General features: G+C 38.9%; 3 long non-coding RNA genes across 3 annotated transcripts; 1 reads left to right on the top strand and 2 right to left on the bottom strand.

The window, feature by feature from the left end:
- The first annotated feature begins 21,969 nt into the window (after positions 1-21,969).
- Positions 21,970-60,082, top strand: LOC128807607 (uncharacterized). Its single transcript, XR_008437210.1, has 4 exons — positions 21,970-22,166; positions 50,535-50,605; positions 56,809-56,937; positions 59,749-60,082. It is a non-coding gene; the product is annotated as an uncharacterized LOC128807607 (long non-coding RNA).
- Positions 25,772-26,889, bottom strand: LOC128807608 (uncharacterized). Its single transcript, XR_008437211.1, has 3 exons — positions 26,709-26,889; positions 26,046-26,236; positions 25,772-25,929 (listed from the first exon to the last, which is right to left on the bottom strand). It is a non-coding gene; the product is annotated as an uncharacterized LOC128807608 (long non-coding RNA).
- Positions 51,218-52,570, bottom strand: LOC128807609 (uncharacterized). Its single transcript, XR_008437212.1, has 3 exons — positions 52,270-52,570; positions 52,099-52,157; positions 51,218-51,396 (listed from the first exon to the last, which is right to left on the bottom strand). It is a non-coding gene; the product is annotated as an uncharacterized LOC128807609 (long non-coding RNA).
- Positions 60,083-63,167: the final 3,085 nt, after the last annotated feature.

Raw genomic sequence — 63,167 nt, forward strand, 5'->3', positions numbered from 1 at the left:
CCAGGTTTGTAAGGTTAGTGTGATCTCAGGCTCTGAGATGCTCTGTCTGACAATTGAGTTATAAAACAAACCCATCTTCCATGCTTTTAAATTGAGGCTCATGGTAAATACACTTTTAAATATGATACTTGTATCTGATCAAATCCTACAGTTGGGTGTTTATAGCAGCACTGAAGACAGTCTCATGACTGTAATAAAACTAAGTTTCATTTCAACAACCAGATGTGGGAGATAAACATGCACATAAGGCCTCACACTTAAAAACCTTCCACATGGCAAGTCAGAGCAGCCCATTGTTCACTACAGGTTTGGGGGTTTTTTCCCTCTGGATTCCTAGCAGAAAGGAAAGTTAGCTTTATGGAGTATTTTTCTTGTACATTTGTTTGATTTCATAATGGCAGGGTGCCTCAATCACTCCCCATATATTAGAAATCTACAACTTTGATTCCTTCTACTCCTGGGTCTATAGGAAATAGGAAGGGCGTTCTCTCTAAGATCCTCTTTATTAGTATTCTGCCTCAGTCTGGAGGTTGTGCTTACACAGTACCAGCCTGGGGCATTTGAAGTCTAAAAGTCTGAATTGCTGCAAATAGAGATTCTATGTTCTTTAGGATAAAGGCTGATTTTATTTCCTTTTTTGTTAAATTCTCTCTGAAAATACCCACAGTGCTGCAGTTTGAGCAGTGGAACAGGGAAGAACAGCTAGAGAGCACTTATTTGAAAGTTGGCATTTCACTAAGTGGATCTACACTTTACTTTTGGCCTTTTTTGCCAGACTGAAATAAACAGCTCAGCTAAAACAAATGTGGCGGTTTTGTCTGACGGGTTTTTCATGATTGAAGTGTATATAGTGGTATTTCAGCAGATTATATAAATTACAGTATAAGGATATTACTGAGGCAAACTTTATGCATTAAAATAACATCTTTTATTAAATCCCAATCCGTATAGTTGAAAAAAACCCAACCAGAAACATTTTCAGACATACAAGTGCTTTTCCAGATCTGAGGACCTCTAAGAGCCCATTTACCCTAAGCTGAAGAAGACAGGTAATTATCTGCTGTAAGTCATCCTGCAAGGTTGTATAACCTCTCTACAGGTAAGGACATACCCTGATTTTGGAAAAAAATCCTGTTCTCTCCTGCTGAGGCAGCCACGTGGAGGCAGCAGTGGAAATTGCATCCCTCGGATGAACGCACCAGGCCATAAAAGCAGGTGCTCTGGGCATTATGCCTTTAGCTACATTGTGCCTTCTGGTCCTGGCAGCTCCTCTGAAGCAAAGGCAGCGGCAACAGAATTAGTCAGTGTGTTAGATGATGATGATGTCAGTGGAACTAATCTATTTTAGTCTATTTAATTATTGTGTTTAGCAGTCATACAGCAAAGTCTCCCAGTATCAAAAACAGATAAAGGCAGACTGACAATTAATCAAAGTCTACCTGCTTTAGAGTATCACTGTATTTATTTTTAGCTTCAGCAATTAAAGAAACTTGATACATTGACCATATAAAATACCCATAAGCAGAAGCAAGAAGTCAAAGCCTAGCATAAATCTGGGTTCACAAAAACCTTTGTTCCAAGTAGTGAACAGACACACCGTAAAAAAACCCCAAATCAACTATTTCTTGAGGATTTCTGCAGTACCTAATCCCAGAAAAAAAGAGCTAAACATAGACTTTTAATTTTGCTCTCCCTACCTCTTAGCTGTTGAAGCCCTATTATTTACATTATTGTAAGACTGGGTTATTAAAAATTCAAGCAGAGTTAAAATGACTAGAAGTGATTTATAGTGTCAGTCCAGAAGATTGTTGGTTGTTTTTTGTTTATCCACCTGTTTTCTGACTCCTTGAATAATTTCTCTTTCTTTAATTAAAAAAAAAAAAAAAAAAAAAAAGGCCAGCCTGCTGCTACTGAAACAAATAGGTACTGTAGGGCACTTGAGTCCCAGGCTTTGTTTTGCTGCCTGCATTAGGTGGGTTTAGGGGCCAGATGCACTGAACTTTGCAACAGACAGTGCTGGGACCATCTGTGCAGAGTTGGGGGGTGTCAAAGAAAGGCTGTTTGTGTAAGTCGTGGGAAACATAGTGGCCTGCCTGCCAGTGTGCTCCATGAATTGAACTAATTGAAGATTATACTCTAGAGCTTGCCGTAGCTCAGTGAGAGGATAATCCTTCATCAGCTGCAGTCGCAGCCAGTAATTGGTGCTTATTACAGGGAGGAGTTCCCCCGCAGTGCTGCAGAAACTGAGAGGCTTTAGTGTTTAATTACTGTCTTTCAATAGAGATGGGAGGAAGGGGAAAAAAAGGTCTGAGTAAGAAAGTCCGGGAATAAGGGGAGGGGCAGCAAGTGTAATGCAATTTCTGGTAGTCTAGGCTAGACATTTAACAAGTGAGAGCGCCTTTTGTGTGAGAACACAACATTCTGGCATGGATAATGAGCCTCTGTTGTTTGTAATTAACCCCCGCATCACCACAAAGTCTTTGTCTGGAATATTGTCTTAAACGGATTGTTTTCCACACCTCTGGCAGAGCTGAAAAGACTTTAAAGGTCTGACTTGCCACATTCATGACAACCTCACTTTTGAAAAGGTGTTTTCGTGGGGTGGATTTGGTTTGGTGGGTCTTATTTATTTATTTATGTATAGTTTATTGCAGCCCTGACTGTAGGTGACACTCCTATTTGTCTCTGGCTTCATATTCATACTGGAAGATGATAAAGAAGAACATATGACCATACACATATACAGTTATGAAAAGGCTGTTGAATGATTCTGAACTTCTAGAAGTGAAAATGTTGATTTAGCTGAAAAGACATGCTGCTAGGGTTTTATTTTTGGGGTTTGGATTTTCATTATATAAAATTCTACCTTAGGTTAAAACTGATGTAATATGATAGACCTGGAATCCTCATATGTGCAATTCCTTCCTTTCCAGGCACAGTTTTCTCTTACTCCAATTCCTTCTGTATTGGTGGTAAATAGATGAGTCTTACTGGGGACCTAAGATGAGCCACTCTGGTCCATAATCATCCACATTATGGTTTATGTAAGAGTTCCTAAATGTTAATGGTATTGAAAAATAAGGACGCAATTTAAGCAAGGTAACCTAAACCCATTTCCCCAGTTTAAAGGTTGGGGGCCTCATGGGCAGCTCACAGGCTTCTGTGTGGTGATGCCAATCTTCTAGATGCTGTGAAGAGCCTACACTGGCTCAGAGATGGAGGACAGCCTCAGCACCATCATGGCCCAGAAATGTAAATCCTCATTAGAGAAAGTCTGGGGCAGAAAGCAAAGAGGCCCATCCCCTGGACACTGCAGTGTACTGCTCTGTGCTATCATTTATTTGTTATGGCATCCTTGGAACAGGGCAACACTGCTCACTCATTTCAGCCCCAGCATGGGATTGTAATGTTAACTCTATTTTCCTTTTGCTTCTGAAAATTGCACAAATGGAAGTTTGTTTCTTTCACCTAAGTTGTCTAGGAAAAAATACAACAGGCTAGCATTGTTTGGTGTTACAGAAGACAAAAAGCATGCCTGCCGCTAGAAAAGTCTTGCAAACCACACTTTATATGTTTGTCTGTCCCCTCTCTGCATATATGCAGAATGTAAAGAAGAAGGTATGTCACAAGAGAGTAAATTAGGCATTAAATGCAACTATTAAGTAAAAGCAATATCCCTGGTAAAATATGTACATCTTTCCAGAGATTACATCTGACACTATGTATCTGAATCTGTTTAAGTTTTAAGCTTGCATGCTTTTTATAATTGTAGTTTTTCTTCTACACACAGCCAAGTACTCAACTGTGCACTAAGTCCTATGGACTTCATTAGAATGTAAGTATGCATTGGAATTCATTAGATCTCTACACTATCCATTATTTTCTTTGTGGCATCAGATAACTAGCAAATAACTGGGAAAAGTCACCATGCCATAAAAAAAATCCCCACCTTTATTTTATAAATAGTCAATAGGAGGTATAAAAACTGTCACAATAAGGAAATGGATCAAGAATTCAATGTACAAATTTTTGTATCAGAAGCAGAAACACAAACAGTGACCTTTCTGAAAAGAAAGAAGCTCTTTATTTGTCTCTTGTTGCTGAATACGGGAAACAATAATGACCTAAATGAGACCTGCTGAGTGCAAACAGAAAACAAATGCATAGTGGGTTTCTAGCATCAGCCACTCTCAGATGCTTAATTGCAAATTGTTAAATACACAGAGTTACCAATTTATTTTAACAAAATAGCATTCACACACTCTTAACAGTTTCAGCCTTGGCACCTGTTGAGTAGCTCCTACCATCAAATAACTAATTTGGCTTTGACAGTGAGTAAACATCAGAGCTCAACCATTTTTTGTTAACTACAAATATCCGAACTCATCAGCATTTGGTACACAAGTGTGGTATTGGATATATCTGGGAGATGCTATTCCTTTAGCAGAGTAAGGTAGAAGGAAAGGAAAAGATTCCAGTACATTACAATCTGTTTCTCTTCAATCTTTTCCCCAAAGCTCCAGGAAAAACACTGTAACAGCTGCAGCTGTTCACTGTCCAGAAGTCTCTGTAGTGGCAATAATCATGTAAAGGTTGGAGGAAATGTGACTTCAAATTGATGCCACAAGGAGCCAAAAAAACCAAGCCAAACCAAACCAGAAAAATTTCCTTAGCAACCTGAATCAGTTTAGCCTGGGAAAAGTGAGTAGACAGATAAAGTGTAACATGGCAAAACTGGCTAGAAGGGATTAGCAAAAAGGAATCTGAGCTCTGCTCAAACCAAAGAGGCTGGAGTGAGTCTGAGCAGGAACCTGCCTGGGTGTGCTGGGCAGCTGACGGCACAGACAATCTCTCATCAGAGACAATCTTGACAGTTCATCCTCATCTTTTTACCTTTTTCCTCACACCAGCCAAGAGAATCTCCAAATGTATACAGATATGTCTCTGTGTGTATGTGACATTTATGTTTATAATACATAACTTCTATAGCTTGAGTTTTGGAAACAGTTTAATCTAATTACAAGGATAATAAAGGCCGGAAAAATAAGTCTGTTCTCATACCTAAACAGACTCAAAATGGTCCCTCAAAAGTATCTACAAATAGATAAAATAAAATAAGTACTTTTACAAGCTATTTAGAGAGTGTAAGCCTTTGGTAAAACAACCTTTTTTCAAAGGTATTTATCCTGTTTAACAGAGATTTGCTTTGCAATTTTTAAATACCTAAATGTTTTTGTTCAAAATACAGGAAACTTGTAATGGGCAGGTATTGTATAACTTGCAATGCCTTCTTAGACTTCAAGTTTTAAGAATTATAAGTTGCTGGATGAAAAGAATATTCCAGTTATGAATTTTAAGCATAATAAAGAGTAGTAATGATTCTTGCCTTGCCTCCAGCAGGCCTCAGACCAGTCTTGTTGGAGCAATTTGTTAAATCCATGGCGATTGCACTAATAAGCTGAGCTACACTCAGGTAAGAGCAAACATTAAATGAAGGGCATAATTACAGTTTGTTCCAGTAAAACTGACTGGAACAGGGCAGAGCTAGACAGATTAGCTCATATAAGCTGCACGTTTGTCCCAGCCCTTCCACTGAAGTGATAGAAGAATGCTGCCTCTTTAAACAATGTATTTTTAATTATGATTTCTAGTTTAGATGGTTGTAGAGAAAAAAGTTGAACCAAACTTTGACTTTTTTTCTGAACACAGAGATCGTAATCAAAAAAGCATGTAAGGTGTTTATTTTTGCAAATACAACTATTTTAAAGTCATCCTATTTTGAAGACTGACTGGCACTTTGGAGTACTTACAGTTGGTAATGCCAGAAAGCTGTGAGGCCATGTGGAGCCACTTCAGCAGGTCAGAAACAGGCATGCTATGATAATGTGTCATCCAGGAAGTTCAGTGTCTGGTAATTGGCTTCCTTGGCTTTCTCATTGTGAACCCTCGATGTAGCCCCAGAAGCAGATTCCTTTCTCTGGACACACTCTCGTTCCCTTGTCCATGTACTCACAACTGTCTAGCTGAGAACTGCATTAAATAGGGTTAATGTTACATGATTTTCTTAATTTTTTTTTTTATTTTTTTTTATTTAAGGCCTTAAAACTGTCTACTGCATCTTCTTTCAGTGGCACCAAACCTGATGGGTGTTTTCATTCATTGTCTGTTTTCTCCCCTGCGTTATGTCACACCATACCTGGCTGTGAACTGCTGCTGCTTAAGGGGCTTCCATAGCACACAAAAATAAAGAGAAAATCCCTCAAACCTAGTTTAGAGGTTCATAAGAAGAGTAACTGCTCTTTGGTAATGCCCTTTGATTCACTTCAAAACTACAAAAATGCAGTTTAACCTTTTACTGGCAATAGAGCCACAGTTCCAAGAGATTGTCTGACAAATGTAGGGCATTGTGTGTAAAATCCTTCTATGCCAAGGAGCCATGAGTAGTGTCCAGAATTTACTATTTATTAATGACCATCTCTTACTGGTCATAAACTAATTTTCTACAAGAAGTCAGAAAACAGCACTGCCTTTAATGAAATGCTGATGTGTATGAGGGGAATCTGTTGCTACCAGTAAAGCAGCAGTGTATAGAATCAGTCTACCCAAATGTACTAGGTGGTTTTAAAAGCTTCCTTCACCCTGAAATAATTACTAAAATTGTAAGGAAGTCACTGATTTCTAATAAATATGTTTATTTTCTCATATATATATATATATATATATATATATATATAAGTATACATACATACATATATATATTATATATATATATAAGTATACATACATACATATATATATATATATACAATTGAGACATAATATTTTAAATTAGTCTGGCTAATTTAATTCTATAAATTTTCTTGGAACATTGCCCTAATCTTCACATTCCCTCTGGCTTAGTGGCCCTACAATCAGAGATTTCTGTTTATAGTGACTGCCCTGTTAAAACAATGTTCTACTGAGTTTTTGGCCTAATGGTATTTAACCAGGAAGGGTCAGTAAATTACTTTCACTAGTATAACATATAAGAAAAAAAAAAAAAAAGAGAAAAAAGCTTTGGTAACCAGTGTTTAGAACTGAACTCTTAGTACAAATTCATCCACAGGGCAGAGAGATATTAATTTCAAGCAGGCTAGTCCCTGGCCATGAAGGTTTGGTTGAGCATGGTTTGGTTGCAGACTTCAGCACAGCTATACAAAGGAAAGTTATACTGAACTTCAGAGGCTCACAGTTTTGATCTCATTGATTGTTTTGACTGGATAAAAGAATCAAGCATTTAGGATTAGAGCACTTAACTCTTTTAAGATTGGTTAAGAATTTATGGCTTATTAACCAATTAATGTTTCTTTAAGCTCTTGGTGCCTTAGCATGGCTGAGCTACTCTAAATTCCTAAGGAGACTTAAGCACCTACACTGTCTTAGCATTGTTAAGATTTCTTCCCTCACTAAAAAGACTTAACCATGTTAAGGTTCCTTAAGCAGTTAACAAAGTTTATATGCACGGTAGCCGTTGCCAATTTCATTCTTAATTTCTAAACAAGCAAAATCAGTGTAAAGAATTGTGCAGTATGAATTGGAGAGATGAAGCTCTTACCTGAGACACTCAAGAAATGAAGTTAGCCTCCAAGTTAGCTCAGGCATGATGACTGATTGAGCATTTTCTTTGTGAAACAGAAACCTTCATCAAGTGGTTCTGGCTATGCCACCAGAGAGAATTCTTCTGCATTGATAAATCACTAGTGCATTGAATTACTGAAGTGCATGACCATAGAGCCCCTAATTTTTAAACTTAAGGTTTGTTTTTATTGTGTTCATATATGTATCCTAAATTACTAAAGTATTTATTAGCTTGAGAACATATTAATCCTATAGAGTTAAGCAAAAACTAACTTTTACACAGGTCAATAAAGCCCTTGTATGAAAGAGACAGGACAATGCTCAATGGCACTGAGTCTTTTCTCTTCTACTTCAGCGTATTTGTTAAGTCAATAAAAATGTTTATTTCAAATTGTTCACATGCAAGAAAAGGACTATGCAATGCTTAAATTGTGTAGATCTTTCATGCACTTAGGTGAGGAGAAAAAAGAATAAAATTAGATTGCTCATTTTGAGCTAGTTGAGCAGGAAAGAAAACCACTTAAACATATTGTTACCTAGTTTTACGTACTCTTCTTTTAAGCATCAAGATTGACATGACTGAGAATTGTGTTTGTTCAGATGAAAAATTCTAATTCTACTCCTAGTGATTATAACAGAAGTGCAGTAACCTGTGTGATTCACTGACAGTTCTTCCAGATGAAAAGATAGGTGTATCTATCCACAATGCAAAGTAAAATTGGGATGACTTTCAAAGATGCTCTGATATGAAATGCTATTATTGCTGCCACAAACTATAAAAAACTCCACTCTTTCCTTTGTATGCAGGGTAGCTTTTGAAGGAAGGGAGGACAAGTTATTTTTGAGGTAGCATTTAATGGAACATGTAGTAAAATGTTTTTTCTCCTTTCTTCAGTTTATTATTCTGGTGTGAGTTTTGTGGTTGGGGTTTTTTTGGGGGGTTTTTTGTGATATATGCTGTTACTTTGAGACGATAGTTTTTGAAGGTGCTTTCATTCACTCACACAGTCTAACAGTTTCATATAAACACAAATGCCCATTCTCATACCCAACTAAGACAATCAATGACAGTCATAGGTAACAACAGGTATCCCTCCTTTACAACAGCCACCCTTCCATGGTCCTCCTTAAACTGGTTAGTCTGCCAAACAACTTGCTTGTCTTTCATGGGAATTACCTGAGGCTAAAAACATTCACAAATGTCAGAGGCTGAATTTAAGGTTCCTGAGCTTCAAGAGCTCATCACTTTATTACAGCACGTTATATACCTAAGCTACAATTCTCTGTTACTGCAGCTCCAGCTGTGACAGCTCAGCAATCCCTCAGATGATGACCTTGAATGTCCAGTCAGAAAAGACGCACATATGCTTATGTGTCTAGCTGTGGAAAAGATCATTATTTTCTTCCCCCCACCATACAGAACCTCTACAGCAGGAGCAGATATAGTCCTTTATCCTCTAATTTCCATCACTTCTTTACAGTAAGTAAACTCTGTGACTTTGCCCTGAACTCAAGGCCTAAAAAATACCTCTCTCCATTCACAGTTTTCTTTTACCACAACATCCGAGACATCTTCAGTTTCTGAATATTGTCAGTGATGGCAGCCAGATATCCATGACACAGACAACAAAAGCTTTCCATCTGCACAGAGGCCTTTGAAGGAGAAAGTAATGCTCTGGGCTCTGTTGGACTGATTCTGACTGTATGTTGCCCCTGTGAAGACATCAGAAGCTGCTAAGCACAAAAGGGATTAAAAAGCCTGTCCTGGTTTAGGGCAAATGTGGGAGAAAACCTCCAAAGAGGTTCCTCTAGAAAGCAGATTCAAGCAGCCCCTCCCCCAACTGGTTTAGGAAAATATTTCCTTGGAGAAAAAAAGTGGAAAAAACTGTTTATTTAACAGGAAAAGCATTCAGCAGCACAAAAAAAATGAACAATATTAAAAAATAAACTCTTGCCAATCTGAAGAGATGACAAACTCAGAAAGTCCCCTTGGTGGGCTGTAGCTCAGCTCACCCAGGCTGTTCTCAGTCCCTGCAGTGCTGGAGATGCCACGGCCCAGGACCGGCCCCGTGGGCCACAGCTGTGAGCTGCCCGTGCTCTTCTGGTGTTCAGTCCAGGGCAGGTTTGAGCAGGTCCAAGAAAAAGAAAAACCTCAGCCCAGGGAACTTCTCTGCCTCAGCTACCTAAAAACTAACTAAAAGCAAAGGAGAGCCCTGTCCTGCTGTCTGTCTGTGCTGCAGACAACACAGTCCAGGAGCAGAATGTAGGAGCGAGTGCAGCTTCTGAAAACAAACTGCACGTGTCTTCTCTCCCCACTTCACTCTCAGAACCAGTCTTAAAGGTGTGAAACTTATTTCTGGGTTAAACAGACAAATGGGAATATAATTCAGCATCATAAAGTCACCCCAGGACAAAGCCATAATGGCTTTGCCAGGACTTTGTGGAATATGGGAGCAAAGCCAGCTAAAACACCAAAACAGGAAGCAACTGCAACTTACACAATTCAAAGTTCCGGGCAAGCTGGAATTTTGTCCATTCTTCATGACTGACCCTGACACAAAGTTTGTTGCCCATCATGAATCTGGCAATTCTGCCCATTTTTTCTCTCATGGCTTATGAATATCCCTGTACATTTGAAAGGCTGATGGCAGGACAGCCTTACCTCTTGAAGTCATTTGGGTATCTAAGTTGGAGATGCCACATGTGTGCTATATGGGGTTTGTTGAGCATTGCAGTCTTCCCTTGTCCCTACAGACTCAAACACAACCAGTCTAATCCAGGTTTCTCTTCCCATTGACTCCCTTTCTCTGTAGGCATTGCAGCTGCTGCTGCAGGGTTAGGTCTTGTTGTTCTGACTCCTGAATTAACCAACTTCCTTCAGTGTGTTGGTGGCAGCAGGTCACTAAAGTACTGGAGAGACAGATAGCATATCTTCCGTTTACAAACTCACCCTAGGAATGCTCAAGCCAGAAATGGAAATCTCAGTGTGGATGTAATTGCCAGTGATTATTGGCTGCTGGAACTGCACTCCAGATTTGGAGCAAGAAGAATCTAACCCCACATCAAATTGCAAAGGGCCATTACCTTCCCCTGCAGTTTGTCTGGTCCTTAGGTCACCTTGACTCTGTTAGCAATTCTATTTCACCTCTTTCTCCAGCTTCTTCTGCTTCCTTCTTGCACAGAACTGGCATAATGGGTTTCACCTCATGCTTTGTCTTTTCAGTTTAACAGAGCAAGACAAGAGAGTGTCTGGGGGCCAAGGGCTTGCAGGAGCACATTCCAGGATTGTCTGTGGAGCTTTTGGGCCAGGGCATCTATTGTACATATCAGAATTGCGTGGGACTGATCTCAGCCCATCAGCCAGTTCTTTCCCATCCCATGTTGCAGTAAATTCACATAGGCAGCATTTTTTCAAAGGCTTTTAAGTAGTCCATACTCAGTTGATTTTCACAGGGAAAGTAAAAAAAAAGTGTAATTCTAAACAAAATTATCCCTTCCTGCCAATTTCAGGGCTCTGCAGTGAAAAGAGCTCTTGATTGTTTTTCCCTTCTCTCCCTCCCCTCCCCCGCTCAGTAAAACAGAATGTTTTCCCCCAACACTCATTCTTGGAAATCATTCTATTTATTTTAGATTAAATTTTCCAACACATCTCAGATTGAGACACAGACATGGCATGGAAAATTTCAGCCCAAGCACTTAGTGTTTGGCAAAGTTATAAGCAAATGGGACTTAAAATAAGAAGAGTTTGGCAATTTAGGATGCACTAACAGCCTTCCTTCTAATGAGCATTCTTGTTCAAAGGTTATTAACAGACTCAAGAACAAGTTTAAAATTTAGAGTAGACCAAAAATAATGCTGGTGTCCTGTCTGAACTTTCTAGTCCTTATGGTAAAGTACTTTGAAAAATCATTGGAAAGCAAAGTTGTGTGACTAAAGCCAGTATAAATCTAACTATAATTTTCTGGTAGGCTTAAGAGTTGAAATACTGTCTTCAGCTTCAGTGGTGATATTAACAAAATGCAGTGTAGGGCTAGAAAAGCTACAGAAAAGGAAATTGAGAATGATCTCCAGAGATAAAGGAATGTGCAGGATGGAGCCAAGTAATTTGCATTAAAATTGTTAGATTGGTATTTAATTGAATTATATTGGATCATATATTTTTTAGATAATATCAGTTTGAGCTACTATTGTAGGTTATTATAGATTAGTGTATTATTGAAAAATATATATTCTTGAAACAAGTTTTGACAATGTGTTTACCTGGTAAAGTCACCTGTTTGAAGCACTCATGTTTTCTAATGTAGTGAAATATGACAGCACTAAGTAAAACCTATTAAATTGGTGGTTTCCATCATTCTCATTATAGATCTCTCCCACAGGTGTCTGGATTATGTTTGCAGCAGATTCAGCCTTGTGCAGCAGGCCAAGGATAGTACAATTTGGTGAGTACTGACTGTTAATTGATGCTATATCATTATACTAGTCAACCCTTTCTTCCCATGCCCCCATCCTTGTTGTTCAGCCATTAAAATAATACTTCCAGGTTAAAAATGCTACATTTTTAAAGCTTATTGCATGTGAGTAACACTGTTGTGGCACGTTAAAATGCCACTATGCTAAGAAGAGTGATAAATAATCAAATAAATATTTCTGTGTTTAGACTGTTCCTGTTTGTGGAGAGAACTCAAAATCTGAAAGTACATTATTTGCCATAACATGATACAAAATGTGATCTAGCAAATAAAAAACACTGCTGACAACTCCTGTGATGACAGGTTTTAGCCATGGTGCAGAAGCAAAACTGTCATTTTAATACCTATACGTGTATGGTTTTCATGTAAAATTTAAGCAATGTTCAATTTTTAAAATCTAGTTGAAATTTTTGATGTTCAATTCTCTAAGTAGTGATTTCATAATTCTCCTGTTCATTGGTGATTTCCTCAAGAACTGAAACTTGTACTTGTTGTTGGACCTGTGAGATATAATATTAATAACTGAGACATTTCAATACATGTGTGTGATGAACAACTACTGACCAGTGGTCACTATATTACTGTTCTCTTGCATTAAAAATAAACCTGCAGACTGTATGTATGATTTTAGTCATACTCATGCTTGGTTTTAATCTGGCTCCCCTTGATTCCATAGCAGCACAGATGAAAATCATGCAGATCTTTCTAATTGATGCAGCCATCAGAAAATGGTTTTGGCATATTTTTAATCTCAGCACTCCCAAATAGTGGGTCGCAATATTCTGGTCCCTCCCATAACATTTGGAACGTTGAAGTGTATCCCATTATCCTTGCTTTAGTGCTAACTCTTGTGAGTCAAGCCAGATATGTAAAAGTTGATGACTGAAGCAGCCCCAGAACATTGATGCCTCAGATTTTTGTGGAAGTCTAGTTTATGGTAAGTTCTTTTTAATGTTACTATTTACATGTTTGCAATGGTAGGTGGTTTAAAAAAAAAAAATCAGTTCTGATGTTGTCTCCAAGAATCTTGATATATCGTGGGCTCTACTGGGATATTTTACTGTGTGGTTCATTCACACCTCCAGCTTGGACCAAGGATTAAAAAATGGGGTTTATTATAAACCTCTCAAGATTTCAGATAGAGATTTGCTGTTATCTGCATTACTAGATTTCAAAGTGATGCAAGCCTGTGAGGATGAATGAAAGCAGTGCTGGAGTAGTCTAGGTAGTCAGGCTGGAGCTGTGACCCCCGGTCACATAGACCTTCACAGTCTGCTGGAGTCCCTTGGTATTCCATGGATTTTCTTCAGAGGGACAGAATCCACCTGCTTGGCTCAGCTTGCCAATGGCCCTAAGAGAACAGGAAAGTGTACACGTAGCTGGAGGAACTCTGAGCAAAGTTAAGAAATTGTATAAACAGGCTGCATTCTGTTCTGCTTAATCATTTTGAGGATTAGAAATTGATCATTTCAAAAAATCATAGGTGAGGATTCTGTTACTCCTTCAGAAACTGACAGCAAATCAGGAAAAAAGAGGCAGAAGTCCAAAGAATTGTCTGAGTCATTTTGCAGTGTTGGGTGATATCAGGTCAAGTTCAGTATAAATGCAGAATTTGCCCTGATTGCTGCTTCAGAAATTTGCAGCATTCTGCTTGCTTAGTTTCCTTGGAAATGCTGGCAGATATGTAGGGAATCAGGGGCTCTGTGGAGTAGAGATAGAAAACCCAAGACTGAGAATGACCTCTTAACATGGTGTTTAAGGACAGAGAGGGAGCTCTGTATCCTAGTTGGTGGTCAGAGAGCAGCTGCTTTTACTTCAAATGAATATATGATAAAACAATTTCTCTTCAGGATGGAGTTAAAAAAGGTAAAACCTGTTTCTCTCTTAGCTTAGTCCAGAGCATCTTCTTTTTTCTTTGAAAGAGACCACTGCTGCCCAGACTCAAAACCAGTTTGTGACTTTCCTGCTGCCAACTGTCAGGTGAATAAATCCTGGGTATATGCACCTCTCCAGTTAGTGTTTCTAATAGCAGCCAGGTAAACAAGTTCCTCTTCTCTTGTCTCATTCCAAGTAGTCCTGAATTGTGGATAAACTTAGTTGCTCACCTACAGTCGGAGACTCTTGTATAGCAAGGTGTCAGAAAAAGTCCAAATGAGCAGCAAATAGACCAGAACTGCAATACATGATTCCCTGGTTGCCAGCTCCTAAATGCAATGGGAGGTGCTAATGTCTGCTTCCACACGTTTGCTTTTATTCAACAAAAATGATGTGTCTGTGATGAGGAGCTAATCCTGTATGACATGGAGTGTCAGATCTTATTGCTATTATCTATTTTAGCTTTCTATCTGTTGTTTGGATCTGATATTTTTGTTTTATTTTGAAGGGAAAAAAATTTGGAAAATTATTATAAGGTACATTCACCTATGTAATTGCCCTTGCCTAAATTACTGTTTTGCAATAGCAAGCTTTCTTTAAGTATGGCAATGCAGTTTTGGCATGACACAGTGCATAATTCTTATGTTTCTCCTTGTAAAATTCCACTATGGTCATAATTTCCAGCTGATCCTCCAAAAATTTTGCTCTTGGCTCCTATTTTATAAGTCAAATGAAGGCTGTGCCAATAGCTTGTGCTTATCTAGCTTGGTTACAACAGTTACAGTCTGGTTTTCCAGCCTTAGGAAACAACTGAAACAATATTGATTTGCTTCAAGTCTGCCAGTTTAACTGGCACCATAATCAAGATGCCAGTAGCATTCTAAGTTTGGGGTTTTTTTCCCAGTATATCTGCCATGTACACAACTTCATTAAAAATAAGGAAAAACTATGCTGGTTTAAGGGGTTTTTTTTAAAAAAAACATGATTTCAGATTGGAAGATTTGTTTCTGTCCGTGTCATGAACTTTTTCAATTAATTTTTTAAACAATGTTGTCACATAAGTTTTTGGTGGGAACCTAACACTCTCGCATCAGTTAGGAAGCTACACTTTACTCAAAAAATTCTTTGCTAACTTGAATTGGTATTTTCTTTCTTACTACAGGTTGAAAACATGTCCTGTTCATTGATCTAACTTTGAGATATAAAAATACAAACCACTAATGTGCATGATTCAACTAAAGCTATACTGAACTTATTCTTACATTTGAAAAAAAAAAATCACAAATAAATCCTTTATGTGGGATATTAACACAGAAAAGGTCAAGCCTAAAGAAACCTTAAAAAGTAGTGATGAAATGAGAAATAGAACTGAAATTTCACTTTAACCACATAGTTTTCTATTTGTTGTAATGCATGGATAAACATCTAGAACTGGTATAAAAAATAGCAAGAATGTGTGCTCACAGCTTAATATTTTACTATGAAATTCCAACTACACACTTTGTGTATAAGCAAGTAATTACTCAGCTAAGCCAAGTTTGAATGCTCTAGCCAATTCTTGCTAAAATAGATTGCACCTCACTATTGGAAGGGTGTTAGCTGAATTTTGTTGTTTACCATATTAATTTCTTCAAACAAATGACTAATAACTCATTTTTGCAGTCATGAAAAGCCTTCCAGAGGCTTATATACATGATACTTTCAACAGGCAAAAAGAGGTGGAGAAAAACTTTGAATATATGAAAGAAGACACTTTTAAGAGTGATGATGAACATAACTTTAAAATAGCAGGCCTTTCCTCAACACATGGCAGAGGAAACATGGTTAGTATCTATGTTAAGAAGAAGCAGTGTGGAAATCACACTTATTTGACAAGATAAGAGAGTCCTAAAATGTAACAACTGAGTATCTTAGGTCTTCATATTGATGTGCAAGTGGTGACTAATTCTTATCTTTTATTTATATACCTAATGTGCACAAGCATCTAATCAGCTGAAAGTAAACATCTTTAGTACCTTTAACACAAAGCATTTCCAATGCATTTATGATGTCTATAAAATTGCTATTAAATTTATGCTTTAAAAATCTTTGTTTTTTCAGTATTTCCCAGTCAGAAGTGAAAGCTTTGCTTATACAGTTCTGCCCATATGCAGTCACCTAAATCCACTTCAACACTTTTGCCTTGTGAATTGGGAATGAAATTTCCCCCGTATAATGAAGGGTATTACTCCTAGCATTTGATCACTCCCATAAAGACACTGATAAATTGAATCAATTACTTAATAAATTAAGTAGGAAATAACATAATTTAACTGCAAACAGAGAGTAAAGTTTGATTACTGAAGACACAAACTACATTTCATCCAGACCATCATGGTTTGGAATACTGCAGGGAGTTATAAGGGTATATGTGCAAGCTGCAACCGGGCCCCAGTTTATGAACTGTAACCTCCACAGTCTTTTAAAGTTTGGTTTTCCTTTATTTTAACTAACTGGTTTCAGGTAAGTTCTTTTAGAACTTTAGTGTATGTGAAAGATCACTAAAAAAACCCCAATTTGCTGTTTTAATACTTTTTTCCTCTTAGATTACCAAATTGGTATTTTGAAAAATACTTTTTTTTTTTTTTAATTACTTTTAAGAATTGCTGTATGGTTTCATTCCAAATCCAAAGATCCTGACTCAAGTTTTTACAGTTTTAGGGGAAACTATTGATAGATGTGTTAGGTTGAAGATGCAACGTGCATCACTTCACCTCCTTGGGACTGGATGCAAAAGATGATTGAAATGCACAAAATACTATTGCTCAACATGTTTACAGAGCTCTGAGTAATTCTATTAATCCTTGAATATAATGCACTGAGAACTGAGGTATCAAGTAGTTTCTTGTCTTTTCTCTATAATCCTGTTTTTTTTTTTTTTTTTTCCCCTAACTTGGACCGGGGCTGCCTGACCAAACCACTCCACTCCACCTGGGTAAGGAGTGGGTGTTATTGTCGGGATGCCACCCCTTATCCCGAAGCGGCTGTTCCCAGGAGGGGACGCGCTGAGCCGTGCACGAACACCTGGATCCTGGAAATACCTGGAGTCCGGGACACAGTGCCCCAAGTCAGGACTGCTCTAGGAACAAAGGCGCTGCGTAAATACACTGCATTTTTAGATGAGTGTCATTGCTTTAATAGGAAATACATTAAAGAGGTTTCCGCGGCCTCTTCAGCGTGCAAAATACAAAGCAAAACAGAAAACGCAAACAAAACAAAATACTCAAACTATCCTTCTAAGAAGAAAAGAAAAGAGAAAAGAGAAAAAAGAGAAAAGAGAAGAAAAGAGAAAAGAGAAAAAAGAGAAGAGAGAAAAGAGAAAAGAAAAGAAAAAAGCCACCTTCAAGCACGAGTGCTGTGTTGCGGTTACTCCGCTCGTCCCCTCTCGCTCCCCCGAGGCCGCGCCGAGGGAGCCGCGCTGCCCTGCGGGCTCGGCCGGCGCAGAGCGCCGCTCGGGCCGGCTCTGCCCTGCGCTGTTCCCCTCCCTCGGGCGGCACCCCGGCCGCCGCAGGTGTCCGCCGCCGCTCGCTGCCGCCCTGCCGGGGCCGGGCTCAGCCCTGCCCGAGCACAAGCGCCCTCCCTCCGCAGGTGCGCGGGGCCGGGCAGGGGCGGCCGGCGGGGCCGGTTCGCCGCGGGCCGGGAGGCGCGGAGCCCGCGGCGCTCCTCAGGACGGCCGGCGCTGCCGAGGTGGGAAGGCGGTGAGAGGGGTCCCGGGGGGTCGGGGCCGGGCGTGAGGGAGCGCTGTGCTCTGGGGTGCCGCGGGCGGACCGGCGGGTCCCCGGGAGAGGAACGTGACGGCGGCCGCCAAGGCGTGGAAGGGCCGCCCTGTCCAGCTGGAGCCGCTTGAGGCGGGGGATGTCGGCGGAGCAGGGCTGGAGGGATCTCGGAGAGCCTTCTCCGAACCCCAGACACAAAAATGCCCCCTCAGTCAGGACCCCGGAAAAGCCAAGCGGCAGGTGGGTTTTGCCCAGCCCGTGGCTCGGGAAGCGGGCGGGATGTGCCAAGGGGCCGGGCAGGGGGCTCTGTCCCTGTGTGCCCGCTCTCCCGGGAAGGCCATCAGGTGCCTGGGAAGGTGACTGGGCAAGGCTTCACTGGTGGTGCTGAGAGGCTGTGAAGGAGCTAGCTGTCTGTGATGCTGTGTGCGTGATCGAGCCAGGTGATGGGATAGAGGTGTGTCATCCTTTAGAGTGAAATCAGGGGGTGATAAGGTTGATAGGCAGCATTCATTGTTTCCTTCTGGATGTACCAGTTACCTGCTGTGTCAAGCTAAGGTTATGTCGGTTGATCAGAAGCAGGACCTTCTATCTGAGCTACTGGGCAGGGGCGGGGAGGAGAGGGAACAAGGAGATGAATTAATTGTCATTGATATTTCACTTTTTTCATAATCTCTCTCTCTTCAGGCAGCCCTTTCAATTAATAAATCTGAATACATTTGTAACTCTCTCAAGAAGCTGCCAGCAGTGTAGGAGTGATTACTATTTGAGTCATTCATTCTTCCTTTTTACTTTTTTTTTTTTTTTTTTTTTTTTTTTTTTTTTTTTTTTTAATTTCCTTACTGGGATTTCACCTTGCATTTTGAAGGCTGATTTTTGAAAGCTGTTCTTCCTTCTCATAGAAGAGGTTCAACAATAAAAAATACTCATTGGTGCTCAGTAGTGATATCTCTCCCTAGCTCTTGCTGACACCTGTTGCTGAATTGGCCTTTATGGTTTCTATCACTCTCTGTTTGACCAGTCTTTATTTACTCATGTGTAATGGAGAAATGGATGTGAAATTAGGGCAACTTAGTAGTTTGTAAAACTTCATAAACTTCTGGATATTTGATTCCTTTGTAAGAGTGCTGGTTAACCTCTGTTTATATTTACAGTAGTAGTAGTGATGTATATGCTGTGTACACTCAGCTTTAAAATGGTAGTTGTTGTAGTGCTAAATATTTAAAGGCTTTAAATGTGACTCAGAAGTAAGCCGAGGCTTTGCACATGTTTTCTGAATCTCATGGTCAAACATTGCTAGCTCAGTTAATTTTACCTTGTACACTGTCTCTGACTTGGTCACATATAAGCACGTTACTGTCAATAATAAATTAAGTAGGAAATAACATAATTTAACTGAAAAAAAACTGTCTATAAAGCCTTTAATTTGAGTTCACTGGCCTTGCTACAGTGGCCTCAGAAATGCCCACATCAGCTCTCCTTTCATAAAACACTGGCACAGGACAGTCTGAATGCTGACCCTCTACTGGTGGGGAGGTAGTTAAATGAAACCTTGTCTCCATGTATGACAAATGACTCTTAAAAAAGTCAAGTACATGTCAGTGAAGGTGGACACTGGTGCTTGAGACTGTGACCTGCAGTAGCTGAGAGGCTTTAGCCATGCAGTGCTTCCCTCTCCCAGGACAGCTTGCAGAACAGGGCTGCCTGTTTTGAAATCTATATTTCAAAATATATATATTTTCCAAAAGCAATAGGTAACATTGTAAAATTAAATTACCTGAAAATAACGAATGTTTTTGTAAAATAAACTCGCCTGGTCATTATTCTTTTGACTAGATTTTCAGAATTTTTGTCATCGTGGCTGATGCTTACTTTTAAATGCTCCAGTTTCCAGTGTATAAGTAATGTAAAGTTCACAGAAGAAGTGGAAATCATCAAACTGATGCTGAGTTTCCTTGTTCATAGAAAAAACCAAAATCCAAATACACTGGGTATGCTGTATGCCTTTGCCCACTACATGGTTAAGAGATCCCCTGAATTTTTTATTTTTTTTTTTTTTCCCAAGAATGCAGGATAAGGATGAGATTGGGAGAAAATTGCTTGCAGAAGAGCTGTGGAATAAAATATAGGCTAATCAGAGAGTATAGTTAACTTCATATTCTGCATCAGAAATAGATATTTAAATATTTACAAAGTTAATGTGAGTCTTAAGGAAGATAAGTAACTTCATGCTAACTGTTCTGGTGGGCAGAGAGGAAGAAGAATCTACCTCTGTATAGAGTGAAACCTTGATAAATTCACAGCATGAAAAAAAGACCTACAGTGTAACTCCTGCTGCATACACTTTTACTCCGTTAAGGTGGGGATAGTATCATTTACCAGTGGGAAGGAGTCCCCATTACATAACCAGACATCTGAAAATGTACCAATCTGCATGGGAAACTTGGCACAGCCAGCCAGAACCTTTTTTCCATTTCAGTAAACTAAGCCAGATTTTAGTATGGATGGAGAGCACATTTTCAGATGCTTAATGATTTTTCTAATCCTGTGACCTGTGTGCCTTAGGGAAATCTTCCAGGAGTGCCCCATGAGCCTACTGTGTGGCTATATTATACCACGTTTGGGATTTGGATGTTTAGTTGGAAACAGCAATGGCTGGAGGAGAGAGACAAGATGTTTTCACTAGATCAGGGTAGAACAAAGCAAAGCAGTTTGAAACCTAAGTCTTCTGTAACTAGTGTTTGAATATCTGTGTGACTTCTGGCCCTGACTTACTTTATGCCTCTGTTATGTGTAGGTAGGGAAAGTTTTTTTATAAACCTTGAAAAATAGCATGGCCCTGGTGTCAGGCCTATTGAATTGTATGAATTAACACAGATCTTTGCTGATGAAGTAATGGATAGGGTAGATGAGTGTTTCTCAGACTTCTTGCAAATGTGAGCACTTACCCTTCTCTTTTTATGCACTTCCTAAGTAAAAAGTTACTTCTGTAGTCCTTTAATTGCTGGCAGTAGCTAAGTTCCTCGGGGTGCTGGGTGGAAAAGGGCACGGGAATCAGCGGCAGGGATCAGCTGTAGGTGTGAGCACTCGGTGCACTGGCCAGGAGCAGCAGAGTGCTCCCGGCAGCTGAAGGGAGTGGTAGCTCCCTAGCCGGCGTAAATCCATGCAGCAGCTAATTGCAGCTGGTGCTGACTCCCCTGGAGGAAATGAGCTGCTTCCAGCCGTAAATCAGAGCCGTTTGGTTTTATTGTTTTTCTTGTTACTTTTTAATAGCTTAATATTTTAATTAAGTTTTCCCCTACCTGTTTATGACTCCCACCCTTTGAATCTTCCTGTTAGTTCATTGAGAGGTACACCTCAGATGAGAGAAGCGCTGGTTGGTTTGTGTCCTTATTTTTTTAGAAAAAGCCACTTGTTGTCAGATAGCAGCATTACCAAATAATAGTTTGTCTTTTATAAAACAACTGATTCACAAGTCCATTTCTTTGGCTCAAATTTGATGAAGTGGATTACTACTAGCAAAAGTTATTTCTGCTAGGGTAGGGAGAAGATGTGTGCAGTTGAGCAAGATTGGAGGATTCTTTTTGTAAACAATTCTTAATTCTAGTCTGCTAATACTTCTAGTAAAATAAACCTTAAATTTTTGTCCAAGGTACTTTAAAGTGATGAGGGAAGAAGGAAACTTCTAACTCATAAATTTAATTTCAAAATGCAAACAGCTCACATAGTTATTTCTCCTTTTATTCCTTAATATAATTTCCTGGTATTTTAACATAATATACAGACACTTAGGAGAAAAAAGCTTTTACTACTGAATATATTGGCTTGTAACTAAAGGAAGTTACCTAGTGTAGTGTTTGTGAGCCCAATACAGCAGCAGTCTGCTCGTGTCGGTGCCACCTGTACCTGCTGGCAGCCTGTGACATGAACACAGGCTTGGGGTAGGCTGAGACAATGGAACGCGCATGAAAGATCCAGCTGCTGATTTGCTGGTCTGTTTATTAGTCAGATGCCTCCCTTTGTTTAGTTTTAAAGAAAGTGTCTGTCTTTGCATTAAGAATGAAACAGTTTCTTCTAATAAATGAGGGAAAATCAGGCAAGTGTTGATTTTTCTGCGCAGTACTTGTCAGTACCTTTGTTCAGAGTGTAGCTGGATGCCAGTTTGTGTACTGGGACAAATGTAAAAGGTTTATTTTAAAATCCATGGAGTTTCCACTAAATATTTTCCATAGCGGAGGAAAGGAAGGTTCTCCCAATGGAACTTACTTTTGTGACATAGGGTACGATCAAGCATGGTCTTGGCCACAGCTCTTTGCTTACTGACTGACCTCACTGTCAGTTTTCTTCTAGTTTGGTTGGGGTTTAACTTTGCTGAAGGCCTCCACCCTTGTACTCTGCAAACACAACTTCTGTGTGGCTGCTCCAGCCTGGTTGAATCAAAACTGTCTTGGTGAGCTTAAATGTTTTCAGTAAGACATTTTAAAAGACAGACATAGTTTGCTGAGTCTTGCCATTATGAAGACTCACAGTGTCCTTCTTTTGCAATACTTTGATAATGAATGGTATTTTAATGTACATTTAAGCCTGAATCCTGTCGTGTGTTAATTTATCACTGGTTTTCTTGTGCAACAACAAAATGATCCTGAAAGTGGAATTTAAATGCGGATAGGAATGTATTGACACTTTTCAGGAGCTAGTTCAGCAAGCAAGCCTTGGCTGCACATGTTGGCAGTCTGGAGCCTATATATGGCCATGGTGTCACATCAATATTAGCTCAGCCCCTCTATGTGCAGATATAAACAACAAATACTGCTTGGTTTCCACACAGTACACTAGAAAAAGATGTTCCTACATTTCAGGATTAAGAGATGAAAAATTCTTCTAAATTTTTTGGAATTGTCACTCTGATGAGTTTAAAGTAGTTGTTTTCATTGTATATCATGGCTCCATCAGTCTTTGTCCCATCCTTCTCAGTGGAAGTTAACACCAGTTTCAGTGTTTTGGCTCTTCTCATTTGCTATAGTTCCTTTAAATTAAAAAAATCCTTTCAGTAGGACTGTCATACCTGACAATGAACGATTGCTATACTATATATACTGATAAAGTTCTGCTGTAATCCAGCTCTCAGTTGTCTTATTTATATAACATATTTCACTTTGGAGAAGCGAGACAGTTCATGGAGGTTGTAAAAACATGATATTTGAGTACTGTGCCAAGAGTGAAGGGTGCCCTCTGCTTCCATAGCTTGGACAGAAATGGAGTTATCTGTACCCTTCTGGTGATACTGGGGAGAAGCACATGAAGAGAGATAAAGTAGGTACAGCTACTCCATTCCCAGGCGCCTTTTTTGCTTTGGAACCACAGAAGTGTTGAAGTGTTGAAATAGATATGGAAGCTGAGGGTGTGTTGGCTTCTTAGGAATACACTGTGAATACTGAAATACATCTTCTCTGGTTTTGCTCTGATTCTGTAACCTTTCAGAAGTGTTAAAACAACTTTAAGATGCTGAAGTAGCAGACAGCACTGTTACTTGTTTGGCTGGCATTTAAGGAAAGTTAGAACTGTATTTTCTTTAACTGGTCTCTACCCACAAGTTGGTAGAATAATTAATGAAATAGATACACAAAAGTTCCTGGAGGTGGCAAAAATGTCTTTCAGGAGCACATGCTGGGCACCAAATGCTGCATCAAAACATGCACTGTAGCTGTATGGAATAATGTCTACATGTACACTTGTTTTTTCACTTCCCTGTGATAGTGAAGTGTGAAGGACAAAGGCAGGAAAATGTGAGACACTTTGAGTGGCCTCTAATAAACATGGCACAGGCTTTCATGAGAAACTGCACACATCACAATTCCAACAGTGCACTATAGTGTTTCTCAGCATCTTCTATGGTATATTTTTTCAATATCTGGAAAAGTGAGGGGGAGTTGAGATATTTTTTTTTCTCTTTAGTAAAAAACATGCTGAAATGCTATACTTTTAATTCCAGACACATGATTCTTATAAGCTGGATTTAATGGCTTTGCCTTCTGAGCTGTGTGTTGATCATTCCCCTGCATCCAACTCATCCAACTCTTTCCCTATGAAATATTTGTATTTCTGTCCTAATTTTTTGCTTCTCCAGGAGTGATGTTTGCAATGTATTGTACTTCTCCTAATATAAATGAGAGGTAAAAAATATGGTTCTTTGTCCAGTTGGAGTGAGCTTCAGTTATAAAACTGAATGCTTCACTTTCTCATTTGACTTCTGTATTGTTCAAATTTAAATTCCTCTTGTTGTTCCCCTAAGATTAATTCTGTACATAAAATGTTGGAGGTTGAGAATACTGAAAAAGTTGGGTTTTTACCTAAGGGAAGATATTAGGTCTTTGTAGATTTTGCTAGAACATTTGATACTTTTATGAGGTATGAAATGTAGTTGCTCTATTTTCTCTATAGTTGCTATGTCTTCTGATTCTCCAGTTTCTGCACAGTTTTAGTTGTATATGTGTTTTATGATGCAGAAGTGATGCCGTAAGGAATCCTCTGCTGTGCTGGATGGCATTCACCTTCATTAGTAGGTATGGACTCAAAAAGATGCTTAATTCTTTTTCCTCCACTAGAAGTGAGTTGCTCATGCATCCCTGTTAGTATTGAACTGCAAATTTGGAAACCCACAGATGGGTTTTATGGGACAGAAAATGCATTTGGAAAAGTTTCCTGACTATGGAGCCAGTGCAGTTGTCCATTTTTAATTATACATAATGCATATTACCCTGAATAGGTGGTACTGCAGCTGACTAGCAGAATTAGTGCTCTAATCCAAATATCAGACACATTGCACAGGTTCACTTGCTGTTTTGCACTGTTACTGTGACCAGACTGATTTGTAAGTTTGGGGAAGGAAGAGAGAAAAAGAAAAATCTGTATACTCTCTGTGTGTAAAGAGAAATTATGTGTAACAGATAGAAAGTGCCTATTATTAATATAGTTCTTAACTTAATCTAAGGAGTCTGTTGATCAGTGCCTTGAAAGTATTCTCCAAGGGAGAATATGAATCTAAATATTTGTAATTATCCAGACTCTCTTGCATTTAAGGACAGCTTATTTCATTAAAAATGTAGAAAAATAGGTAACCATTGCTTTAAAAACTTCGTTGTTGAATTTAACATGGCCTGTTTAATACTTAGCATTGAATCTTGCTGTATTTATGAAAAAGGTTTAAAAGAAAATCAAATTTTTGGATGCAGATCTCCTAGGCACTGATTTTTTAATCAAGTCTAAAGCAATTGGCTTGGTTCCAAGTTATTTTACTAATTTTTCTACAAAAGTGTTTGTGGAGAGCTTCAGTTATGAGACAGTTTTTTTTCAGGGATTTATCACTTTTTCCATAAACACGTAGTCCTGATTATACATTGGTACTGTGGTTTCTGTCTGGGAGTGCTTTTTCCCTGATGAAATAGTGAAAAGTAGGCTTTTTTAAATTACACAAAGAAGCCTTTCAGGCTAGAAGGGCTTAATTTAAGATTTTCTTGACTTTAAAAGTGGAGGAATTAAGCTGTATTAACATTTATTCTTTATTTTTAATACAGTCTATTCAAACAGGAAGGTCAGGGACTAGTGCTGCAGGTCCACAAGTCCTAAGGATCCCTAGCCCTGATCAAGGTCAGAATAGACTGTAATCTCATGTGATCAGTATTTTTCTTGGAGTTCTACTTAAAGGAAAACTAAAACAGCAAAAAAGAATGGTTCACTCTTCTAAAATCTAACATGTACCATTGTTGTGGAATCTAAAGGGATTCCCTGCGTGGAAATGCCCAGAAAAAGAGGTCTCAGCAGAAAAAGGTTCCCACCAAAGAGAATTACATCTTTAAAAGGAAGAACTGAAAACTTCAGGTTTTCATTCTAAAAATAAGCCTACTTGCTCCAGGGTCCCAGTTTCCTAGCTGGATTGCATCTCAGGAAAGCATCCAAAAGCGGATACTTTTCACAAAAAGAAAAAAAAGGCTTTATTGAAAACCTGGCTCATTGCTGAGGAACAGCTTTCATGGAAAAATTTTGACTAGGTCTGTCTCAAGCATAGTAGAATACAAATTTATTCTTGTTTATTCCTGAGGCATCCAGAGTTAGGCATTCTGATATTTCTGAAATCAGCAATATACTCAACTTGAGAGCAGGCAGTATAATAGATTTCTTGTACAGAGTCCAGTTGCTGTATGTTACTCTTGGATCTGTTGGATAACACAAAGTGTGCTTAATCATAAAGCCTGCCAGTTCTCTTCCCTCTGCTCTTCCCCTCTCGGCAGATTACCAGATTTATGTTTGATTTCTTGGATCTTTTTGTTACCTTTTTTTGCCAAAGAATTTGCTCTGACTGAACTTGCTGGAAAGAAGAAAAGCTGAAGAATGAGTTTCTTGCTCCTCTTTGTCATTAACAGTTCTGGTATTCTCTGCTGACGGCAGTAACCAGTCTGCATCGTTGCTTTACTCCTTCAGAACAGCGGCTATTCCAGAGAGGGGTGCAGTGTTCATAGAATCCTGAGGGACCAACCAGGATCATGCAGTCCAACTCCTGACCTTGCATAGACACCCCTCAATCCCACCCTGTGCCTGAGAGCATTGTCCAAACACTCCTGGAGCTGTGGCAGCCTTGGTGTCAAGACCATTCCCTGGGGAGCCTGTTCAGTGCCTGAGCAATTTCTGAGGGAAGAACCTTTCCCTGATAACCAACCTAAACCTCTCAGGTATTCCAGAGGCCAATACCAAGAGACCAGAATACCGAGAGACCAGGTATGGATGACACGAAACGTCGGGCTGTAGCACGTTCCAACTGCAGCAGTATCTTCGTCCTGTCTCCTTTTCACGGTTAATTCCAAGTCAAGCATGGTGGTAACACATTCTCTTAGGACAGAATTAGGATATGCCCTTTCAGGTGAAGGGTGAGTTATTGCTGGGAAAAATGGCGCAGCTGTTGCACAAGTGTCAGAGTCAGAGCTAGTGGGGTGCTTACCGTTCAGTTTTGAAGCCTGTTCCAGACTTCCAAACATAAATTAAATTTTACATATAATAATTTTTTTTTTTTTTTAATTATGCTGTATGCCTGAGACTGGAAAAAGCAAATGAGATTGCAGACACAGCAGCTTCTCTGCAGGTGTGAAAAAGAAGTGCCAGTGTGCCTTGAATGCTGTTCCCCTCTCCCAATTACACAGGTTGCCTCTAAGAGTTTCTACTGATCTCTGGAGGGCTTTCTCCTGTTTTTTCAGCCCGCGGGGATTGTAACATCACTGCTGTGCATGGGTGCAGCTCCAGCTAGGCCATTGAAATGCTGCAGGAGGTTCCCGTTCCCCAGTCCCCCCTTCTTTGCTTCCTTGAATAGAAACCTTTCCTTGTAAACTTAGCAAAAACAAAAGCAGCAAATCCCAGACAAAAGAGAACTTTTGGGTCACTCGGCAGTCCCAGGAGGGGCACTGCCAGCTGCGGGTCACTCCTTTGTGCCGTCTCCAAGCGGGATGCATGGGCTCTGCTCTGCCAGCTTCAGGTTGGGAAGCCATAGTGTGGTCTGTGCCCCAAAAAGATCTTGTCTGTCTTTCCTGTTATGAATAGCAATGGGTGAGCATGTTTTGCGTGATTTCAAATCCACTTAAAGTTCATGGGTTTGAAATCAAAACCAGAATTCAAATCTTACGAGGTTTGTGTTCTGTTAGGAGCTGGCCTTTTGCCAAGATGTGTCTGTTCATTTAACTTTTAACCCTGGAATCAAATACACACACAGTTTGATATACCAGCTCACTTGTATCGCCTTATATCCTCTTCCTTATATTTTTAAAGATCTGTTCCATTGCATGCATTTATGGGTATCAGAAAGTCGCTTGCATAAGTATTTGCTCTCTCATTGGTATATCAATTTTGTCTTCCATCTTCATCTTGTTTCACAGTTTCTGGGCTCACAGCATGTGCCTTCTGCCTGTTCCTCTGTGTATCTAAGACAATAAAGAAAGGCTGAAATCTATCCTCTTTGAGGGCTGTATTTTAGATCCTATGTGCTGTGACTATGGACTGAAATAAAGCCCCGACTATCCGTGCCCTGTAGTGGTTTCGTTTACCCACTATTGTCTGTTTCTGAGAGGTGACACAGTCACAGCAGCTTTGCAGGGCACTGAGGAACAAGATCTTGCCTATTGCAAATATGGGATTTGACTTTTTAAATTTTTTTACACTAAGTCTGTCTTGCCTCTAGTGCTGTTCTCTTCTATGCTGGTGTGCTTTTATGCTGGTGCATGGAACCCCAAGCAACCCTGATGTGGAAGGGTGACTGAAAAATCATCTGCCCAGTAGTAGTCTATTGATTCCATATAGGTTCACTTCCTAATTATTCTCGGGTTTTTTTCCCGTTTAAATAGTTGCACCTATTAAAAAAATTAAAGTGTGGGTGTTTCTGTGCATCTATAAAGAAGAGATATGTTGTTTGTTGTTACCAGCATATTGTAGTTATGTGTGAGCAGACATTTTTAAGAGGTAATATGTTGATTTAATAAATTATGTCCATGCTTTACTTTGGGGAGCTGGAAAGTGTTTATTTTTCAGTGTTTTATACTGCAAGGTGATTATGGGGACCTGCTGTGATCATAGCTGTTCACTTAAATATAATCTCTTTGATCATGATTATCTGTAAATCAGATGCAATTTTTTTAGTTTGTTTGGTTTTTTACAGACATGATCAAAAGCCAATAAATAACTTGTTCTGTCACTTCTGACATCATGTGAAATAGGGGTTATTTGAACTGCAGTGTGAATTTTATGGTGTGTATATGTTCTCTGAGTCTAAGTGCAGGAGATAGGATTTTTAATATCAATGTTTGTGATTATGAACTTTGAATATGTTTTCTCTGTATATTCTGCATTTTATCTGTTTCTGTTGGAATGAATAAGCTTGTAACTCACTGGAGAGTCTCAGAAAGCACTGCCCAGCATATTCATGGGAGTACTCTTTTAATCTAAATATATTTTAAATTTATTCTAAATATATTTTAGTTATTTTATTTTAGATTAAAAGAAGTATAAAGATTTTAAATTTTTACAGTGTCCTCACACTGGATGTAAATTGAAACCATTCTCTGTTTTTAAAAAGACTGTCATAATACACTATTATATTTTAACCAGAGAAAGTAATATAAAGTAATTTGATGTTTTCTGAAAAAAAACCCCAAAACGCAAATCAAAGGGAGTTATTGATTTCATAAGGTTGACTATTTCAGCTTTACATATTTCATTTGAATACTTCTTAAAGTAGGTTTAAGCAAAACTTTGTCAATTCTGTATACAGTTGCTTGAGAGTTATTTTTGCTGCCATAAGCAGTGTAAAGTATGTGAAGAGCTGAAACTTTAAACAACAGTATTGCATAATATTCAGATGTTCATTAAAATTTCCACTGGGATTTTCAGTGGCTGTATTACAGATTAAAAGTGACTAGAAATAGTCTTACCAACTCATTTTCCTTTTTCTCAAATCTCAGTCATTTAAGATAGAAATGGTGGTGAGAGGTGCAACTTAAGAAATTACATTAACACCATTTTGGGATTGATAGTTTTCTGCTCTAGCTGTGAATGTTTCTAAGGTTCCTTTTTTCTGTTTTCTGTCCCACTGGTGATGTACTGCACGAAGCCTGTAATCACACATTCCGTCTTAAATTTTAGAGCAAGGTTAAATTGGGTTTTTAGACTTACAGACACGTATGCCACCAAAGGAAGATTTCTCCCCGTGCCTGTCCCCCACCTCCTCTAAAGTTTTAGAATTTCACCATGTTTCCTCTAAGGGCTTTGGATCAAATTTTGGATATAGTTACTTGGTTTAAATAGCAGGCTTCTAATAAGAACTATTGTTCACTGTCCTGCCAGCTGTTCTGTACCACAGTCTGGGCAATGGATCCTAGTCAGTAGATGTTATAAATCATGTTATTTGTCCTTTGCCAACTTTGCCCCTTCTCAAGAAAGAAGCTGCCAGTCTGAATCTTGAAAGACCCACTATAAAGAGCAGAAAACTTATGGTAGCTTGAAAAAGGGCTTCTTTTTCTCTTGTAAAGGCAAGTGAGGGGATGAGCAAAAGAATCTATAAAGATACAGAGAGCGCAGAGCCACTGCTGAAGCTGGAGGCTTTCATCAGCTGCTGTTTATTGTGAAGATGGCTCTTGGTTTATGTGTACATGTAAGAATGATGGATATGGAACTGGGATAAGTTCATCTCTTTTTAAATTATGATTAAACAAGCAATTTCAATCACAAATTATGTGTCACCCTGTCTCTAATCTACCCATTCACTTTACAAAGTAAAGGAGGCAGCTGATTAAATTTAGCAGGCATGTTTTTTTGCCTGCTGTCTAGACAATTGGCTTGGTTCCCGTTCCTCTGGTCTTAGCTCTCTTTCTTGCTTGTAGGCCCACTAGGCCACTTAACCATTCTGCTGTCGTTTGAACAGTGTGTTCCTGAGGCTGATAAAGAGCATGTGGGGATGGGCTTTTTTTCTTCTTGGGTTGTTAACAGAGAACATGGTACCAGTAAATAAACACATACAGGATCTCTGTTAATGCCAAGTGAGTCCTCTTAGAGTGAAAATTATTCAGCTCTAAAATCAGCTCCCTTTGTACTTTGCTGCTCCTGGAATTTAGATGAGCCCTTTCATCTGACGTCACTGCAAAAGCAGTGGACAGATTCCAATGTGCTGTCTTTCCCACTTGGGTTTGTACATACACAAGAAATCAGCGAAACAAAGAAAAAGAACCTGAAAATAAAACCTAAACCAAACACTGTCCCCCACCTCACCTGCAATCACCACCAAACCCAAACTACCAACAGCCCTGACTTTGAGCACCCCATCTCCAGGTTCTTTGGTTATAATCATCATTTGCATTTACAGACCCAAAAGATATTGATATCACTGGGGCATATTGCAACAATATTGTTCCATTCTAAAATGCCTCAGTGCATCTGCTGTGCTGGGTTTGTAGTGTCCTGAGGAGTCATGCTAACTTTGTTGTACAAATGGTTGTTATTTCTGGTGTATGACTTCAGGCTAGAACTGCAGACTGACCTCTCATTTAGCCATGGGGTAAAGTGGAGTTCAGTTTTGAGGGAAGTTTGGGATTTAAGTTGACAATTAAAAAAAAATTTCACACAGAAAGTGCTTGAAAATTTAAACTGCTCTTATGCGCTCTCTTTTGTAGAAGGGGTCAGCCTTGTGGTTGGAGACAAATGGATGCAAAACAGTTGGGAATTGCCTCAAATCAGTGCATGTTGGTCAGTGCAGCACTGAGCCTGAGGGATGTCCAGGTGTCACAGCACCCAGCCAGGCTGGAGGGCAGGAAGAGATGCTGGAGCAGTTGGGAAATGTGCTGCTTTGTGCATTTCCCTAACACACCCCTAAAGGTCCCTTCAGCCGGCCAGCAAGCTGGACTTCCTGTGTAGGATGGATACAAAATGGACTAGAAATTGAATTTTCACAAGAGACGTAATGATTCAGATGAAGTTGTGCTTTCTGTCCAGGCCATCCATAATCAAAAACCTAATTTTTCCTCTAGAAACATAGGCATACTAGTGGATATATTTTTAGCAGCTATAATGTTATCTTCCATTGTGGGTTTTTTTCCTATTTTTTTTTTCTTTTAGAAGGTCACATTAGTCCACAATGCTGTGTGGTCTTTGCTCTAGTAATGTCATGTGGTTGGTTTTTGATGTGACAGTAAGCAAGATACATCTCTCATGCCAATACTTGCTTATTGAAGCATTCAAATAGGCAAGCTAACATTCATAATTTTAAAATTGCAGGGATTTGGTAAAGAATCTGTAGCAGCCAATGGTTTCATCCCTTCTGTGTTTATTTTCCTGAATGTTTGCATGGGGTGTGACGTTTTTGGGTTTTTTTTTTTTTGTTTTGTTTTGTTTTGCCTTTTTCTGTTTCCAAGATCAGCAGAAGTTTGTGCAGATACCATCTGTTTTATATTTAAACTTACTGTACCTGCTGCGTTTTCTTCTCTGAATGGGGCAACCTGAAATGCCACAGCCATGTAACTTAACTCAGAACTTGGGTTTTTTTCCCCTTTTATCCCCCATTGCTAATTGTACTGTGCTCCTACTAATCCTGCTGGAAGAGTTGTATTTCCCCTAGCTCAGTTTGCTGTGCCATTTTGCCTCACCTGTTTCAAAGTGATCTCATACCACAGTTCCTCGGAAAACCATCTGTTTAAATTCTTGGTGATTTGATGGTCTTTTCTGTCTTTTTCCTTACAGTCACACATTTCTAGTGTTTGGCCTCACAAATGCTTTGCAAAAATACTTTGCACCCTGCCAGAATATCTACCCTTTTGTCTTCAACTAACAGTTTAATTGTTTTTAATGCACGTGTCGTAGCTATTTTTTCTTTCCTCTCTTTAAAAGGAAAAAGTTAATATTTTTCAGGTGCACTTTGCACTTCCTATTTAAAGGAACTGGCCTCTACTCTGCCATTTTTGGTTTCCAAGTTAGACAGAAGCTTCCACAGAGGTAGTTCTTTGACTCTTGTTAATAAATAGAAGGCATTGTGTGGCTTCTGGATATTTTCTGCAAATTATATAGGTTCAATTTTATATGATGGAAAGAAAACACTGAATAGTTAGCTTCTAATTCCAAACAACGATTAATACAGTAAGGAAGACAATATCCTCTTTAAAATCTATTTTTGTCTTTCCCTCCAATTTTGCTATACAGTTTCCAGACCTTCTCCCAGACTCATCCTGCCTAGCTTCCTGTTGAAAACGTGAGGAAACATTTGCACATATGCTCACAAAGAAGCTTTACTTATTTGTTCGTCATTGCATATCATTTTCAGAGCATTATTTGCAGCTTAGACCCTCCTGAAAAGAAAAAAAAAATCATCTTTGCTGCAGCAAATGAGATTTTTTAATTAATTGGGACTGTTTTGGCTTAGAGGCTAACACAGGCATACTTCTAGTGAGAAGTGTCTAAAAATGCGTATCATGAACTAGGAGGAAAAAAGAAAGAGGCTACTCTTGAACCAAATTTCATATTGTGTTGTGTGAGAGATTCCACATGTTGTTACTTCATACAAATGTTTTCTCCCAAGAGGAGAACAAAGTAGGATATTCAAAAGAACATAACAATAAAACATATGGATTAAAAAAAAAATCTGTCATCTTAAATGAGCAATATCATTCTTTAGCTTGCCTCCAGTGGGTCTGAGATGTTTGTAGGCTGTTAAAATATGAGTTCATTCTAGGACAAAGAAGGATTTTTGTTTTTTACGTTTTCCTCTGTAAATCATTGCGGGGGGGGAGAGAAGAAAGGGTGGAATTATGCTCTGGACGCTGCTGCCTTTGCATTTTTGGCATTATGCCTTCTTACTGTTTTATTGTCTATTTTGGCTGAACTTGAAGTTCCAACCATGATCCCTGCCAAAAAGAAAAAAATAAAAAGTCAGGTCCTTTAAGGATACTGGAAAATGAAGCCAGTTTTTGAATCCGCCACGTCCTGTAAGCAAATAAAAATGAATCTCTATGGAGCTCAGACGTTACTTCCTGTTCTCCTTTGGATTCCAAGCAGGAATGGAGCAATTTTTCTCTGAATCCAAAAAAAAAAAAAGGAGGGGAGAGGGGGAGAATAGATGGCTTCAAAGCAGCACAGGAGAAATCTTTGAGAGGCTTCTATGTGGCTAACTTTTCAAATATATGTAAAATGTTTTACACCTTAAGTAATATATGTCTGTACTTAGAAAAATGTGCAGCAGCTTTCCCCCACCACTCCAGCACTCATATTTTGTAAGGCAGTGGACATATTAAAAATTCACATAATTTTTTTTTGTTGGATGTTTCCTTTTCTACTGGTTTTGTAACTTGTAAACTAAGCTTGCAAATGTTTCAGTCTTGATAGCATGTACTGATTGCTTAAGGCATGTGAAAGTGATCAGGAAGCTGCTACTTGTGGTTTCTTGAGGTGACCAAAATTAGAGAAGGTGGGGGGGGGTGTGAAGGAGAGACAGAAATGCTTTTTCAGATAAGATAATTGGGATTTTGTTATGGTAATCTGTATGTTGTGATAACTCCATCAATAAAGATCTCCGTTTTTAGGTGCTGCTGCTTTCCCAACTTTTGAATGACTGGAGAACGTATTCTGACATAAAAGATAAACTGCTAGCACAAAGTAGACTTCTGGATTTTTGCCACTGTAAAATTAGGAGTAACTGTAACCCAAGCAGACTAGCCAAGCTTGAAATTCACTGTGGACAAATGTTCTTTGTGCATAATTCTAGAGGAAACTATTTTTGGTAGTGAATGAATATATGTAATCATTAACACATGACGGGGCTGCTGTAAAGGCATTAGGCTGAAGCATGAACGCTTCCAGCACCCAAGAGGTGCTGCTGTATTTTATTTAACAAACTGTCTGGAATGTTCTATTACTCTGACTTTTCTGTTTTCTTATTTCTGGAGTTTACATTAATAAAGCAACTTTAAAATTATTTGTAGGAGAAAATACTTGATTTCTTTTCTTCAAAGGAGGTAAAATGATGTAGCTCAAAAAAAAATTCAGTTATGCTGTTGGAAGGAACAGGAAAGAAAACAAAGAAGGATCTCTGAACATACTTTTAGAGGCAGTTTGTAGTGTGTATATCTATTTGTGTTTTTCTGGGAGAGGTAAATTATCTAAGAGGCACTGGATTTCTGGATACAAGTAGAAGTTATTTCTGTTTTTGCAGAAAGTTAAGTCTTAGTGATCCCATTATGGCTTCTTGCCAACGTTGAAAGGGTTCATTTGATTTCTTACGTTGGCATGCAGTGGGACACAGGAGAGCTGTCAGCATCATAGACCTGATTGCAGGAGTTTTCTGAAAGTAGCTTTTAGCATTGCCATGTCTTGCTGGGTTTGTGGCCTGAGTTTCAAGGAAGGTTGAGAAGTGATAGGAAAGCCTGGAGTCACTGAGTCGATGCCCTAAAGACTTTGAGATGGTGTGGGAAGGGATCTGCTGTGCCCTGTGCAGCCGAGGGCCGGCCCCACGTGTTGGGTGGTACAGAAGTGCTGCAGGGAGTGAACCTGCTCTCTGTCTGTGGTGTGGGCATTTGGGTAGCAGCTTCCTTCGGTCCCACCACAGTTTCTCGAGCGGTCGAATGATGCCCTAGAAGCTGTGCTATTTCTCAGAGCGGTGGGAAGGGTCAGGAGATTGTCACTGTCTACTCCACACTCTCCTTCCTGGCAATGACTGGGGGAGGTCCTGTGTTCCATGGAAGTCAGTGTGAATTTTATCTTACTAAAATGGATGATCTGCAGATTTTGATTGATGACCTAGGTCTGTGTTCCCTTCTCTTTGACAGGGAGTACGAAGTTGTTAACTTTCCAGTAGATATGGACTTATTTTTTACTTCCCTCTCCCCCCCCTTTTTTTTTTTTTTTTACTTTAAGGCTGAACTCTGAAGGGTTATACAAACAGTAACTAGTGGGAATAAGATTTACTTCTAGGTGGAGTATTAAATACAAGCCTTACATCTGGAAACATTTACTGGATCAGACCCTATCTGGGACTGCAAGTCAACCAAGGAACACAACGGGAAACAAAGAAAATGGCACTAGTAACTCAGATTTTTTTTTTAATTAGTAGTTCTGAATTTCATTTGTGCAGGCTAGTATTTATGATTTTGCCTAAAATGCATACTTTTCCACATTAGGGTTGGTCTAGCAAAGTTTTCACCTATAATGTTAATTTTAGCCATTCTAGTGTCTAAAACTTGTCTTTTATATTTAGAAACTTTTTGGCCAATGATTCCTGTCTGCTTTCATAAACGCATAAAACCAGAGTTGTAATACATTTCACCTTCCATGCACCACAGAAGCTTTGCGGTAGTTCTGTCTCAGACTTTCAGACTAAAGATTGCTGTGCTGTTGTGTTAAACTTCAGTCTTAGATTTTGCAGAGAAAACCTTTAATAGTCTCCCAAACGTTTGCTTCAACTGGATTTCCTAAGGAGATGAGAATTACTCAGTTGTCCCACGTCTGTCTGTCGTGACCCAGCTAATAACCTCTGAACTACAGCCAGGCCTGACAGGGGGTGCCCCGTTAGCTACTCTAGTTTTATACAAGGCTTCTCTATAGGCTCTGCCAGGCCCTGTGCAGCCCTGAGGCATCAGAGCTGCAGACAAACTATGGGGTGCTAGTGGGAAGCATAGAGATTGTTGGCAGGATTTATGGAGTATCGTATGGGGGAAAGAGAAGCTTGGTCCGTCCCTGACAAAATGAAATTGTCGGAGGATTGTCCACACTCAGCAAGTTTTTAAAAGAAGTTTGCAAAAAGGAAGTGTGTGCATAGAGGAAAAAACTGCCTTATCTTCATCAGAGGCAGTACAGCCCTGTCCTAGGAGGGTTTATTTTGTCCTGGTCTTGCCTCTGCTGAGGCCTCTGTTTTGCAGAGACAGAGGTCATGCCATTGCAGTGCTGTTGTGAAGTGTTGAGTATGGAGAGAATGAAAAAAAAAAAAAAATTAGTGATTCAAAGATGAAGGAGAAAGTTTTACAGGATCTAGGGACTGCCCTAAATCACTGAAGCAGGTCCTGTGGAAAAAGGTCTTTTAGAAGTACCTGTTGGAAGAGCTGTTTTGTCCCTGCTGAGGATGGATGTTTGATGGCAAGCTGAGAGAAAGCAAAGCATGTTTCTGAGTTTGGCCTTCAAAACAGCTAGTGATTTATGGCTCCAGCTATGTCTTACACCTTTCAACAGAGAGATCATATTTCTTGTTGGTGTCACCACTACAAACTCCCTGCTTGCCATGGAAGAGGTATATTATTTAAACCGCCCAGTGGAGCAGCTGCTCATTTGTACTGCCAGCTCAGACCTGCATCTGAAAAGATTAATTCTGTACTTAAAATAATCAGAATCTTACATGAAGTAAATGTGTGATGCAATCCATGAAACAATTGTTGCATAAGATCACGGGGCTTTGCTCAGATCTAAATGAGTGGCTGGAATTCCAGACTTCACTGTTGCAGCCATCTGAATACTCAGCTATTCCTGCTTTCATCTCTTGGCTGTAAAGGGAATGCAGCAGTGGTGAAACCATGTGGGGACATGGAGAATTCAGGCAGTGAATTTAGTAAGCATATTTTTTTTCTGTATTTTAGCTGAGAGTAGACAATATTGTGTTTCATATTCTTCCAATGCTGGATTCTTTGTACAAACAGATTTTGTTTTTTTCCTATAATGTCCTGCATTTCAGATTTAATTTAAAGTTTGGCTGACACAGTTCTTCTGCTGCATACCTACTGGAACAGTAATGCAGGGATTCACTGGAATTTTTATTGTGGTTAGACAGCAGGTTTGCCATGTTATCTGTTCCACTAAGGAACAAATTGAGGGAAGGAAATTTTGTTAATTTACTTAGAAGGTATTTAATTTTAGGTTCCTACTCTGACAGCAATGTGTATGTGTTGGCTGCCATTGACACAAATGAACATTTGGGTCCATTGTAAAGTCTTGAGTATTCTTTTTTTTTCATCATTATTAACATCATTAATAAGGTAATTAATACAATCTGTAAATAATGATGTTCCTTATATTCAGTTCTAATATCTCTTATTGCCTAGGTGGGGAAGTAAAACAAAGAATCAATTTATTCAGGAGAGCTACAGCTTTGAGTTAGAAGATTTTTGTTAAAACAGTAAGTGGATATGTTCATGTGTGAAGGTTTTTAATGGCTAGGATTTTGTGTTGTTAGAGTTTAAGATCTTGAGTGAAACAGTGGATGGTGCCTTTGGGAAGGATCTTAGGGGTGATGTTCAGTATTCTGTTTCTCTTGTGCCCAAGTGGGAATGTGATACTCTTATAAACCAGGTTAACTACATCAAGAGGTTTGGAATTAACAATGATGTCATAGTGTTTAAAAAGTGCTAAACTAGAACAAATTACGCATAAATACTTATCACAAATCATACTTGATCCTTTTTATATTGCTTGTTATAAACAGACACGTATCACCATATGCACAGATTGCACCTAATATATTGTTATGTATATTCCCCTACAGTGGCCTTTGCCACAGGTATTTCTAATTACAACTAGGTGACCATGACATGAAGAATCAGCTTATTTCTTATTTTATTTATAAAAGCTTATTTCTTAATAATAAGATTATTTCTTATTCTTATTTTATTTAGGCATTTGCCTAAATAAAAACTGAGAATTTGCTTTTATGTTTGTGACCATTTATATTAGTTTTCTGAATATGTCTATAAAATCACTGTACTGATGATGAAAAGACTGATCAACTGAAGGAGTAATTTCACTTGTATTTGGGTTGGCCTGCATTTTGCACAGAAGTTTTTATCTGAAGAATTTGAGATCAAATTTTCTCTTGTGTTAAGTTGCTTTGCTTCTTAATTGAAATTTGACATAAAATTTAAAAAATAGAGAAGATGGTATATTGGAGGTGACTAATCATCACAGTATAACAGCATAATGAAGACCAATAGTTAACTAAACTCAAGGCCCAAAAACCCAAGATGAAAAAAGGGAAAAGAGCTGTCAGTTTTCTGGTTTAGCAAGCTAGATCTTTAGTAATTTTGGATTGATAAACCAGAATTGCCAACATATACTTTCAATATTTTGCTTTCCAAAACCTACAAGCCTAACTGCAGTCTCACACCAAACCATGATTCTATTAACAGGATGCCTTTCCTACTAGCAAGTGTCTAATTGACCTTTCTGAGCCAAGGGAGTTGTGAAGAACAGAGTTCCTTGTCTCTGCCTACATTCTGTAAATAGCTTGGAACCTTCCTGTCTCAGTGTCACATTCTAAGTATTTACACTCTAATGTTTCTTAGGAGAAAAATGACACAGTAGTTACTATGAAATGGCTTCTTGGGCTTGTATATTTAATTTAATTTCCCTAAGTAATAATAGGTACTAACTCCTGATGTGCAATAGTCATGTAAAACAGGAAAAGCTCAGTCCATGGAGTATGGGTTTGAGGAGCTAACTTTTTCAGCTTGTTTGTGTTTGTTTCAGAGTGTGAGCTGTATTCAAGTTTAAAACCAGGTACAGTCTACAAGTTATTTGGTTTATTTTATGCAGTAACAGTGCTGAAATTTGCTGGAAATCATTGCATATTTTGTAACCTTAAAAAAATGTAAATGTTAATTTTTACTTTTGCAAATTTGGCCAAAATACTTAATAACAGTCAGATTTACATTAGTATCGGTCATGAACGTTTAATATTTCCAACACAAACATTTCTGTGCATCTTTTGTGTTTGCTGTGTCAGTAGCAGGTTTTCAAGCCCCCCTTCTCCGAGAAAGCAGAAAATCAGCATGGAATTCTAGTGGCTAAATTGCTTTTTTGTAGTTGCAACCAAATGGTTTGTGTGCTTCACATGTTATTCAGGTGCAGTTGTGTCAATGTAAATTCTGCCTTCCCCCATCCCCTAATATGTTATTTAATGGTATTGAAAAGTATCCTTTCAAGATGCATTTATTTCTATTGTGACATGTTGTACATTGATAAAAGCAAAGTCAGTTGATCATTTAATGTTACTCTGAAAAACAAAAATTCAGGTGAGAATTGTCTCAGTTTCCCTAAAAAAAAAAAATCTTTAAATCTTGCATATAAGGCAGCAAGCAGCATCAAGGCTTATCTGTCATCCTGAATGAAAATTTGGCACAGGACCTCTGCTCAGCAGACGTAATTCCCTGGACACCTTTTGTGCATCCTTTGCCATTTCTTTTTCCTCTGTGTGTGTGTTGAGATACCTCTGTCTCTTTTCTTTACATGAATGTTCTCCAGGTGTCTGTGTTTCCTCTTTTGCCTTTCCATTTAATTTCTTGTTCCTTGTGCTTTGACTTTCCTTCTTGGAAGAGTCACAGCAACTACAGAAAACATGTCGTTTTCTTTCACTATCAGACTGTAATTCTTCTCTGTACTTCTCAATCTACTGCATAAATGAAGGCATTTTTTCCCACTGTAATGGTACAGAACCATAATACCTCTTGGCTAGGGATCTACTCAGTTTGCCACCTTTCCCTTTGCATTTCTTGAAGGCAAATTTCTTTCGTTCTTCTAAAAGTACAAAGAGAGACTCATTTCTGAGAGACTCGTAGCAGGTATTAGCAGTCTGTAAGGCTCATTTCAGAGAGACTCTTAACAGAATCCTCATTTAGGAGACTTGTATGTAAAGGAAGGCTCTGTGCTTTTAGGCAAAGGCAAATTTTGTTAGAAAATTACAGAAATAACAGGCAAAGTGAATGCTTGTAATCACTTACTGCTGCACTAAGTAAGTTATAAAGTCAGCTATAAAGCATAGGCCTTTGTATGTACCCATATCTGAATGTGTGTGGAAGCCAAAGGACTTAAAGAAGCAAAATTTGCTCTTCTATCCCCCTGCCTTTTTTGTTTTTTTAAGAAGTAAACTTGCTAAGACTCATTGAAAGAGTTGGTAAATTGTGTATCACATCCTGAATTTACCATGCTTGAAGCAATAAGGGGAGTTAATGGAGGTAGATGGGTAGTAAAATTAGAAAAGCTCCAATTGCTTTCAGTTCACATGTAACTTCAGGCTCACTGAGAACATGGGTCTCTGTGAAAACCTTCTGGAGAGGAGATGGTATCAGAATGGCTGTCTCTCTTCAGGCAGTAAAATGCCCCATTATGCTCTTTTCACTTAGAGCAGTATCACAAAACACAAGCTCATCTTCTGTGGTGAAAGGAATCCTTATTAGGATAAATTAAAATCTTTGTTTAATCTGATGTCACATTACACTGACAGGTGTCCTCTCTGCAATGGATATGTGGGCACTCCAAGCAAAGCTCTCTATATGCTTGTACACTCTGTGCAGCTCACTGGCTGTGTTTTTTTTTAACTGAACAACCATGTGTTTTTTTAAAACATGTTTGAGCTAATTGCCATCAAACTACATGTATAACAGCAATTATTTTCTCTGCCTTAAATGCATCTGAAAATTAAGATTCTCTATTATGTTATTAAATTAAGATTCTCTATTATGTTATTAAATTATGTGAAATTTGCTTCAGACTGTGCAGGTTTCTCCCCTTTGGATGACTAGTATGTCTGAAGGTTTCATGCTTGTGGTTGATGTCATCCCAACTGAGGGCTGTCTTTTGGAGCCTTCTATATAGCCTGCAGGTGGACTTTTGTGTCCCCCAATCACTGGGGCTGTAGGAGCCACAGAGAGTCTTGTTTGCCCTGGATGGGGCAAGTGTTGGAGCTCTGGGGGGCTGGAGCTGTTGGTCATGTTGTGCACAAGATGAATGATGACACTGAATTCTTCCTCTTGGAGCTGCACTGCTACACTCGACGAATACAACAGTGCTGCACTTCCTTTTGTTAGCTGGCATGAGTTTAAGTGTCTTCTGGTCAGTCCCAGTGTCTGAGGAAGGCTTGGGGGAACCATAACTGAGCTTTTGGAGAAGGTAGATAATGGGCAGTTCAGCAGTCCAGGTCTTGCCAGAGGTTTGAGGTTAATCCACAATCAAGTCACTTGACTTTATTGAACCTTTCTATTGTCTGTGGCTAAAGATGAAATCAAAGATGTACTGGATATTGAGGTTTATGTACATAAATGTATGATTTATTTATTTTGTGATGATTTCTAAGCCTCAATTAAAAAAAAAACATTGCAAATGTGAAGTTATTATCAGAATTAGTGATTCTTACTTCAACTTTAATACATTCACTGTTTTTAGTAGAAATATTTGCAAAGAGCATATTCCATAGAGCATCTCTCTTCCAGTTTGGTATTTTGGGTCAGATTCAGGTCTAGAGTGGGCAGGTTCAGCCCCACTAAATTGGTGTCTGTATGTGGCCTCCCCCCTTTAAATAGCTGTCAGTCTTTCAATTTGGAATGGAGTCACTATTCCCTCCTTTATGTGTATGGAAGAATGGCACTGAAACAGCACTTAATGAGTCATGCCATGTAAATAGTATTTGAAAAGCCTATTGAGGCTGTATTTTACCACTGCATAGGAAAGCCAGGATTATTATTTTGATCCCAAAGTGATTAAAATGTCCAAACATGCTGCAGGGAGTTAACAAGTCTTCCTAGCCACACATAGACCAAGCAGAGCAAATGTGCATCTTTACAGTTAATTGGAGGGTAGCTGAACTCCTTTCTACTCTGGGCTTTCTGCTTAATGCCACCAGCAAGATCTGCCTTTCCTTGTGTTTCTTCTCCAACATTACTGTCCTCTGCTTGGGGATTCTGTTCTGCCCACATCTTTCTGGCTTCCTTTGATACCATCTTTCCATTATGTCAGTAAACTTTGAGTTCCTCTCCCTCTCCAAAGAGGATTGACAAAAAGATGTGCATATGTTGCAGATGGGTTTTGATACAAGAGAAATTCAGACTAATAGTGGGAATCTGTGCAAATTGTCATGAGGAATTGCTGCTGTAAATAGGTTTGTAATTTGGGTTTGTTTAGACCATCCCCTAATTGTGGGTAGGTATTTCTTAGCAGTCTTTAGGACTCATAAAAACATGAGATGAAAAGTAAAGAAAACAAGCAAATGCTGCTATCTGATTCTTTGTCCTGGTAGCTAACATGAAATGAAAGCAAATGTGTGAGATAAGTTATTTTATTATGGAAAAGTTGTTTTTTTTTTTTTTCTGTAGCTACTATGTTGATTAATGACATAATTCTGAACTTTTTAGATAACATGCAAACACTTTTCACAAATTTTGAGTACAAAGACTTGTAGCAAAGAACACTGAAGAAACTTTTATTTCTTTAACTGCAGCATCACAATGTTGGAGTCTGGGAAAGGAAGGGGAATAGATGGTTAGAACAAGTTTAAGACTTATGGAAAAAGAAGAATAAAAGTAATTTAGTAGTTTGGTTCTCTGCACACTGAAAAACAGTCCCATTCCATGTGCTGATTTTTGTAGAACATATTTTCTTGTCACTTCCATCCAGGCCTGTTGCATTTTTAGGATCTCTGCTTCTGTCTGCAGTAGGTCCTGGAACTGACTATTTCCAGCTGTTGCTTCTCATTGAGGTATTTGTTGCCTTGCTGCAGCTGGTCACTGTGTGGGTTTGGGTTTAGTTTGATTTTTTCTCCCCCCATCCTCCATATATTTATGCAGTTTTCCAGCATGTCTGGCACACAGATTTTGGATCCGTACTTTCTTTTGTCCTTCAACAGACAATATTTTTCCATGTGTGAAAGAGCACTTCTGGTACTTCAGATGCATGTATATAATGTGGTGCAGCCTTCTTGCATATACAACAAAGATTCCTGATTTCAAAGTTTGTCCTTAATCAAAGTCTGGCATGGCAGAATTTCTGGTTTCTCAAAGGTTATTGGGCATGTTGTCATGATCGTGCAGAGGCACTGTCAGAATCTTACGTGGCAATATCCCTGAAGGTATTTTTCAAGTCTTCATTAGAAATGGTATTAGTAACCACAGAATGGAGGTGTGGATGTCTGTCGAGCATTTTTTTTTGCTTTCCATCAGTGGTACATGAAATGGTGTTTGCCAGCTGGCCCCGGGAAAAGCACTAATTTGCAGTATCAATAGAATCTCAGCCTTTCACTCTGTTCCTGTGTATTGTTCATATCTGTACTAATGTATTCATTTTCTCCTTTTTGTCCTGGGTGTGAGTGGCCAAAGGTGCCACATAAAATCTCAAACCCAGGTTGTCTCTCACACAGGTTTACAATCACATTTCTGAGAAATGCAGTTCCATTTCAGAACCCCTTTCACAGAGACTCTACCAATGAAATATAGTGCAACTTCAGAACATTTGGAAGGGAGAAGTGCAGCATGGAAATAAACCTATGTACAGGCTTGACTTACTGTTATGTTTATGTTAATGAACTTCATTGAACTGGATTGATCTCAAGGACACAGATTTTATTGTGCCAGTTTGGCAGACTGCATTTTCTGATGGACTTCACATGAGACTCACCACAATGGTATTTTTCATATGTTTTAATTTTTAGTCTTTAAATTACTCTGTATCTGTTTGTGCCTTCTTTCCATATTAAGGAAGAATCCTACAGAACAGTCAAAAGCCTCTGATGTGAAAGGGTAGTATTTCTTTTCATCACTGTTGGAAGTAATAATTGTAGTTGGCTACTTTAAGGCTTATCTAAAATCAATGTAAGTTTTCTAGAGAAACATCATGTTTCTCTGCCTCATGCTTTAAGCTGGAATGAGTTTTGTTTGGTTTTATTTTTGAATAGTTCAGTCAATGGAATTGCTCTTCTGTAAATTTTCCATTGATTTTTCTTTTACTATACATCATCTTATTGTCATGAACTGCAATAGAAGTTCCTAACTTTAAATAACTACATGTAGAGAAGTACCAGGAGAAAATACTGCTGTTCATGTGCAGTCTTTTGTGGGGAGGAGCTGGGAATAGGATTTGATGTGGGAGTGCTTTGGATTTAGCCCATATGTTAAGATCCCCTAATAAAAAGATGAGTTTGCAGGAAACCCAGGTCCCTGACACCCAAAGAGAAGTATGAAGCAACAAAGACTCATTCTTGGTGAAGGAAGATCAGGTTAGGGAACGCTTGAACATACTGGACATCTGTAAGTCCGTGGGGCCCAAGGGATTGCATCCATGAGTTCTGTAGGAGCTGGCTGCTGTCATTGCAAGGCTGATCTTGATTATCTCTGAAAGGTTCCTGTATTCAGGAGAGGTTTCTGGAGGCTGTGATAAAGCAGATGTCTTCAAGAAGGAGAACTGTGGGCTGGTCAGCCTTACCTCAGGAGGTGAGTTACTGAAACAACTAATCCTAGAAACAATTTCCAGAAGGGTAAAGGAGAGGAAGATGATTAGAAGTTTTCATCCTGGTTTTATGAAGAGGAAATCATGCTTATGAAGTCTGATGGCTTTCTATAATGAGGTGACTAGTTTGGTGGATGAGAGCAGTGTATTATTCTGCTTAGTTTGGCTTCAGTAACCTGTAATAAACCAGCCAAGGAAGTAAGATGGATAAATGGACACCGAGGGGGACTGAGGATGGCTGGGCCCAGGCAGTTGTGATGAGTGGCAGAAGTCCAGCCGGAGACAAGTCGCTAGTGCGGTGCCTCAGGGGTCTGTACTGTGGCCAGCACCAATTAACATCTTTATTAATGACCTAGATGGCGGGGCAGTGCACACCCTCATCAAGTTGGTAAATGATACAAAGCTGTGAGGAATGACTTATGTGCCAGGTGCTCGTGCCACCACCCAGAGGGACCTGGACATGCTGGGGAAATGGCAGAGAAGAACATCTAGTCTCTGTGTGAGGAGAAATAAAAAATCCTGCTCCTGGGGAGGAGCAATCCCATGCACCAGTATGCGCTTGAAAGCAGCTCTGCAGAGAAGGTCCTTGGGATCCTGATGGTCACCAAGCTGATCACAAGTCAGGAACACAGTTGCAGTAGGAGGGCCAAAGCAACCTGGTCTGCATTAGAAAAAGCATGGACAGCAGGTTGAGCCCTGGTGAGATGATATATAGGGTGCTGGGTGTTGTCCTGGGATTTCAAGTACAAGAGAAGCTTGGACATACTGGCATGAATCCAGCAAGGAGCCATGAAAATTACTAAGGCACTGGAGTATCTTTCCTCTGGAGAGAGATTAAGAGCTGGGACTCTTCAGCCTAGGGAAGGTTTGGAATTCAGGGGGTTCTGGTCGTATCAATGTGTATACATACCAGAGGTGTTTATTCAGAAGATGAAGATGAGAAAGCCAGGCTCTTCTTGGTAGTGTACTTTTTCTTGGTAGATCCCAGAGACAGGCAAGAAGCACAAAAAAAAAAAAAAAAAAAAAAAAAAAAAAAAAAAAAAAAGGCATAAAATTCTACCTAAGCACAAGAAAAACAAGTTTGTTCTTGCAAGGGTAGTCAAAACCCAAAGTAGGCTGCCCAGAGAGGTTGTGGAGAGAATCAGGACAAGACTTGCTATGGTTGTGGGTAGCCTGGCTTGGATGACCCTGCTTAAGCAGGGGATCTCAAAATGTCCCTTCCAACTCAGAGATTCTGTGATATGCCCTGAAAAAGAAAACAGTCACTTCTGAATTGGTCCTTGCTTTGCTCTTCTCTTACAGTACACATAGAGTGTGACATGACATCTGCTTGATAGTGTTGTTCTGCAATTTAGATTGCCTTTGCCTTCCTCTACCACATCTACTGGCATTGCAGCACTCTTGGTCAGAATTTTTACATCACCTTCTAATGCCCCTTGGTACTTGCACTGTTTTTCCAAGTATGTTTAACCAAGGCACTGACTGAGTCCAAATTTGGGTTTTAGGAATTGTAGACAAGCTGCATAAAATGTGATCTTACCAAATACATAGTTCTGTGGTATTTCAGTGACTTAGGAGGAGTCAGTTTTGTTCCTAAGAGATAGTCAGGTACATGAGTTGAAATAGATTTTTGGCAAGCTTGACAAGACATTTTTTCTGAGGAAGGTAATGTCATCTTGGGTGTGTGGAGAATATGTTATATTTCTTAGGGTAAAATAAATACCTTCAGAATATCAGGCTGATTTGTTTTCTCAGGTCAAAGCTGTGAGCTGTAAAAGGGCACATTCAGTAACTTCCTCTTTTTTTTCCTGCACTTATGCTAAACTTAGCATAGTCCCACTGCTGTGTGCTTTCTAATTAGAGGTGTGAAGGAAAACAAAGAAAGAAGGTGAATTTGGTATTTTTGCATTTCTCCTATCATCAACAGTAGTGTTTTCTGGTTTGGTTAATGAACTATGCATCAATATTGCTCTTTAGCAAAAGGTCACTTTGATCTCAGAACGGTGCCAAGTGGCTTTAAGGAGGTGTTAAATAGGAATGATAAATAAAGCAATTTAAAGTACATAAAGTACATTTGGGTCAAAATTCCTCATCACATATATCTATCATTTCACTACCTATGTATCCTTCTAACTGAAATCCACTGGGAACACATTCCTGGCTAACCTAAACAAAGCTGCTTTCTCTTAACGGCATTTTGGTAACAGATGTAGTCCAGAGACTGAACTTTGCAGATTGTATGTTGGAATTGAGATGGTTCAGCTTAATTCAATAAATGTTAACAACAGTTAACTAATTGCATAAAAAACATACCCCCAAATTGTGTGAGAAAATAGAGTTACTATTTATGGTTTTACATTTTTTGTTGGTTTTGACCTGGAGCATCTTGGCGTTGTTCATATTTTGAAAGGAAAGGTGATGCTATTTGAATTTAATTTTGGTTTTTTGAAATCCAGTTCTTCTAAATCTTGCTGTAGATGGTTAGAAAAAAAGCAGTATATGTATTTGAAGACAGAAATTTTTTTGTCGAATAGACTCAGGCGGTAACTTTATTTTTTCACAACTGCAGCATTTGAATAAACATTAAACAGGTTGAAAATTCATGTTAAAAAATTCATTTTGCTCCAGGGTGATGTAAATTATATATCCATCACTAAAGCACTTATCCTTTTCTCATTGACCTTGATAGCAATTACAGAGGCCCTATTTCTCTATAGCAATCTGAATTCTGAGCAATTTATCCACTATATGAGAGGCACAGAGGTAAGACCTCTACACGCACACAACTGTGAGTTTTTAGAGCAAAACTTTCTGTGGCCATTGCAAATAAAAGCAGTTTTCATTTATATTGAGCTCTTCCAAGCCTCATGAAAGAAAATGCCAAAGCTGAGTTTGTACTTTTTTGTTTTGTCTTTTAATACCATGAAAGTGAATTCTGTTGATGTTTTACTTTACAGAGATTAAAGCGGCTTGGGGTTGGGCATTTTTGGGGTTTTTTTTAAAGTTAGCATGTAGGACTAAGTGTATTCTGCCATGTGTCACATGTGAAAGGTGAAACAGGTACACAGGTCATGGTCTGGGCACTGGGCAAAGTATTCCTAGAACAGGGAATGAATACCCAGCCACCGTGGGTGTTTGCTGGCTGCTTTCGGGCAAGTACGGTGGGGTCATTCATGGTTAGATACTGTAAAGCAAAGAGAGGACCAACCATGTTTTAACTATCTATTTATTTTGTGTTGCTGAACATGCTTTTTTATATGCAGATGGCTTTAACTGTTAATCAACTGATTAACTGATTTAACTGTATAAAAAACTGATACTAGTGCCTCAAACTCAGTAATTAAACAGGCCACATAAATTATCTTTTATTAAGCTAGACAAAAACATATCTTGCAATACTATGTATTTGATAATATTGATTCTCTCCTTTTCTACAGTCCTTTCACTTTACCTTCTATCATGTTTGAAGTAACTTCCTTTATTTTGTGTTTTGCACACTGAAAATATAATGTGAGGAAATGGTGACAAGTTTTACAGAGGACTCTTGAAGCTCATTTTTGTGGAAGTATAGTGATGGATTGTTTTGAGTGCCAGAACATGACTTGTCTTTAGATCAGATGAAAACAAGTAGAATTTAATTTTTCCTTTATCTGTTACAATCAGAGCTGCCCAGTGCAGTTTTCATGGCAGCAAGGTGAATCAGTAGTGTTTTTTTACAGTGTAGTGTCTCTTTATTGTAGAAGTGGAAACTCAAAATGCAGGAAGAGGACTTCCTTCCCTTTCTTTAGGGGCCTTTGTGCAGTTTATGCTTGACAAATGTCCAGGCTTTTCCTTCCAAATGGTTTGCAGTCTGTAGGCACTTCTCTCACAAACCCTCAAGAGATTTTTGAATATTCTAGCAAAAGGGTTTTAGGTAGTATTGAATATCTTTCACAGGCCCTTTGCACAGGTTAGGATTTTTCCTATAATTAGTTTCAACAATTCCTTTACACTTTATTTTTTAGTAAAATCACAAATAAGAGAAATGAGCTGGGCTTTTTTATCCTGGAGAAGAGACAAATGAGAGGGGATCTTATGGATGCAATAAAGTGTCTGAAAGGTGGGTATCAAGAGGATGGGACCAGATTCTCTTCAGTAGTACCCAGACAGGACAAGGGGGCAGTGGGCATATAAACTGAAACATGAGATGTTGCATCTGAATATGAGCTGTCAACTCACTCAAGGTTTTTCATTCAGATTTATACAGCTTGTGTAGCATGAGCAACCTAGAATGGATTTCTGGTGATAACCTGGAGCCATTCTAGTTCCATCAGCATTCTCATGGTTTATTCATGATACAGAGATGTCTTTGTATCACATGGATATCAGAAGGGAGTGTTAGCCATTACAAAGTGTTTTTGCTTGACAGGTTAAACTATAATAGCTATTAACTTTAGGATTTTCTATTGTGTTGGCCTGCCTAGGAAATAACATTTATTTTCTTTAATTAAATGAAGTGAAATGTAAGCTAGCACTTTCTAATTAACTTTGTGCTGGAGAATGACTGCAAGTGGCAATGAGAGATTCTTAGAGAATTTCAGGAGGGTAAAAATGTATTCCACAACTCCTGTTCTGTATGATATCGCATCCAAAAGAGAGGAATTAATCTAGTTTACACTGGAAAGAACTCATTATCCTGCAAATATCTTACTAGTTTGTACAAAGTTAATACAGGGCATGTATTTTTTATGACTTATAATAGTACAAATATTTACAGAGGGTTTCATTCAGATGTAGTATCATTTTAGTATTAACTGTTAAGTTCTTATATAAGATCAATATTTAAGAATTGGATTTAGATATTTAATTTTACAAGATACATAACTTTACCAAATATAAAAATATTCCTTCAGTATATATTTTTCACCTCTAAATTGACTACAAGTTCATTGTCCCTTGGAAGATAAAGTAACATCTTTATTTGGGCTCACAGTACTTTTCACAGGTGAGATCTAAGTGCTTTTTGCCAATTCAAGTGTCTCTTCTGTAATTGAAACAGTTTGGTTTAGTAAAATAAAAAAACTTTCAGCATTTTATTTCAGTAAAATAAAACTTTGAGCAAATACAACAGTCTTAAGTGTTCATCCCATAAATTCAATTTGAGTAGTCTTCCATTATTTTTATTTAAAATTATTTAAATATTGCTTGCATATTGTTTAAATTTCCAAGCGTTTGAGGCCCAAGTTAAACAGTGACCAGTATGTTCAGCAGCAGAGGAAGGAACGTGTCTATAGCAAATTGGTTCTGTGGCTGTCATGAGCAGATTGTCCAGGCCTCAGACATTGCCTTCGTTCCACTCAATTGTCTGAGAACAACTCTGACTTCACATCTGAAGGTTTGTCACCACAGATAAATTTTGTGGCATTAGCTTTTCATCCCCTAGGTCAGGATTAAATTATAATACATTCTATAATACATACCAGGCTGTTTCAAGTTCTGAGTTTTTATATTTAGGACTGCTTTTCTTTTTAAATAACTACTTTCAACATATCTTCATTTAAAAATACCTTAAACTTTGTATCATTTGCTTTAATCTTTAGAGAGACTTACTATTTTGTGCAACACCTGCTCAATTAATATTTAATCTCACTTGACAATGCATAACAAGAAGTTATTTTTAGCTTAAATATTCATAAAACTTCAAATGTCATAGTTACAGAACCTCAAATTTATTATTGCTTTGCAAGCATATTTTGCTTGTCTTCTTTGTATGGGATTATTTTTCGTTCCGTGACAAATGGGTATATTGGATATATTCTTTCTCGAGTATTACACAAAAATACATGGCAACATCAAGTGCCAGAGTGATAGATGGTGTTTGGCAGGATTCCTGTTCACAGATCTCACTGTTGCACTGGGCAAGCCTAGGTGAGGTCTGCATGCTCTTGCCTTTCCTGCTGTGGAACAGCCTGTGACAAAGAGCCCTTAGGGGCAGGTAATAGTAGGGTGACGGGGAAGAGGCGTCTGTGCTCAAACATTGCAGATGTGGATGCTGATGGCTGGTTTTGCTTGTGTTTCTTAGGCCCTGGATTAGGACTGGTCAGTGCCATGCACAGGTCAGGAAGCCATGCCTGGATTTCACTGTGATGGCAGGTACGTTCCGTATCCCACACACCTGTCTCAGAGCCTCTTGTCCCCTTGGAGCAGAGGCAGTGTGACACCACCATTTCTGCCAGAAAGGTGTGTCCAGCCCTTGCTGGATGTGGCAGTCCTGGAGCAATGTCACCCAGAGCTTGTCCCTAACCTGGGACTGAATCGCCTTTACAAGAGCTGATGTGTAGACCTGCTTATATGCAGAATATTCTTGCTATAATGTTATTATTTGGCTTTGAAAAAAGTTAATTACTAAGAAAGCTAGATGAGAATCTAAACTTTTTCTAAAAGCAATCTATTACAATTTAATTCAATGGATACAGGAAATAAGAAGGAGAGAAAGGTGCCTCAAACACTTGTTTTATTTGTAGAGAAAAAGGGCTCTGCAAATTCAAGCAGATACAAATTTAAAGTAGCTAGAGGAATTGGCTAACATTCACACACATGCCTTTCACACACACACACACAGACTTTTTCATTGCATTTTCTTCTTTTGCCATGAAATTCATGTCTTGTTTTCTCTAATTATGCATCAGCTTTTGATGGAGTGGCAGTGAAGTATTATATATTTTTTTCTTTTTTTTTTAATGCCTCATTTAACAGAACTATTTTGCATGCAGTGTATTAAAAATTTATTGTAATATAAATTTTCTGTCTTTCTTGTGGTTAATTTCCCTTGTAAAGAAGACATAAAACATCTTTTTCACAAACTACATTTTTCTCAGAACTTTTATAGTCATATTTCTCTCCCAGTTGATTTTTTTCCATGGATGTCTCTTTCTTCATGTTGCCTGAACAACAAACCAACAAATTTGATTTTCATCCTAGAAAATGTGCAGAGGTTGTTTTTCAGACTCTCATACACCTTTTTGTTCTTCAATTTTAAACCAGATGAAGAAGATAAAATATTTTTAATGTTAAACCATAATAAAGTATACATAAATAAACTTCACTCTCATCTTGTTAAAAAAAAATGGTCAGTGCTTCATAGTTCTAGAGCTCTGTAAAGATCAATATAAATAAAGATACCTTTTCTGTATTTTTTAATACAAGATTTTTGAGAAAGGCTGGGTCTGGTGATCAGCAGGTCAGATTTTGGAATCTGTGTATCCCAAATGCCTGGGACTGGCTGTAGGCTTTCACTGTGTCCTTGCAGTCATGTGGCAAATCAGGGGAGCCATAGCAATAGCAGCCCTCAGGTTCCTGTTGCATGGTTTTAGCCCTCTGACGGTTTGATGCCTCCCTGGGCCATCCTAAAGCAGGTGCTCTACATAGGCTTTATGAGGTTTGCTTTGGAATGGCTGGCTACAGAAAGAGGTGGAATGACTGGCTTGGAATAGGTACCTAAGTATAAATGAGATTTATGCACCCAGATTTTGGGTGATCCATATAATGAATCCTACTTTGATAATTTTTAGGTTCAGGCTCTCAGTTAAGCTTCAACTTGGTTGTTTTAGTAAGATATAAATCTCAGTAAAATTGCTTGTACTTACATCATATAATCCAAAGCAATATTCTCTCCAAAACAATATTCTCAATATTCTTTCCCCAGCTGAAAGAATAGCAGCAATGCAAAATGCAGATTTTGCTTGTACTTGAAATCTACAGATGTATGCTTATAGGATCAAGTAAATGTTTGGACATGTTTCAAGCTTCAAGAGTACCTGGTTTCTGTGGTGATGGAATTCATATTGGTTGTATATCCAGCTCAGTGGCATGTGTTCAGCCTTGAAGTGTAGACATCCCTTTTGTATTCCAAACTGTACTGCCATCCATGACTGATTTTGGAGTTACATCCATAGGGTGGTGTGACATTTGCACTGGCAGTCATTGGCTGGGGTTTCTGGAAGTGGTCAGATGGTCACAGACTGACTCCATTGTCAAGGATGACTGCTGTTCTTACCCCAGGAGAAGACCAAAGCTGTTCCCAAAAGCAGGATGAGTGTTGTCTTGATGCATAAGTGATCCCATGGATGATGAAGTTGGTATTAATGGTTCCTATTGAATTGAGCGATTCAGGGAGCACTGTGAGCTCTGAGGTCATAGGGCTCAGGCTGTTTGGGATTCCAGCTCAGTACCCAGGATATTGACAAGGGTTTAGACTACACCACACACCTGTTCACACTTGCCTGATTTTCATGGTGTATTTCTGGAAGAGTTACACAAAGAATTGTGAGAAGATGACAAGGTGATTAGAATTTCCAGCTAGCCTTCTCTTATTCTGTTTTCTTTTGGACTCATGCAATTGCTTGCATTGAGGTCAGCTGTTTTAAAGTATGCACAGGAACAGATTTTTTGAGTTACAAGAGTCTTGTGTGCCTCTAAATGTCACTAATTCAATTGCTTAGCACTAGATTATCAATATATACAGGCATTCCCAGGCTAGCTAACTACAACATGGAAATTGATTAGTTCTTGTGACTGCAAAACAAATAATGTAACAACCAGACACTATTAATTACACATTTCAGCACAAGAAATTTGAAGAGATCTAGCTAATGGATTGCAAGACTGGTTGTTGGCTTAATAAACCTATAAGGAGTGTTGACACCTAGAGACCAGTGAACTGGTAAATTGAAGATGACCTGATTTTTCCCAATCTCTGGTCATTTTCTCAGCCACATACAATTTAATGGGCTGCTGCTGCTGTTTGTAGGTTCTGCCTTTCTAGGACAGGTGTAGGTTTTCATTTGTTTGGTTTTTAGCAAGTCAAAAGATAGGCATGGTAAAGGCTTTTTCAAGCTGTTGAGAGAATATGATCTTAAGCTGTGATGTTGATCCTGTCACTTGTTGAGAGAATCTCTGTCCTGTCTTCTCTATGTTGTAGTGGCAGGCTCAAAGAACCTCAAGAATTCTTTTGCAGCCAATGAGAAAATATTAAAATGTTAACAGTAGAGGGAATAGAATGTTCACCTAAGAAGGAGACCTGTAAACGTATATTGCTTTTCCTTTGCTGTACTTTTTCAGAAGTCTTTCCCTGTGTTTTTTGCCAGTGTGTTCCCTTCCTTCCTCCCCTGTCCTCACTCTTGCATAACCTCCCCTTCCTGAGGTGCTTTGTATTTTCTTTTTCAGAACATTCATAATAATTTCATAGTCTCATTCCTGTCTCTTTGCTTGCATTCTTTTCCTGTTCCTGAGACCTTTAAACTCATTCAGTTATCAAAATTAGCTCCCTATTTTTTATTTTCCATTTCAAATGAACTCCAAGCCATTCATTGTGCCCATCAGCTGAAACCCACAGGTGGATGCTCACCCACAGCCCTTGGTGGCAAGTCTTGGGCTGCTGGAGAGAGTTAGTAAAGAGTAAAAGCTATAGCTTCTTTGTTGGAGGAGAAGGAATGTGAGAAAGGCCTCCTTTGTGTTCTTTGTTCACTCAGGTGCTGCAGACTTCATATTTTGACATTTTATTATCTCACCTGTGAAAAAGTTACCATGGACTGTTACCTTCACAGGCTAGGTAAACACATGGAAAAGAATTCAGCAATTACCAAACTACTGTATCCTGATAGAGACCTGAGTGAATATGAGAAAAGAATTTTCCTAGTTAAATGATAGGGATCTGTGAGTCCTCTCAGAATACGTATTGCATAAACTCCTGTGATACTTAACCAGTAAAAAAAAAGCAGTATGTGTGATAACATCTTCCCAGCTGTTGTCCTGCAAAGCATATCAGAAAATAAGCCTTATACCAGACTAACTCCTGGAAAAGCAGGAGCTGATTGAAAATAAAAATCTAAGGGACTATGTGTAATGGCAGAAGATCCATTAGAATCTGCTGTAGCATACTTTTATAAACTTAATGTGAATGAAACGGCAGACTCAGAGTGAAGATGTGTATAGTAGGATGCATATTCTTTCCATTAAGACTATACCTGCATTAAAATAGTAGACAGCAAAAACAAAGGTATGTTCATTACTCCTCTTGCCATATAATGTCAAAACCTCCTAAAGGGCCTGCCTCAATCTAAGCAGAAAGGGGATAAGTGACACCAGCATTGGTTCCTTTACCCTTCAGTGTAGTTTTTTGAATGACCACATTTTTTAGCCAAGGGATTTATTTGTAGGTTGCTTATTTTGTGCTATTCTGAAAGCATTGTCTCTGTTGCTTAGGAAGTTCCATATAACTGCATTTTTTGCCACCTGTATTTGGCTGTAAGCTTTGATACAACTCCGTGGGAGATTTACCTCCAGACATGGTGCACCTTCCTAGCAGTGCCTCACTGCAGAGGAAATGTCTCATTGTAGCCTGGTAATGATAGTTTGTGTCCATTTTTTGTCTGCTTCTTAACTTTGTTCTGCACTAACAGAATGACTTCCATTAGCATTTTTGATAGTTTGGTTAAAGTAAGTTTCTTATCTGGGGCTTCAGAAAGAAGCTTCCAAGAGGAGCATTTTGATCAGCCTAGGAGAGTAAGGAGAAGTTGAGTAGGGCTTCATACAGCATTACAGGTTCACGAGGTCTGAGGAGAAGAGTCCTTGTCAAAGAGTGCTTATCATAGGGAGAGGACTGACTGCTTCCATTTTTATAGTAATCTCTCTAAAAGAAGAAATTGCACCTAGATCTTGTGGACTGTGACTCTTGTGAGTCCATTAGGATAAAGTTCACTGTGAGCAAAGAAATGAAACACAGTGGGAATTTTCAAAAGACAAAATTGTGTTACTGGTACCTCAGAATGAATACTTGTAACAGTGCTGTCTTCAATGAAGAGAACTCGTTGCATGCATTAGCCTTCATAACTCTGCTATTTCATGCTCTGATGAGTTTTTATCTTACATTAACACTCCCACCCACTGAGAGAAAAGTGAATTCTGGAAAAGTGATGGGAAGGAACCGCAGTGCTAATCTGCACCAAAGATCTGGGCTTTTTCAGTAGAATTCCTCTGACTGCTAGGCTCAGGTTGATGCTACCACAGTAGAAGCTGCAGGCTCTCTCCTATTCCTAACCATTCATGTTTCACACATGGTTTTAGGGAATACTCTGGGTGCATGACGTTGCAGTCACACGTTATATACATTTAATTGCAGGGAATTGCTGGCTGAAAGCCAATTGCATGAGTCTTAGTCTCAGTGGAGAAGGTTTATTTTGTACCTTAAAGCAGAATTTCAGTTCTCTTAATCAGATCTGCTGTCTGATCTTTTTGGGTGCCATAAGTTACTCACGGTTCTTCTTTTGGGGAATCTGCACTTTCTGGTGTACTGTGTTTGAAGAAGGCATGTTTGATATGAAACATGTTCTACAGCAGCAGGGGAAGGAGGGAATTATATAATACAGAATTTGTATAAATAATATTACTTAATAATGACTTTCTCCTATTAGTAAATAAAGCACAGTTTTAAGAGCATGAAGCTCTTTTTGTTAGGGCTTATCATCATTCTTAACCTCTTGCAGTATTTATTTATTGCAGTGCTTTGTCTGTCCTGGTCAGAGCTGGTTTTATAGGTTGCTGGAAAAGAAACCAGAACAACCTCTTTTTGGCACTGACTTTTAACTCTTGAAGAAGTGTCACTTATTTTGCCAAGCTTTTCCTTCCTGCCTGCTTGACCAGACAGACTGTCACTGAATGAAACCACCACAGCTGTAGAAAAAAAAACCATTCTGATGAGTAAATTAGTGCATGGTATTCTTAAATAACTACTGAGCAGATGTGCTACTGAGCATCTCCACATCTGCCACGGACTCCAAAGAAAAAGAAGTTCAGGATGATGCCTGCCATGCCTGCCATCCTGTCTGCCTCTAGTAGCAATATCCTGTCTGTGCTCCAGTGCTGTATGTCACCAGCTGCCATTATCTGAGGGTCAGTCTCACAGGGTTATTCGCTTGTTTTAATGCTCAATTCAGCCACTGGAGAGCCAGAGTGGGAAACAAGAACAACATGGAGCTTGTTCACAGCCTTGAAGCTTCTTATCTGTCTCTGGAATTGTGGCATTAGGATACCAGATCTCTGTTTTGATATTTCATTTCCCATCTTTGCTGTCAATGCTCAGATCACAATGCTATGACCAAATATTTTTTCCCATCCCACCCTGCTGCCCTCTGTGTGCGACAATCCAGGCTGGAAGAATTACACATTTTTTCATGTTTAGCTGTAATTATCTTAAATCAACATTTTGCTTAGTCTAAGACCAAGAACAATCAATTGCTGTCTCAGAAATGTCTCTGATACAGTGAGACCCGGGCACTGGCTGTCATTTTTCTTTACAGAGCTGTCAAGGAAGACTTGTGCCAGCCAGAGCTGTGAAGTGTATCTTCATGCATCTTTCTTTTAAAATGTGCTCACAGTGATGCAAACTGCATCCCAGATTCAGTATCATTTGGAGACAACCAAAAACCGTAAGTTGTTTTCATACAAAGCCATGAAACAGCTGAGGTCTCCTGGTTGAGACTGGATAAAAAGAACTGGTTTGGAAAAACATCTCCATGTCATTTAGAGTGTCAGTGAAAGACAAATCTCCTGCCTCAGATTATTCTCCATTCAGCAACTTTTAAGGCTTTCTGGGTTGTTATGATTTTGACATGACCATGTAGGGTCCTCAGAGAAAAGTCAGACTTTCCCTCATACCTGGGGCCTGGATATTCCTGTTTCTTTTTATGCTGTGGCCTGTCTGCATGCTGTGTTTGTCATTCTCCCTCCTGTTCCACCTGCCCTCTACAGCCTTTCATCCATTGAACAGCCTGTGCAACTCAGAAAAGGAGAGATTCCTGTACCTTGCACCTTTCCCCAGAGTATCCATCTGACCCAAATTACGGTACTTGGGTGCAAAACAGAGAGGCATTTTTATCACTGCCAGCTGCAGCCCCCAGAAAAATGTAATATTCAACAATGAACAGTGTATTCTGAACAAATGAAGCAGACACCTCTATCATCATCAGCTGATTTTAGGAGCAAAGGTGGTTTTTATAGTTCATAGTAAATTGGTTAATCCTGTTAACAAATGCAGTACAATTTAATTCCTATCAGAAATTAAAAATGTACTGAGAGTAATACATTTTTGCTATTCTCAAAAACTCCATAAGCAAAAAGATTTTTCTCCATGCCTGCTCCTAATGTGCAGTATTCCACGGCCTCTGTGGCCATTCAACACCCGCTTGAGACTCTGTGTGAGGTCTCTGCCTTGGCCAATCATGAAATAATTTTAGGTGGTTGCCCAGAGAAACTGTGGAGGCTGTAGCAGAACTGTTTCAATGGAGTATTGTGAGCACATCTGGGCACCTGCTGCCTGGCCACTGCTCTCCTGCTTTAAAGCTTATGTTCAGGCTGGTTTTCTGGTCTTTTCCTTCTGTGGGAGGGAAAAGTGCTGTGTGACAGACAAACATGGCCTTTTCAGTACAAGGGGAGATAAGGGGAATTGGAAAAGTCATTTAACATCAAACTTCCTTGTTGTGATATCTGCTTCACAGTTTGTGATATAAATCATGAAGCAGAATGAAAAAATCAGACAGCTCCATGAGAGATTGCATAGACTTAGTCTGGCCTGTGTTTTATTCTTTACACATGATTCTCTGCCACATTCTGGTTGCTCCTGTTCAAGAGAATTAAAAAAAAAAATGTTGCTGTGTCAGCACTGTCAGTTCAAAACCCAAATCTAGCAGTAACTCAAGATGCTCTGTATTTTAGTGTTCTGCTGTCTTAGAGCCAGGAAGACTTCTCTCTGTCACTTCACTTATCTTACAAAGAATATCCTGCTCCTTCTAGAGTGACTCCAGTCAAAGGGAGGAGCACTGTCTTTGTACAGACTGACTTTGGTCAGGACTCTGTTGTCTGTTCAGAAAATAGAGGTGCCAACTCAACTGACCCCTGCTGATTTGCAGGTGATGGGAAAAGAGACATGTCAAGCAGCAACAAGCACAGCCGCTAGAAACAAAATATCATCAGATAAATGCATGTAAAGGTGGCTCATAGAACACCCTGAGCTGTTTTTTGTCCTCTCTGAGCTTAGATACATGTGGAGTGCAAGCAGATTTGTGTCACATGGCAGTGCTGGGTGCAGGCAGCAGTTTTGAGGCAAGAAGGCCCAGTAGTTGTTTTCCTAAGGAGAAGGAGATCATGTGTGTATGGGTACATATAAACAGAGAGAGTGCCCATGCAGTGACTACATACTTCAATAAGCCCTCTTCTCATAGCAAGAGGGAGGCCTGCCCCAGTGTCACTGGGGGCATTTGCCTTGGTATTTTCTCTACTACCTTAAGAGATTTCTCTTACACTTGGTATTTTCCTCTGGTAGCATGGGTGGTCCAGTAACTAAGAGGACTGGATGTCTTGCCTGTACTGTGCTATTCTTGAAGAGACAGGTGTTGGGTTGCTGAGATGTGACTTGAAGGACATGATGGTAGGAGTTGTGTCTGATGAGAACTCTAAGAATGGACGTAGGTAACTCCAGGTAAAAACATCAGGCTCTGAGGTCACCTGGAAGGTCTTAGCAAATAGGCTAATCCTTTAACATGTCCCAAGGCCCAGTCCAAGAACTGGCCCAGATGGCCAGGGGGGTAGCAATATCTGTTCCTAAGGCTGAACAAGTAGTAAGCTGCAGAGGGAAGAGCTGGATAAATCAGAGGCATTATTTCAGTGTTACCAGGCTGTAAAGTTCTGGAGAAGAGGGGTCTTGTCAGGAGAAGTAATGAAAAGTTCCAGGAAACAGTAGCTTTGTCTTAGAGAGGAATCCCTTTTACCAGGACTTAGGTGGAATAGCCATGGAGCTTAACTTCTGGATAACAGGACTATTTTGAAAAACTAAATATCTGTAAGACTTAAAAGGCACAGAAAGAAAAAGCTGTCTTAGTATCTCTCTATGATGTTGTTTGCTTATCCAAACATGCACATTGAATAAAGCCCAAATATTATAGTCTGACAACAGAAACTCTCAATGGCTGTCTTCTGTGAGAGCATTGCTTTTCTTTCTTACCACCATTATTTTAATTGATTAGATTGTGATTGTGAAGTTCAAAAGAAGACAGACATCTGTCTATTTTAAATGGCTATTGAAATTGATTGACCAGCAACTGGTTAGCCTAAATTTAAATTGAACTGAAAAATCCTTATTCATTAGTAATAAGCATTGTTAAATCCTTACATTCGGTATTAAAGTCAGTGTTAGCTTTTATTCAATACTAAAAGGCAGCATTGCATTTTCTTGTGCATTTCAGTGGCTGGTCTGTGATGAATGAAATCCAGCATGGTGCCTTCTTACCTCCACAGGGATCATGAGTTTCAAGTGCAGAGACCTGTGCTCTTAGCTTGCCCAGCAGAAGGGATAATGGTGCCAGGTCCAGAAAGCGTGTGGCGCCAAGGACAGCTGCGCACTGAGGCCAGTGGATTTTGTGTCACCTGGTGTAGCAGAACGAGAGTTAGTTCATACTTCTGTCACAAAGGAGGCTCAACTATCATTAAGTCCAAGTGATCCTTGTTTGATTACACTGAACATTCTATAGAAGCTGTGAAGGAAACCAAAGTGGGAAACACTTGCTATAATTTTTTATTATTGAAGTGACATAAATATAGATCTGATACAATTTGTGAATGTGCACTGTCCTGTAAAAATAGAAGAATAAGTGTTAGCCTTATAATATTTCATTTTGATTTGGGAAGTTTGAAATATTAATGTTTCTAGGTTCATTTAAGGTACCAGTTTGGGAATTCCTACTCATGTTGACAACCTCTCCATGCAGTAATGGTGCTGGGAGCTGTTTTGCAAATGTTTTTAACCCATATAATTCTACATAGCTCCCAATTTGTTAACAGAGAATTTCATAGCTACATAAACATACTATTTGTGGTGTGCAGCCTAATGCAGTTAACCATTTCTTTTTAACTTCACATAAAGACATATAAAAAGATTAAATAACAAATACTTAACCGAGAGTGAAATTAATGTAGATATTTGCTTGTCCTAGGCTGGAGCGTTATGAACTAAAAGTTCAGAATGAAATGAGAAACTATAATATTAACAGAAGTAGTATGTGGTTAAGAGATATAAGGCCAGGCAACTAAACTGTCTGAATTACGGTATTTAATATCCTGTTTTGGCATAACTCCAATGCCTGTTTTGGTGCAAATTGTTCATTACTGATCATTTGAAGTCTATTCCCCTCAGTTTTGGAATATTCTCTTCTTCTCCCATTTAACTAAAGTTACACATTAGCACTAAACATGAAACTCAGGACAGCTGGTGATTCAAAAGATAGCACAGCTTTCAAACACTGATGCCCAAGGCTAGAATTTGCAACTAAATCTGCTAATTAGGTTAAGAGCTAAAATACCAGTAAGTGCCTATCTGCATCCTTAGGCACCTAAGTACCTTTAAAATATAGCCCCGTAGCCACTTTTATTTGTAGCACAGCAATGATAATCATTCCTTACTTTGCAATTATCCCAGGAAGACAAGACCATGAAGTGTCTCACCAGCACAATAAAAGGGGCCAGAAATTAGAGGATCCTTCCTTTCTCAATCTCTTTTGCTCCTGGTTAAGACAGCTTGTTGTGCTGACTTTCTGGTGTCTCCACTAACAGCTCTGCTCCTGGCAAAGCACCCCTTCAGCTTGTTCAGAGCGTAATCCATAGAGCAAGTGGTGGCACCAAGATTCAGGGAAGCTTATGGAAGGTGCATGCTGTATTTTGCGTTGCGTGTTTTAAATGGTCAGTATTTCTTACTCTCTTATAAGCCACCACTTTTACATGAGTTGAGGTGGAAAAATTTGAAATCTATCTATTGCCCTTAAACCAGCTATGGCGAGAAGTGGGTTTGTACCATGCTGGTTGTATGGACGGTCATTGGGATTTCCTTGTGCTCATCCTGATTCCATGACACTGACTATGGCCAGTACTGTGCTTTCTGTCCTATTCCTGTTTCGCTGTCCAGAGACACAGGTTCTGTGTGTTCAATGACTCTTGGCAGGGGGAAGCTGTGAGGAATATCTGCTTTTCAGTTCCAGAAGGACCTTTTCTCCAGCAACTCACGCGCCCATATGAAAGAAGTAGTGCTTAAAATGAAGCTAAATGGATAATGTCACCTACATGAACAAAAAATTAGTGTTGTAAAAAGAGGTCCTGAAGGATTTATAAATGTGCCCCTGTCTATAGCTCATATGGGAGCACTGACTTTATAAAGGAAATACATTTAGATTGCAGATTTTTATACTGACTGTATGAAATTAATGGGTTATTTTAAGAAGAAATGAAACTAAATTCTTCTTGTTATTCTGTTATGGATCTGGAAGTACTGTTTTGAAGATTTTATTTGCCTCAGATTAATTCTAACATAATTAATGCATGTCTGGAAACAGAATATTTTTAATAGCCCAGCTGAAAAGCAGTTGTGTTTAACTATGGGAAATAAATTCTTTTTCTTCCCTAGTCATGGGGTCTTTTTTTTTTTAATGTTATTTTGATGATGCTACTTTTAAGTTTTCTACATTTAATCAAACCATTTGAAGGTGGTTGTTAGATAACTGGCCTTCTTTTATATTTGGAAGGAGCCAGTACAGGTTAAGATAATTTATGGAAGAATTAGTAATTTTTTTAATTACAGCAGCTGTGTTGTAAGTTGCAATAAAGGGGTGGTGCACATTCCCTTACAGATTTACATGCCCACATCTGCATTTTAGAACATGCTTCCGCACATGAGTAGTTTGGTTATTACCATTAATAAAAAATAATATTCAAGATTTTTAAAAGCTGATTTTAAACTTCAAAGCAGGAGTAGATTTTTTAAAAGTTTTCCAGCAGCAGCTCTATTGTTGAAAGAAATACAGAGATTTTTAGTTTGTAAAGTCTAAATGAAATACTTCATAAAAAAAACAATACTGTGTGAAAGGATGACCAAGATGCCTATTGTTTTCTAATACACCCAGGTGGAAAACTATTTCCCAAAGGTGTGCAGATCTGACAAGTATTTAGTGCAGAGGATGGATGTGAAACATAGGATGGGTTCCTGCATGACAGGCTCTACCTTTGAAATATGAGATGACAAATCATTTTGTTAAACTGATGAGCTGGCAAAGCCTGGGAAATAAGTTTAAAAGTGCATGTAAAAAAAATGCAAACTAGAAGTTCTCCAAGTAGGTTCTTAACTGGAGAGCTTTGAGAGAAGGGGGAGGCAGGTACAATAGGACTTGAGACCATTATTCCCAACACTGAAGACAGCAATAGAGAGTTGGGGCTTAGGTGGAAATTATTAAAGGAACCTCTTTTTTTTTTTTTTTTTCCATAAGGATTTAAGAAATACTCTAATGTTTTTCTGTCCTTAATTTGAATTATATAATATGTGACATACTCTGTCATAGTAGATACTTTGTCAGAAAAGCTACCTAGAAAAAGAACACTCATTTTAAAAATAAATTTATTGAAAGTGCAGAGAAGCTCCTAAATGAAGACATATAGGAATGAAAGATACTAGTTAAATGAGGTAGGACATATAGAAGGATAGACATAATAAAATATACATAAATTATTAGTGGTGTGCAGAGGTGAAGTGGGAGGGGTTTTCCCCTTTCTTCAGTATAAGAATTTAGCAGCATGTCACAATGCAGCAAAATGTTACAAAGAAATATTTTCTCCCCCTTTCAAA

This window comes from Vidua macroura, chromosome 5 (assembly GCF_024509145.1).
Source record: "Vidua macroura isolate BioBank_ID:100142 chromosome 5, ASM2450914v1, whole genome shotgun sequence".
Lineage (NCBI taxonomy): Eukaryota > Metazoa > Chordata > Aves > Passeriformes > Viduidae > Vidua > Vidua macroura.